The 72,089-nt window shown below is 40.8% G+C and overlaps 3 protein-coding genes across 3 annotated transcripts; 2 read left to right on the top strand and 1 right to left on the bottom strand.

The window, feature by feature from the left end:
• Window positions 1-30,042: 30,042 nt before the first annotated feature.
• On the bottom strand, window positions 30,043-43,890 carry TRA2A (transformer 2 alpha homolog). Its single transcript, XM_056857793.1, has 8 exons — window positions 43,830-43,890; window positions 36,911-37,044; window positions 35,868-36,027; window positions 33,557-33,745; window positions 31,453-31,568; window positions 30,962-31,078; window positions 30,295-30,362; window positions 30,043-30,135 (listed from the first exon to the last, which is right to left on the bottom strand). The coding sequence occupies exons 1-8, from the start codon at window positions 43,863-43,865 to the stop codon at window positions 30,125-30,127; spliced, it is 831 nt and encodes a 276-aa protein (XP_056713771.1). The 5' UTR covers window positions 43,866-43,890; the 3' UTR covers window positions 30,043-30,124.
• A 10,132-nt stretch (window positions 43,891-54,022) lies between these two features.
• Window positions 54,023-56,478, top strand: CCDC126 (coiled-coil domain containing 126). Its single transcript, XM_056857791.1, has 2 exons — window positions 54,023-54,375; window positions 56,129-56,478. Exons 1-2 carry the CDS (start codon window positions 54,138-54,140, stop codon window positions 56,302-56,304), a joined length of 414 nt encoding a protein of 137 aa, XP_056713769.1. The 5' UTR covers window positions 54,023-54,137; the 3' UTR covers window positions 56,305-56,478.
• Window positions 56,479-61,924: 5,446 nt separating this feature from the next.
• On the top strand, window positions 61,925-71,831 carry FAM221A (family with sequence similarity 221 member A). The gene is made up of 7 exons (XM_056857080.1): window positions 61,925-61,989; window positions 63,800-63,973; window positions 64,837-65,027; window positions 66,219-66,425; window positions 67,639-67,752; window positions 69,046-69,134; window positions 71,772-71,831. Exons 1-7 carry the CDS (start codon window positions 61,925-61,927, stop codon window positions 71,829-71,831), a joined length of 900 nt encoding a protein of 299 aa, XP_056713058.1.
• The last annotated feature ends 258 nt before the right edge of the window (window positions 71,832-72,089 follow it).

The following is a 72,089-nucleotide window of genomic DNA, read 5'->3' as shown; positions in this document are numbered from 1 at the left end:
ATCCCATAGATTTCAAGTAAATATGCTTAGGGCTATAGCCTTAATATTTCTTTCCTAACTGACTATAGGACTAAGTTGTTAGATTTACATTCCTTAAGTACTTCTGTGTACCTGTATCTTAGCTGCTTAATTTATCTTGGAATACAGCTTTATTAAAATGCCATGCAAATACCAGTCTTGTGCATTAAGAATTAGTTTTTCTGCTTCTTAAAATAACTAAGGTAATTTTAAACTATGTAAACAAATATTAGTGTATCTTGAATGATAAGGTTGATTAAAGCTACATAAGTTTGTAGGTTTGTATATTTTCTCTTTATCAGACACTAGAACTGAGAATATTACAGATTAGTTGGTGAACTCCATCCTAGTTCTATTTAGTTGTCTGCTAACTGATCTGTTGAAACTGCATATTGAGATCTGCAATGAAAATTCAATATTGTTATTTCTATCTAGTGTCAAAAACATCCTTCTAAAGTTGTTTTCATACATGAAATAGTTGTCTTTTTATCATGGTTTACTAATTCGTTTAAGAAGTAAATGGGAAAGGGGAGACTCTAGATTAAAAACAAAAGCTGTTTGTTTCATATGAAATCCATAGAAAGATGGTTTAATGACAATGTATTATTCTCAACTATAGCAATTAAGAATAATATCCCAAAAGAAGATAGTTCAAGTTGCCTTCCTATGAAACAAATTAAACAACACTAATTGGGAATAAATTTAGTACCAGGTCAGACAGCTTTCGCCTGAGGTTTTTGAGCTGCTAATACATAAAGAGGAACCATGTGAGTTACACAGAGTTCTATGTCAATGAATAATACGAACTTACTGTGGTTACAAGTGCTGTAAAATGACTCAAAGTTGTTGACAAATGAGTACATGCAAGAAATTTGAACTTTATGAAAATAATAGTTGGAGAGGCTTCTATCAAGTGTTCTTGAAACAATGCTTTCCCCCTATAGCCTGAGAGAACTGCATTCTTGAAAAGCATCTTGTAGGACTTCAGTGTGATATATTAAATCCACAGATGCAAGTTCTTAAATGTGTCAAGAAAAAAATTTGTTTCCATATCAACCAAATCTCTAATGTTTTAAATGTGCTGTAGATTATCTCAGGGTATGAAAATCACAATATAATCTCATCTTTGGCACATGCCCCTCCCCCATTTCAAATGTAAGACTTTTTCCATATAGCTACCTGAAATTAATGTATGCAATGGCATCTTGTTTTTGCATTGGTAACACTTTTAAAAACTAAGTCATCTAAATAGCTGTAAGCTTACAGTTGGGAGTAAGAGTAGCAACACAAAACATTAAAGTAAATCATTGTGGCCCATCTAGCTAATTAATATTTAAACTATCCCAGGTAAACTAGTAGTAATTCTTTCAGTCTTCTTTGGTATTAGTTGGGTTTATAGAGAAGGTCCTGTCTCTTACATGTGGGTGGTAACTTCTTCAAATACTTATCAACAAAGAACCATAATGGGGGGGGGAGGTTACAGAGGGCAGAGAAGAACTCAGTGTTGGATTCATCATATTTGGAGTAAAACTGCAGCTTATATTTAAACAAAGACTCCCAAAGAAGTCATAAGTGGAAAGGAAAATTATTTGGTTAGAATATTCCTATGCCTCCTCTTCAGAGTTCTGCTTGAGGCAGCTTACAATTCAAAACAGTATAAAACAAGCCGATAGGTGTTAGCATTGTTCTGCAAACGCTTGTAAGAATTAATGTAGTGTTGGAATAGATAGGCTTTATCAGTAATTTTTATGCTTCTGCAAGCAGAAGTACAAATCCATTTTACCTGTTGCAACTGATTTTGTTCTGCTCTGCTAAATGTATTAGAAAAATCAATATTGCAAACAACATTGGGTTGAGAGTATGAGATCTGTTTCCATAAGGTGGACAGCTTTATTTACTATAAAATTAATTGTCCACATGAGTTCTTGGTGGTGGTGGTGTGTAGTTTTGAGTGCATTTATTTCACTACTAAAAAGCTATAAACCACAACATTATTCTTTAAAAACAAACACTGCCACAGAATCAGCCTCTGTCACGAAAGTTTTAAATGTTTGTTTTCAGGGACACTAAGAGAACTTATTTGAATTTATTGTTTGAATTGTCTAATCAAACCAAAACAATATATTAAAAGCAGGTTTCCAAAGGCTGCGTTAATCATGCTGTATAACTTCCTTTTTTCAAAGGGGTAAGAAATTAATTTACACCCTTAAGAAGTAATGAACGAACTACATATTCAGAATTCAAACTGTAAAAATTAAGGTGGCTGAACCTTTGCTTCTTCTGTTTCCTAAAACTCTGACTGGAATTTATATTGCAGTCTGTTGGACAAGTCTTTCCTGAAAACATGTGAATACATGTTGAACAATTAGAGAGATGGCGTGGGGGTACATGTGAAAAAAAATAAGACAAACGTTTTTGCCAATATTGAAAAAATAAACAATGTTGAGGAAGAATCAATCGGTTCTTGGAACCTTCTTGAAAACTGCACATTTATATTTCTGTGAAAACTTAGATTTTATACTGAATTTAGTATTTTTTGTGACAAGGATGCTGTACCTTTAAGAAAAATAGAGGCAAAATTTCAAAAGATGCTTTTGCCAACGATGGAAGTGCAGTGAAAAAGGAAATCTGCACCTGTTAAATGCCTCTCCTATGCAGCCCTGCCAGAGACAAGGTGATTAGACACCCTCATTTTCATCTACCCCTGTCCCCTCCAGATTCCTTCATGTGCCCATGAGAACTAGTTAGCTTAGGTTTCCAAGCTCATCTGTTTTTAGTAACAGGGTGGTGTAGGTGATAACAATTATTTGTACTGGAACAAAATGTTCTTGTTCTCCCCTGTACACACCTCACTTCCAAGTTTATCACTCATGGGCAGATGCTTTTGATGTCTGAGTAGCAAAGAAGTTCTCACAAAATGTTTCACAATGTTCTCACATTAGAGACAAAAGTAGAAGTTTATAACAATGTGGTCATGTCATATGATTATTAAGTGACTTCATAGTTTAAAATCCAAAACAGTTTTCATGCCTGTAGGTGTTTTCTTTAGTTTGTTCAAATTGGGATAATACTTAATAAAACATAAATTCAACCTGCCTATGGATCTTTTGGTAGAGAAACATGATTTGGCTTGTTCTTCTTTCTTCAACCTGCGGAAAACTCTGTCTACCTTGAGAGGTATTGCTATCAAGTGGCTTAATGGGCTTTTTGAACTGTTCAAAAAAGCAATGCTAGCACCTGAAAGTTTTGAGTAAACAAAAACCTGTTTTTCTTTTCCCCATTTATTACCTACCTTTTTTTTTTGAGCAACAAGGACTTCACTAGGTACTTTTTAAATGCTACCTGTTTGGCTTAAAACAGCAGAAACATTTCACATAAGTATGTGTGTATGTTCTCAATATCCCCATACTGAAATCAAAATTGCTTTTACCAAGTCAACCAAGATCTACAGTGTGAGCCCTAGAGTTGCACATAACCATCCCTCTGGCTACATGTAAATTTGAAAAAAATCTAAAGGAGGAGGAGGAGATGCTTCCAGTAGAGAACATGGTGCTAAACTACATCTGAAGTTTGTTTCTTTTGGTATGCCAATAAAGGAAGACCTTTAAAGATTTTGGTTGGTCCTTATAAAGATGCACATGGTGGTGATTAACAGGTGTTGTCAGTTCCAATCCTGAATATTCATGCTTCAGGACTGAATATTAAAGAATATTCATGCTGAATATTCATGCTTGGAGCCTGAAGTTAGACTTATTTTATAATCCCAGTTGCGATTTCTTTTTTTTTTTGGTAATGGATCTGTGCGTTTTGAGAGTTTTCTGCTTTTGTGGTCTTTGTGTTTGTTGCAAAATTATCTAATTATTTCCCATTTACTTTCAAATTACTATGATCATTCCCTTATACTAACTGGAGAAATGCTATTTTTGGGGGGATAAAAATATTTAAAATAGAACATCAGCCAACTAAGTCTAGATGAGACTTAGATGTATTTAGTCTAGATGAGACTTAGATGTATTTATTCAAGCTGGGTACATAATAGTTTACAAACAGCCATGGAATTCTTTCTTCAGATATATGGAAATAAGAGAAAAATCAACACCAAGTTTTCGAAATTGACCTGGGAAAACCTCTGTAGTTGTAGTCAGCATTGGCAACTCTCTCTGTACCCTTTTGTGAGTTACTCTTGCATTGGTAACAATTAAGTGGAAAAGGGAGGCTGACTTAAAAGAAATGGCTTGTTTAACTACTTGCCACTTTAAGTGATGACAGGACTGAAAGTCTGAATGGAAATTAATAACTTTACATTTACCAACTTCCACCTAAAATGCAACAAAGAAGACACTCCTTCCACAAGACAAAAAGGTTCTACGGAATAAGGACAATTAAATATGTTATATTTCTGTGTCTGATAAGCGTAGAAGAAAATGCGCCAAACAACCGCCATTCTGAAAAATCCTTTGTACGATAAATTGGAAGGACTGATATGGCGAGGTTATAATACAAAGGAAACCAGAAAATGATATTGTGATAGTTATATAGGTTTGGAAGTCATTTGTGAACAGATTTGTTAGTAATCTGCTTGGCAACCCATTCTTGAGAAATACTGATGTTCTTCTCCTTTGGACAATAATGCTGCAGCTCAGTCATTTTCTGATTTGGTGTTATTTTGAAATGCTATGACGTGACTGGACTAAAGCTGAAAGGATGGTCAGTTGTTGACGTGAGTGGATGCAAAAGGAAAGCACAAAGCTGTTCGACGCATAAGCCCTCCGTTTGCAAGAACTGAGCAAGGGTTTTAACGATAGGACTTTTTGGAGGACATTGATTCATAGGGCCGCCATGAATCCAAAGCGACTTGACAGCAGTTAACACACGCACGTACACAAATGTTGTAAAATGCTTTTATAAGTTTCATTGCATTTGTCCTATATTGACCCTTTTAGGTGGGCCGCTACTCATTCCATTTTGCAAATAGGTGACTGAAGCTAACTGTTTTGCCCAAATCCATGCAATGAATCCTTAGCAGAGATGTTACTTTTAACTGCAGACTTTCAGAGTCAAAAGTCTGTCACTAAATCTCATAAAGCTCTACAAGTAATACCTTTTAAATCAGACTGCTGTCACTGCTCTGTGATAGGTGTGGGATTGCTGGGTAGCCTTTCTAATGATTCAATGAGCCCTACACAGTTCCTACATGATCTATAAAACTACAGCCCTTTCATTCCAGTTTTACTTTAGTCAGCCCTGATTGGAGGCTGAATTGAAATCTCCACTGTATGTTAAAATCCAACACATTTAATGACATTTACAAGCTTATAAAACAGATTAACCTGATTTAGGACCATCCACGAGATAATTTAAGGACAGTGGCAAAACTTGGTTCTATGGACACCAGATTCCCTTGAGTAGCGCTTTTGTTTATATGATAAAAAGTAATCTGCATTGTGTTGTAGTAGTAGTGTATTCACAATCACAATTTTGTACTTTACATACCATGTGCAGGAAAAGAAATGTTAATGTATTCCTTTTCTATTTCCCAGGAGGCTGCAGCAGTCATCTGATTATTTTAAATGCTGTGTTTGAAGTTTTCAGCAGTGTTATTTGAAACTGGTGCAACACAGTGACTAGGATTTGAGCTGTGAACCAGCAACTTCCCAGTTAAAATTTCACTGCAGCCATGAATTTGCTAGGTCACTGTTCTGTTGGAACCTTTCTGTAAAGGTAGCAGTCCTGACTTGTTTTACAGGGGGGGGGATTGTAAAAATTCTGGAGAAAATGCACATAAATTGTTTTCAACACGCAGGGCTACATAAAAAAAAATTATCAAGGCAATATGCTATGTAAATCTTCACCCTCTCAGTATGTGAGAGGACAGAAGCAGCTGAGTGAAAGAAGGCACAACTGTAGGAGCCTGAAAAATATCATTTGTACATTTCATTGAAACATATCAGAAGTTCAGGGGTGGGGAGGCATGGGTATGGAGGGACACAGCAACATACATAAGTAGCCTGAATCTTCTTAAACCAGGAAAAGACCAGTCGAGTTATTTTAAGGCTTTGTTTCCAGGTAATTGTTCTTGAGGTCCCTTTAAACTAAATTCAAGCTTCAGCCTGAAAATATTCTAAATCATAGTCAACTTATCACTTCATGAAATATTCCACACACATCTGTTAGTTGCAGTTATCTAATAACTTTGTAAATGAAACCTAATTCTGTGTTTGCAATTAGTAATTTCAAAATCAACTTTAAAAAAGGGGAAAAGCTACCAAATTCTGAATTCTGTGGATCACCAGTATGTAGAAAAAAACAAAAATGTGGTTTTGAATAAGGCGTGTGAGAATATTTGCTCTAATAACTTAAGATCCATCACTTAAAGGGAGACCGCCAAAGGTATGCAATCCTAGCTCTTTGGGGGTGTAGATAGTCCATCTGCCCTTCCCCTGCTGGTTTTCCAGCTCTTAAGTCTCCCAATCCTCGGCAGGCTTGACTGGCTTTAAGGGAGGAGGGATGGAGAGGAAGGGAAAGAAAGGCCTCAAGAAATCTATCTACTGGAACGCGGTGGGGGGCTCAGGCACAAAATTGAACCACAATATAAGCAGAGGGTTAAAAGAGGCAGTTCTTCTGTGGATGTACAAATGGCTGGGAAAGATTTGCTACAGTGACTTAAAATAGTAGCAGGAAGTGATCTCATGAGAAATTTCTTTTCCTTCCAACCCCTTCCTGAAAAAGATGAGCTATTTAAAGAAGGGGAAACTCAATGGCTGCATCTGTATCCCTCCCCCTCCCAAGGGCTTCCTCATGCGATCAGGTACAAGCAGTAACTTACCAAATTTATCTCTTCATTCATTGTGTGTTTTTTAATATTTTGATAGTATGGGACAGTTGATCCGATTTCTGCAGATGTGCAAAAGTATTATGGTAATGTTATATATAAACATGATCCTACAAGCTGGTCTTGGGGGAAGGTACAATGGATGCAAAACTCAAATCTCAGTACGCAAAATGGTGATCAATGTCCTTATTTCTAAGCTATACAATTTAGCTTAGTTTTCTGCAGCAGATTATCTGTCCAGTTGTCCTACTGGGAGGATGATATACAAGATGTATGAACTGGCTTCAGATAGGGGGAAAATACATTCTATGCCCTGTGTCCCAAGAACTGGGGGTTGGATCCTGTGGATCTCCACCGTCAAAGGTGGGTTTCCTTTGGTGCAAGGATCCTTGCCTTGGTGCAGCCACTCATGTCTGGGGAATGTTCCTTGTGCCAAAAGGAAGAACTATTGCTAGCATACCAGATCAGTGGGATACAACCCTAGGTAATTAGTTCTGTTACACTATGGAATTAGTTGGATTAATATTTCTTAAAACCTCTGTCCTGCTTGCTACTTAGAAAAATAATTTGGAATCAGAAAGAAGGCTCAAAAGCTGTTTTTGCAGGATCTGTCCCATGTGCAAAGCCTAGCCTCATGGTGCAGCTGCAAGCGCTCCCTTGAAGTCTGAAGATGATTGTGTAGGACCCTGTGTGTGTGTGAGCCAGCCAGATGGGCACAAACATGCATTTTTACATTTTGTTTTGCTGTTTAGGCAGATATGGGATTGACAATCCCAAACCTGCCAAATGTAATGCGAGAAGGGCTGTGTTTCCATCACAGCAGGGACCAAGCTATTGTGCAGGCATGGGAATGCCATTAAATAGGCGCATTGCTCTGGCAGGCATTTTTGGGCTTCCTAGGCAAGCTCCCAGATCACAGTGTGTGCTTGAAAGTATTCATGTTTGGTATGCACAGTCCACTATTAAGAACCATTCGGATGTTAATTGACACATTCTTCCTCTGTGCCAATTAACTTATAGCATGACTTTCAACATATACCCCTCACCAATGTTTCTGGCAAACATTTAACTTCCGATAGTACATAACTTCTACCTACCTTTGGTGCATGAAGAAATGTTCTTGTTCCACACCAGCTGGTCCTTAGCACAGACATCTGACATTCTCTTTTAATGTATCCCTAAAAGTGTAAGCTATTTTATACTAGTATGCTTTTTGCTTGCTCACTTAGAACCTAATAAGGGGAGTCTCTATGACAGTGTGTGTGTGTTTCATTTCCCTTCCCTATTATTTCCTTTCCTAAATGCCCCCATAGCCTCTCCCCTTTTTCTATTTCCTTCTCACTCATCAGCCAATCTACCTTCATGTCCCCAACTTCAGCTTTACCTCCATTCCTCCCCCATGCAGCCTCTTCCTGAAAAAGCTGCTGAACCAGGCTGGGCCCAGTTACATGGTGGGGAACACTTAAGGACTTGCAGGGGGCACCTCACTTTCCCCTCCTCACACTATTCCCTCTTTTCTTCCTTCTGGTAGTCCCCATATCTTCAACCTTTCCACAGTTCCTTTTCTCTTTTCCACCCACCTTTTATCTGCCCCCCCATCTTCAGCTATATTTATTATTTTCTTCATTTATACCCCACCTTTCTCTACCATGGGGACCCAAAGTAGCTTCCAGTGTTCTCCTCACCTCCATTTTATCATTACAACACTCTGTGAGGTAGGTTAGGCTGAGAATATATAACTAGCACAAGGCCACCCAGTGAGCTTTCTTGGCAGTATGAGGATTTGACCCGGAGTCTCCCAGATCTTTGTCTGAAACACTAATCACTACATCACACCAGTTTTTGTGGGTGGCTGCTATTGAACAGTAGGAAGCAGCAGGGCCTGGGTAAGTCATGGAAGTTGGGTGGTAGCAAGTCACTATTCAATATTTCTAGTTCTCAAGGTGGCTCCATCTGTGGATACTTAAATCTAGCAACTGGAGCCATGAGGTGGCAAGACATCTTTACAAACCTGAGCAAAACCCCAGGTTTGCAGAAAAATCTGAAATCTTACAAAAAAAAAATACTGGGGGCTAACCTCCCCCCAAAATAATAGAAGCAGCACCTGCCGCCTTAAAACATGAATATAATCAGTGGCCATTTCTAGGCAACCATAACAGTACTGTCAGCCTTCAAGCCTTAGTTTCTGTAGGTAAAAGGCAGGGGCAGAGCCCTTTCCAGGGCTGTTCTGGCCTTTGAGAAAGGACTCATCAGGGCCAGGCCTGGCAGCAACCACTAAGTTACCCCACTCAATTGTGTAATGGCTGTGCCTTTTTCATTCACCATGTTTTCATGAACTGCAGATACTCGGGCCAAGTTTTCATTGGCTGCTTATCACAGATCTCCCACTGACCACTGCTTTATACTTGTGTGTGCTAACATATATGTTTGTGAAACTCACAGCTTTACTGAAGCTAGTCTTGCTTCTGTCTCTCCCCAGGCTCTCACACATCCACTCCTTAACATTTGCCTGAACATATTTTCTCCTACCTTCCTCTCTGTTGTCTATTTTGTTGTTCATAGCATCGTTTTCATTTTAATTTTCAACTACTGCCCCTGATTATATAGTTTTAGTACTGATATTAGGGTCATGCTGTCCCCACATCTCTATCATTAGTAGAAGAAAGGAGCTTTCTAAAAGATTTGGGATGATATTGTAGCAAGCAGGGACCTGCAAGGATTGGTGGGGGGCATCCCATTTTCCTCTCCCTCATGATTTCCTCTTTCCCTTTCTTGAAAGCCCCCATAGCCTCTCTCCTTTCTGTCCTTCCTTTTCACCTTCCCACCCACCAACCCAACTACTTTTACCTGCCCCCATCCCCAAGCTTTCTCTCCTTCCCTCCTCTGGCAGCCTCTCCATTGGAAAAGTCTAGTCTAGTTGTATGGTGGCAGCCATTAGGCTGGGTCAAGTTGGGTGATGCTAGGCAGTTACACTGTAGAGAACCTGCAAGGTACAGAGGGCACCTCACGTCCCCTGTATACCCCTCCTCATGCTATTTCCATTTTCTCCTATCCTGGCAGCCCCCATATCCCCGACTTTCCGTCCTTCTTGCTCTCCTTTCCCCCATCATTCAACCTACCTTTTATCTTTCCCCCATCTCCAGCTATACTTATAATTTATTTACTTCATATATACCTAGCCTTTCTCCCCAGTGGGGACCCAAAGCAGCTTACATCATTCTCTTCTCCTCCATTTTATCCTCACATGAAAGCATTAGGGGAAACATTTTATTCTCACAACCCTGTGAGGTAGATTAGGCTGTGTGTGACTAGCTCCCAGGGCAGAATAGGTATTCAAACCGGGGTCCCTTACATCCTCATATGAAACTCCAACCACTACTACAGACTGTCTTTTGTGGGCTGGCTGCTGTTGAGCAGTAGCAAGCAGCTGGCCTGGGGGAGTCATGTAAGCTGTGTGGCAGTATGTCATCTGGTGGTTGCGGCTGGTCCTGGTCCCAATTAGTTCTACCTCAAAGGCCAAGAAAGTGCCCTTTACCATCCCACTGACTTTTACTAACAGAAACCAAGGCTGGCAATACTGTTGTGGTTGCCTAGCAATGGCCACTGAGGACATTTATTTATTAAAGCTAATGGTGCTGCTTCTTTTTGGAGGCTTTTTCTAAAACCCCTTTTTAAGATTTTAGATTTTTCTGCAAACTTAAGGCTTTTCTTAGGTTTGCAGAAAGATCTGACTTATCTGTCCATGGAACCAGTTTCTGGCTTTAGGTGTTCAGAGATGAGGCAATATTGATATAGCTGTAACTGACAAAGGAACACTTATTACCAAACGATGCTAAGTAAAAATCATTTGTTTTGCCAAGAAGCCACAACAGATGCCTATCTCACAGGGTGTCTGTTGTGGGGAGGGGAAGGGAAGGTGATTGTAAGCCGGTTTGAGTCTCCCTTAAGTGGTAGAGAAAGTCGGCATATAAAACCAACTCTTCTTCTAAGGTGCATAAACTGAAAATATACACAGAACCAGCGAATGATTTCAAATATTTAGGGATTCAATGCAATCAGTATCATCCTTGAACATGCCAGTTTGAAATGATGAATTGAAACCAACAATATAATTTTAAATTTGGTTCCTATAGGGAAGAAATCTTTTCCCAACTACTTTTAAGGTCTTTGTGGATGAAGCTGTTCCACAATTTGTACTTGGTGTACAAGTGTGTGCTTGGTCTATTACTGTTCGATGGTCGGTCTATTCGGAGACTGTCCAAATCTACTGTTGGGGATTACCTTCATACTTACCACATGGAATCCTCTCAACAATAGAAAGAACTGGGATTGTTTTGAAGTTTTTTTTTTACAGTGTTGAATAGAATACATATTGCTACCTTCTGATTGAAGTTTCAAGTAGGCCTGATGTCGGGGGGTTGGGGGGGAGAAGGGGGAATAACAGGAACCATTCGATACCAGACCCACTCTAAACTGATCATAAGCATAAAGCTCTCATCTCATGTCCCAAAAGCTACTAACCTGTCAAGTAAAGCAACATAAAAAATGAGGTTAAAAATGATTTTCACAACAGTGATGGCCTACATTCCAGATATACAGTTCTCCTGGCTTTAAATTAGGGGGCACTCATTTCCGTCTCTGTCTGCTTGTATTCTTTTACTTCCTTGTCCTTTCAAAACATTCTGGTGGTAAATTTAAAGGGGAGATGCATTTCAGGGTAAGGGGGGCAACAGTGCTTTGGCCTCTGTACCCTTGTGGGCCTTATTGGGCATCTGGTTGGCCATGGTGAGAAACAAAATGCTGGACTAGATGGACCAATGTTCTGACCCAGCAAGGCTTTTCTTATATTTACCTTGTACTGCTCATGCGAATGGTGTAAAATGTTACTGGGTCTGACCAGTTTGTTCATTTGTTTGTTCATTTGAATACTCTTTTAAGAACTAACAATAGGGTAGATTACCAGTGGTATAATGGATGAAACTGATGGGCTAACATGAAAGCATTAGGGAAAACTTAACAAAAGGCCAACCAGATTTTCAAGCAATGGTAAGGAGTAACTTTGTCTTTTTTTACAACTGAAATTCCTGAAAAACACAGGAAGACATGGGTGCCTGTACGTTTGGTTTCAATGATAGTGCACATGCCTCAAAGTTTCTTGAAAGAGCCCAAAGGCTAGAAACCTTAAAAAAAAAACCTTTCACCAGTATTCTACCATGTCATAAACTGGTGGGAGACACCTTTATAGGACCTTTGCACCCACCAGAACAAAAACAGTTTCTCTTCTGCACAGGGGATTTCTATTAAGGACCAAATATTTTTCTTCACGTTCCACACTGGCTGTAGTAGATGATGCCAAGGTGAGAGAACGGTGAGGTTAAATCGCAATGTTCAACTTTGAGGGGGAGGAGAGGGCAGGATTTGGTTCCTATAGGGAAGAGGCACAACAGAAGAGGCACAACAGAGGAAAGGAGAACCCACAATCTCCCCACTCCTTTAAAAAAAAAAAACAACTAGAGGGTTCATGGAGATGGGGGGGGGTCTGCAACTTGGTGTTTTCTCTCTTGAAAACTGGGTAAGTTTGGTGCTACTCAGCACCACCATAGCCCACTGGCTGTAGAGCTGGCTTCTAGGAAGTACAGGGAACCTTCTTGGAAAGGCACTCAGAACACGTGATTCTGTATCTGCTGAAGAACCCATTTAAGGAAAGTACTCAAGGTGCAGCAGAAAACCCCAGGTAAAATGCATCTCTGGTTTCCTAGAAATAAAAGAAGGCACAAAATGACATAGCGTTAGGGGCACGCATATTCCAGTTAATGACAAGCAAGACACATCAACCTTTTCACCATGTGGGTCAGCCACTGCTGCTTTCTCTTCATTAACAATATCAGCATGTTTTATCAGCTTCAGTGTTCTATTTCACCCTGACTGATGCATAAAGAGGTACATTCCAGAAAGCCACAGATCACATTTGCAATAATATGTTAATCAAATTAAGTGACCATGAGGAAGCCATTATTACTGTGCCCCAGAAATTTAAATATGATGAACAGAAATGGAGTTCAAGAAAAATAACTAAAAACAAACTCTGTACATACCCCATACATACTAGACTCTCACATCTGCCCTCTAAACTGGATGGCTAAACCAAATGTTGTGAACGCTAAATACAAAAACACTAATATTGAATATTTCAAGTAACCTGAAAACTCTCAAGCTTATCACAACAAGGTTGCACTTACCTGTAACTGTTGTTCATAAAGTGTCTTCTATGCAGGCACATGTGGGACTGCACAGGTGCAGGCCAGCCACTGAGAATAGACTTCCAAGCTTCTAGAAGATTCATCATCTCAGAGTGCTCCCCCTCCATCTTAAGCCCAGAGTCAAGAGTTTTCCCGCCCAAATGGTCACATGGTAGAGGTGGGGAAAGATCTCTTCCCTCAGTTCTCCCTCCACCGTACCACTGGAGCACAAAGATCAGATAAGCAATAAACCCACAGCAGGGTTAAGGAGGGAGGGATGTATTCCTGCACAGAAGATACTCAATGAACAACAGTTACAGGTAAGTGCAACCTTGCTTTCATCATTGTGGCTTCTGGGCAGTCCCGCATGGGAGAGTAGTAAGCAGTTACTTATCAAGGATGTGGGTGTGGGCTGTTAAGTGGGAAAGTGACTGTAAATTTGCTCTCCCTACAGCCCTTTCATGCCTGGAATCCATGTCAATGGAGTCGTGCCTCATAAACGTGGAAGGAGATGACCACATCGCTTCTCTGCAGATGTCCTCTAGGTCGATCTTGGCAAGGAATGCGGCAGATGAGGCTTGAGATGGAATGAGCACTGACTGAAAGGGGGCAGTCCACTGTAGCTTTGTCATAAGCTACCCTAACTACAGAGACCACCCACCTAGGAAGGGTCTGTGATGATACAGCCTTGCCCTTCCTGTGGCCTCTAAAATATACAAAGAGGTTATGTCTAAAAGTCGTTCTGAATTATAAATAAAACGGCTCTTCTAATGTCTAGTGTTATGTAAAATCTGTTCAGCCAATGTCTGGGGAACTGGGAAGACTGGTAGGCAGTGTCTTGAACTATGTGGAAATGAGAGATTACTTTGGGGAGAAACTCCATAGCTGGACGTAAGACCACTTTGGGTGAAATTTGGTAATGGGCGGGGGGGGGGAAGAATCACAGAGTAGGGAATGTCACTCCCCCACCCTCTGTGCTAATGTGATCATTACCAGAAATGCAATCTTGTATAAGACAACTCACAACTTGCTAAGGGTTCAAATGGTTTATACATATGTTGAGATAAAACCAAAGATAAACTCCACTGGGGGTTTTACAGGAGGGTTGATGAGACCCTTCAGAAACCTCTGAGTGTGGTGCTGAGAAAACTGTGTATGAATCAACCCCCATCTGGAATGCCGAAATCATAGCTTGAGTGTACCTTTATTAAAGACGTTGAAAGACCATCTTTAAGTGATAGCAAATAGTAAAAAATATCAGGCAGTGGGCATACTTCAGGTTGAATCCCCTTCATGGTTGCCTATTCTGCAAAAGGCCACCACTTAGCCATGTAAGGCTTCCGAGTGGTTGGTTTACAAGCTGAAACCAGTACCTTAACAACCCTGTCCAACCATTAGCCTACGGTCAGATTAGCCAAGTGGTCAGGTGAAGTGATGTCACATCATGATGCAACAGGGGACATATGCTGATTAGGTCCTATTCTGCTGGGAGGGTTCCGTGTACTCCTTGGGTTAGTTGCAATAGTGTTCAGAGCAGCAAACCTTTGACCAGTGGGGGCTATGAGGATACAGGTTGTCTTATCTGTTATCAGGTTGGCGATGATCTTGTGCAATATGGGGAAGGGTAGAAAAGCATAGAATAGCCCCCCCCCCCACCAACCATCACAACTGGACAGTATCTCCAATTGAATTCCTGTGCAGTGCAACGTGGGAACAGAAAAGTGCACATTTAGTATTGTATGCTGTAGCAAACAGATCTATCCGTGGGTAACCCCCATCCTGAAATATTGGATGTAGGTATTGGTTGAGAGACCATCTGTGGCCAGCCTGCTCTTGCCTCTTTGCTTAGAGCATCTGCTGTTACATTGTCTTGATCCACTACATGAATGGTTGATGTAGGTGAGCCTGTGCCCCTCTGTTGATGTAAAACGTTGCAGTCATATTGTCTGTGGCTAGGAGTAGTCATTTTCTGGTGAGGATGGCTGCAGAAGAGACAAGAGCATAACTACTGGCTCTGAGTTCTAATAGGTTAATATGCAATTTAGAGTTGCCCTCCCACCATCGCCCCTTTACATGGAGATGGCTGCAGTGGTCGTCCACCCTCCAAGGGAAGCATCAGTAAATATTTCTAAGTCATGCAGATAGGTGCCATAATCAACACCTTGAAATAGGTTCTCCTCTGAACTCCACCAAGCTATGGACCTAATGATGGACTTTGGGATGGAGAGCCTAAGCCATTGCAGGTTGCAGTTAATGTTAAGCTTTCAAATGAACCAATTCTGGAGGGGTCTCATGTATAGTCTGGCATGGGGGACCACTGTCATCGTTGAGGTCATCAGGTCTAATAGCTTCTGCATATAGAGTGCCCTCTGAAATCTGTTCCTGCAACAACACATCAGAACTGAATGGCACGTGCCCTTTGCAAAGCTAGATACACCTTATTGGCTACTGAGTCTAAACAGGCTCCAATAAATTTAATGTGCTGACATGGCTCTTTGGGTTTATAATTAACTGACAGAAATCTCACAAAGACTCCAAGTTTCTATAGCCACAACAAGATGTTGTGCCAGGGAGTCCATAAGAGTTACCCACAAAAAGCCAGTCATCAAGATATGGGTATATTGAGCAGCCCTGCAATCTTAAGTGAGACATCACAGCTGAAACAGATTTGGTGAAAACCTTTGAGGCTGTTGCTAAGCCAAAAGGCAACACTGTATATTCATAACAATTATGCCCACATTCATACAGACATTTTCTGCCTGGCTCGTGAACGGAGATGGGGAAATACACATCCTTCAAGTCCATGACTGCAAACCCCAATAGTGGTAGCACCTCGGACAAGGATAGCATCCTGAATTTCAGTATCCTCAAGTATTGTTGAGTTCTCTTGGGTCCACGATTGGTCTCCCTCCATTTTCTTATTCATCAAGAAGTATCTGGAGTAAAAACCTCTATCACTGACTGATGTGGAGACTTGTCTGATGGCACCCTTACCAATAACTCAGAGATCTCTTTGGCTAACAAGGTTGGTGGGGAGGGGCAGGAGGAGGTAAGAGGCAGCCAGGCATAGGCTTAAACTCAAGAAAATAGCCAACTTTTATTATGGACAGAACCAAGTTGTCCCGGGTAATTGCAGCCCTTTGATGGGAAAAAGGGAAGGCTGCTTTCTAGTCAAGTCAGAGGTTTACCCCCAAGGTGCCGGTCCCTGGGGGGGGGGTTGTGCACCGTTTATTTATTTTGCTTATTGTGTGTGTGCTGGTGAGGGTTGTAGGGTGAGCAGTATGGTTGCTGATGCTGCTGTTGTGGAGAGTGGTAGCTGTAGGGCCTGTTGTAATGGTATTGCTGGGAATGCCTTGGGAAGTACCTTTCCTTAAAGTTATCCATAGTGTTGGATGTGATCCCCAGAGACTTGGTCGTCAATTTATTCATACAGATTCTGTCCAGCACCACATCGGTCTGATCACTGCACAGGTTTTTTCCTTCAAAAGGAAGGTCTTAAATCCTGGCCCTGGTGCTCATCAGCAACGCTAATGCCCTCAACCACGAGCGCCTCCTGAGAACTACACCAGAGCCCTTTGCTCTGCTGCCGTAATCAGCCACGTGCCTAGAGGCATTAAGCTGTTGTTTGCTGAGTCTGAGGCTTTTGACATAACACTTTAGCTAGAGTCTTTCTGTCCTTTGATAAAGACTCAATATCTTGAGACATCTTCTCCCATAAAAACATCTGGTATCTTCCCATTATCGCTGTTAAATTTGATACCCTGAGCCCTAACATACCTTCTGAATATACCTTCTGCCTTAACATATCTAACGTGCAGCTCTTCTTATCCATTGGGGAGGAGTGCGCCCCTGCTCTTGGCCTGGAAGGCAAGACCTCAGTCACAGGGAGTTGGCCAGAGAATACTGAAACATGAACTCCTATCGATCTTGCCTAATTTTATATGTTCTCTATTTCCTTAGTTGAAGCCTGGCCTGAAGCAGGTCTAGCCCAGACATTAGTTACAATTTCCTGTATGAATTCAACCATCGGAAAGGTGACAGGCTTAAATCAGAGCCATACAAAATATTCATGATAAACCCCAAGGGTTTTTGGATCTGATGGGGCATAGTCCAGTTCCAAGGCCTTCGCCATTCTGACTAATTGTTCCAAGTACAGTTTTAAGTCCTTGGCGGGTGAAATAAGCGACAGATCCCCGACAGCTTCATCAGGTGAGGGCATGGATGTGCACTCCAAATCGCTCTCAGACTCCTGATCACAGCCTTCTTATGGTTCCAAAGGCAGATGATCGGTAGGGGCTGTGGCTGCCTCTTGTTTTGTGGAAGTTGAAGGATGCTTCCCGGATCTAACTGAAGGGTAAGAGGTTGGTGTCTGCCATGTTGGGAAGCTAGGAGGCATCTCCCACTGGCCCCATTGTAGCATAGGCATCGGTAGATAAAATCCCCAGGGTACTTAAGGATACCATTGGGGAAAATCCTGGGCAGAGTCCTGGGGCTGCTAACAAGGTTCTCTATTACCTTGTTGGTCAGGTGTGGTAGATGGAAATGGTGGGACTTCAAACAAATTGTCTTCCAAGTATTGGGGTGAGTACATTGGCCTTTTCCCTTGCCCAGGCTACAACATGGAGGTGACATCAAGGTGAGGGTGATTCGCGGCATTGAGGAGATGCTGATGGCTGATGGTGAGGGGAAGGCGATTGTCAGTGTCACGGCAATTTTGTGCGCCATGGGAAACCCAGCATAATATGTTTTGTCTTCTTTGCTTTTTTGGCGGGTGGTTCCAAAGTCGCTCTCTGTGCTGCTGGAACGGATTCCAAAGGGGGTCTTGATGGTGTGGTCAAGACAGACAAAACAGAGGGGAAAATACCCCAAACATTGGGTGAAATAAAATTCAATTAAACAATGAAATATGAGCTCGTGCATATATTAAAAACAAGCCCAAATGGAAACAAATACAAGGTTGATAATCTAAAACCATGTGCCAAACACGTTTCAGCCCCAGGCCTTCTTCAGTGGTCTAATAAAATATATTATGCACATATAAACCAGTTGGTTGATACTGATATGTACACTTTAAATGTAATATCAGCTCATTCCAGAAATATTTATAGTGCATTCCTTTTACAACATATTTTAGTAACATTGTGGTATCAAAGGCATATAGTCCACTTGGAATACATCTTATAATACATACCTGGGCTGATACAAAATACTTCTATTTGTTAATTTATGTTTATGTGTACATATGTTTTACTAGATCACTGAAGTAGGCCTGGAGGCTGAAACTCTTTTGGCACATGATTTTAGATTATCAGCCTTGTATTTGTTGCTATAAGGGCTTGTTTTTAATATATGCATGAGCGCCTCACTTGATTAGGTATTTTCTGTTCCACTTGTTCTTTATTGCTCTGAATTGTTTTTCAGGGTAAAATTGCAATTTGTTAAATATGGAAAGAAAATATATAATTTGTTTAAACATGTAATATAGGAAGACGATTCTGGAAGTCTGAACAAACAATGCTGTCTCATACAGAGTCACATTACAGTCTATTGGGATCTGACTGGCAACGGTTCTGCGGGGTCTAAGGCAGTAGTCTTTCCTTATTACCTACTGCCTGATACTTTTAACTGGAACTGCAGGACTGAATACCAGGGATGCAAGGCAGGTGCTCTGCCACAGAGCCATGCCTATTCCCTCCACCTCCAGACAGTACAATCAGAGTGTTGGTTTCTCTTACTGTACTTCAGGAGTATACAAGAAGTTCATGTTATAAGACATTTGGCTTCAAGGTACCTCGATGAAGTTCTTCATGGCTTTGCTGCAGCAGACAAAACCCATTGGTTTACTTATCGACAGCTAGCTACAGAACTATAAAACTTGGAGATGCTAACACAACACTGACAAGAGGCAGGCTATGAAAAAGATAATGAGATGAGAATTAGACGTTTGCTGGCACCTTAACGATAAACATATTTATTGCCAGCTAGACGTTTGTAGGCTAGCAGGTCCACCATCAGCTAAGTTCTTGCCTATGAAAGCCATATGAAATGTATAAGACTTTCAGGTGCGACACACTGTGTTGCTTTTGCTACAACAGACTAGCATGGCTACTCTTCTGGGATAAATAAATAGAGCAGTTGAATAGCCCTGCTCATACAATCTTGTCTGCTCTGTTTGAGAAACCATAACACGCACAGAAGCAGAACATCCAGACACATACCTAGAAACACTGACACAGACAGAGTATCTTGACAGAGTGTAGTCATGAACTGATTTTGTACTGGGCCAATGCTTACATGTCAACAGTACCTACTATGTGCCTCATGTAAAGCAGGGACAGTACACCTCTGCATTCTGATTTTTCTTTTCCAACTAGCCAAATGCACAGCAACAAAAATACTCCAGAAGAAAACAAATACACTTTCCAAGTTTAGAACTGCTCATTATCCACGAACTGAGCTTCATTACAAAGTGCTCTGTTGCGCACAAGCAAAAGTAACATGGAGAAATCCCCAGAATCAAAAGCAGCACCGTCAGCCGAACAAGCAGTTATTTCCACATTCAGCTGGTGATATTTTTGGTTATGTCTGCAGTCGCTCTCAATGGGTGAGGCTGGACCGCATTCACTCCCGCCATCATGCTGATGCTGCTTTCCCATTGCCTGGCTGTTTCACACCTCCTGAACACACCGAGCCTACTCCTGTCAATCACAGCCATGCCTGAGCAGCTGCTGGACTTGTGCCAAGTCGACACGAGGAAATAAAACATCATCCCCACTTTCCCACTGTTGCTGCAGCAGAAGTGCTGATTTGCTCAGAGGCACTGCCTTCTAACACTACACTCTAGGCCTGCAAAGATCAACGGTAGTAATTATATGCAGTTTATACTGTGTATGTGATGGGGGAAGGGAGGCTTAGATTTCCTTAGAATGTGAACCTTATAACTAATAGGTCTCACATACCCAATCACATAGCAGCTGTGCCACTGAATTCCAACAGCATGACTTCTTTGCCGCTTCTCTATGGGACATGGTTATGATCACTACTTACCTTCCTTGGATGAATGAAAAAGCTGACTTGCAAAAGATTCTAGTCTGACACAACTATTCTTCTCTTTTCACTTAAAGTGGGTTTTTTTGGCCCCTTGCATACTAACTCACTGAGTTCTTGAGGAAGCTTGCAAACTATTTAAGCTACAATATAAACAATAAACACGCAGTCAAAGACAAATAAAATCAACACCAGAAAAAAAATCAACAAACCTAAATTTGATGGGGAAAGTGAAATCAAGAGGCCGCAGAGTAAATCAGGGTAAATAAAAGCTTCCACTGGGCACCTAGTGTGATGATGCGGAACGGAAGTGACCAGTGTTCTACAAGTGAGCTGCTACAACAAAGAGCCATCTCTGGTAGCCACCCATCTTGTCTTCCAAGGTGGGAATATGCTGGACAGGAATTCTGAGGAAGATTGTAACAGCCAGGCAGGTTCTCATGGGAGCAGACAGTCCTTTAGCTATCCTACTCCCACACTGTTTAGGGATTTAAAGGTAAGAGCAATGTCCTTGGACTGTACCCAGAAACAAACTGGTAACCTGTTAAACTCTTTAGATACTGGTGAAATGTGTTATATTCCATCATTATTAGTCAGCAGCTGTTAAGCTTGCATTCTCAAAAATGAATACAACTTCTGAATATTTTTCAAAGCGGTGCACATTAGCAATCAATATATCGAATGCTCAACATGGCCTCGTCTGTGGATACTTAAATCTAGAGATTGCCATGAACAGACAAGACAGCTCTTTCTATAAACCAGAGAAAAGTTCCAGGTTTGGAGAAAAACATGAAATCCTAAAAAAAGCCACCTCCATTGGGGGGTTACCCCCCCCCAAGTAATAGAAACAGTGTATCTACTTTTGAGAAATAAAATCTCAATGGCCTTTCCGGGGGTACCTAGGTAACCACAATATTGCCAGCCTTCAAACCTTGGTTTCTGTCAGTAATAGGCGAGGAAAGGGCCTTTTCCATACTTCTTTTGGCATCCTTGTGTACCCATACCTCCTGCCCTGGAGGGAGGACTCTTTGGGACTAGTCTCAGCATCAATCATCAGGCAACTTACTACCATGAAATTTACACAGCTGTGTGGTGGTGGCTACAACTGGATGCTGTACAACTCTCCTGGGGCCAACAGCAGCCTCCAGACAACTTGCATGACCACACAACTCACATGAGCAAGTTGCTACCGCACCATTTTTATAACTTGGCCAGACTTCTCTATGGGAGTGCTTTAAAGGTCTAAGTGAGCCCAGAAGCTACTGCGTAAGTGTTATATGTTCCTTATAGAGGGTTCCAGAAAGAACACTGGCAGCTGTGTTCCAAACAAGCTGAAGCTTCCTTAACATCTTTAGCAGTCCCACATAAAGCAAACTGCACTAGTCTAATCTAGATGTTAGCAGCATGACTGTGACCAGACTGAATTTTGCTTGAACTTTCATAGATGGGTAACCAGCTCATGGTGGGAAAAGGCACTTCTGAGTCTCTCTGCCATCATGAATAAGGTTTCAGAAAGCACTCCCAGAATACACATCTGCCTCTCCAGGGGGAACATAACTCCCCCCCCAGAACAGGTGATAATTTCCTCCTACATCTTTTATTTCCAACCCACAGCACCTCTCTGCCTTGTCTGAATTGAGTTCAGTATAGTCATGTACATCCAGTTCTTTACCAACTCTCAGGCATTGGCTCAGAACTTCTACTTGCCCCCTGGATTTAAAGGAGGTGCTGTGGGTCATCAGCATGGGGAATAAGATGCAACTTTGGCATACCCCATAGGTAAATGACCAGGGGAGGGCATACTGCCTGCTAAGAATGAAACCAGAGCAGGATTGTACAGCCTAAGCCCATATACTGACTCAGAAGGCTATCATGATCAACAGTGTCAAAGACCACCAAGAAAACAAAGAGTGACACATTCCTCATGTAACAGGATAATCAAGAATTTTGTCCCATTTCCAGGATGAAATCCTGATTGAAGAGGATCCAGATAATCAACATCTAAAAAACTTTGGAATTAACTAGTTGCCACTTTTTAAAAGGATTTATTCAGAAATGGTAAGTTGGAAACAGAACAATACTCAGATCAGCTGCTTAAAGAGATGGCTTTGATAAGCAAAAGCCATTTAGTCAACCCACCTTTTGCAGATTTGACCAACCAAGAAGTAGGGATCTTGGGGACAAGTATCTTGCTTACATTCTCAGGCTACAACTCAAAGCTGTAGGAAGCTAACAGAGACCTCAGGAACATTCAGTGTGACCATGGCTAACAGAGTCCAAGTTCAACTAAATGGGAACACTCTGATCTGCAAACTACTAAGCAAATTGGTTACAAGCTCTAGAAGGGTGTGAATCCCCCCCATAGATACACATATAAAAGGCCACTCACTGCCCCAAACAGCATAGGTACATGCCACTGTGTGGATGCAACAGTGACAAAGTAGTTTTTTTACTACTTTGGTATGGAAGTTTAGAGCAACTTTATCTATTACACATGAGGTGAGGCTTTCTAGTACTAGAGGCCCACTAATTATTTGATACGACTGCCAGACATATCAGCAGGAAAATCTCCAAGAAGTGTCAGTAATCCCTTTGGATTCATTAGATGGCTTGCTAATGAGGGAAAGGCATTCTGTTTGTCCTAATCATCCCTGCACTGAGCCCTGCCATTAAACAGAGTCAGTTCCAGACTCTACAGGCAAATCCTTAAATAGAACTATGACAGTCAAGCAAAGGACTGCCATATGTGTTAAGAAAGGTGGGAACTGGGCCAGTTTTAGGACAGAATCCAATCATCCCACTTTCACATGTGGAAGCAGTCACTCTACTACTTCCTAGATTTAAAAAAAAAACTTCCTAGATTTACTTCAGTCAGAGTTCCATCCTGGCTATATGACTAAGATGGCCCTGAAAATTCTGGTGGATGATTCTTGTCTTAAGGTTACAAGGGAGAATATCTCCATGATGATCCTATTAGACCTCTCAGTTTATGGTTTAATTAAAATGCCATGAATAAAATGAAGCGCGTTCTTGAGGCAAAACCTGGTCAGGACTACACCACGATTAAGAATGCCAGTTTGTGAAAGGGCCCACATTCAGATCTCAAGACTAACTGGTTAGCTGAACCCTTCTTTTTTCAAATAATTCTCACAAGGGGATCAAGGAAGGATTGTTTCAACCTGACAACTAAGCTTGTACCCAAACTCATGAGCTGAGACTGTGACATGCCATCTTCTTAAAGTAGCTTGAACAGTTGGTGCGGGGTGTCCAGATGGTCATTCCAAAGGTTTAAAGCTTTTGCTCCTGAGTATATCCAAAATATGACGATTGCCGCTGCTAACTCAGCACCATGCAGCATTAGCACCAATGCAGTTAATAATAGCCATACAAAACCACTGAAAGAAATCATCTGGATTCTTGTAGGTTATCCAGGCTGTGTGACTGTGGTCTTGGTATTTTCTTTCCTGACGTTTCGCCAGCAGCTGTGGCTGCATCTTCAGAGGATTAACACTGAAGGACAGTGTCTCTCGACACTCTGTTAATCCTCTGAAGATGCCTGCCACAGCTGCTGGCAAAACGTCAGGAAAGAAAATACTAAGACCACGGTCACACAGCCCGGATAACCTACAAGAACCAATGAACTCTGACCGTGAAAGCCTTCGACAAAATCATCTGGAGTTTTAGGACTGAGTGTAATTAATATGCTGACAACATCCAGCTCTGTATCTTAAGAAAGCAAGAGCAGCCACCTCAATGTCCAGAAGCATGAGGGATTAAACAAGCCAAAACTGAACACAAGATAGGTAATTAGAGTGGTATTCAGGGCTGAGTTATGCCATGCCTCTCACAGACAGGGTGCTGCTACTTACCCATCTATGCAAGTTCAGTGCCTGGGGATGCTCCTGGGCAGTAGGTGGGAGCAATGGCCTAAGTTTTTAACAAGTACATCTGGGAGAAGGACATTTTGGAGACATAACCCCCCATCTATTCTTTTGTAACATCTTTTCTGTGTCTATTAAGATGTGCTCTATGTGGGGCTACCCTTGAAGTTAATATGGAAGTTATAACAGGTGCAAAATGCAGCAGCTAACCACTGGGAAGACAGAACATATTCAGCTGGATGTATGACAACTGCACCAGTTACCTGAGGAAATTTATGCCCAAATCAAGGTATTGAGGCTTGCAGCTTAATACCTTTTCAGGTTCAGGAATGCCCCAGTCTGAGACGGTAAAGCACAACAGTTATGGTGATTAAACCACACCCCTTCTATATACATTCCTAAAAGGAGGTTAAAAGTATTAAGTGGTATACTGCCCTGAACTTTTGAAATAATCTTCAAGTTAGAAGTCATTCTCCAATGGACATTGAGGGGCTATAAATCCTAAGAAGGCTACAGGGTGCCAAGGCAATTTTGACTGTTCAGCTTAATAGCAGAGAATGAAGATTTTTTTTCTTTGGTGTTCTGTGCTCAGCAAAATTCTTGAAATATAGCTACTTTAAGTATGTAAACATTTATTTCTTATCTAGGTATCATTCTGCTTGCCAGTTCTGAAAACAAACTGAATTAATGTTTCATATCACTAATAAGTCATGCCCTTATATTTTCTCTATATTTTTGTAAGTAAAAATAGGGTAAAGATACGGTAAGTACCCTGTGCAAGCACTGGGTCATTACTGACACATCACAACGTTACTAGGCAGACTATGTTTGCAGGGTGGTTTGCCAGTGCCTTCCCCAGTCATCTACACTTTACCCCCAACAAGCTGAGTACTCGTTTTATCAACCTCAGAAGAATGGAAGGCTGAATCAACCTTGAGCTGGCTACCTGAAACTGACTTCTGTTGGGATCGAACTCAGCTCGTGAGCAGAGCTTTGATTGCAGTACTGCAGCTTACCACTCTTCTTGCATGTAGTGAAATAAGACTTACTTTGCCGCTAAAGGATTTCCTACACACTGCATTCATGCAGAAAAGTAAGGTAGTCAAGTGCATGTGGCAATTGGAGTTCATACTTTTCACTTCATGTAAGACCGAGTCATTTGAAGTACCTACCGTTCACCTTCCAGTCTATTCACTAAACGCTGAAATGAGGAATAGACCCCACTCTTACAATGCCTCACTTTTCCCAAGAAGTTAAAAGAAATTACAAAATTATGCTGCTCTCCATTCCACACAGAAAACAAATCCCTTCACTGGTCAGGCTATATAGCTGAATATTCTAGAATTCCTTGCACCTGTATTTAAGTCCTGCATAAACAAATCTTCTGGCTGTTGAACTGCTAGTGTGAATACACTAGCACAGAAATAGAATAGCATCAGTTCTGCACCTTCCCTCCCCATGTGGTCCATATTCCTACATTAAATGTAATATTTTATGGTTACTGCACTCAAAAGCTATAAAAAAAATGTAGTTACAGTAGATAACAGTGCTTATTTGCAGTGTTAATTCAAGCCTTGCTACAGTGATTAGCAAGTATCGATTAGAAAACTGGCACCCAAAATGTTTGCTGTCTTTAATGCAGAAATACTTTGCAAAAGATGAAGAGCATTGAGGTAATCCCGAGGACTGTGTACTAGTAAATGTGATCACTGGCCAGCAGTTACAGGGTGCAGGCGCTCCACATTCTTCATTCTTTCCTCAACACATGACATTTTTAAATAGACAGTCAGGAAGTAATACATTGTCAGCTATCTGTAGCAGGTGTTGAAAGCTGAAGGGCTGCCAGAAAGTGGCACATTTTCTGCATTTCTTGTAGCCAAGAAAGGAAAAGGTTGGGAGGATTGCTAAGTCTTCCCCAATGCAAGACTGCCACCTATCCCTGAAGAGAGGGAAGAAAGCAAATGAAAGCTTTTAGTTTTTCCTACAAAAGCAACACTTCTAAGGTTTGTCATAGATACATGTCAGTGGTTAACACTACTCACCAGTATAATCTACCCAAATGCTTGAAGACATTTTTCTGTTAACAGTGGTGGTATAAGGGGGAGAAGAGACCATGTTTCCATACAAAATTTAGCTTCTTCCAGATATACCACAAAACAAAAATGAATATTATGCAAGCTGCTGTCCTAGAACCAGTACATACCTCAAAGAAGCAAAATGGAATAAGTGTATTAAAAACTTGTATTAGATATTATAACTTCGGAGAGCTGTATTTGGCAACAACCTACTTAGGAAGGATTAGGCAGATATTTTCCTCAGTCCTTCTTTAGGGAAGATTTTGTGTTCAGTTTTACATCTTAAATCTTTGAATAATCTAAACCAAAGCCATTAAGCTCTACTTGGGCAGACAGTGTTTGAGACTGCTCTTTCCCCCCTGCCCCTTCCACAAACAATATAATGCTTTGATACAAACATCTCACCCAAACCATAAGTAGCAATGGCAAGCTGACATTTACATGGGTAATGGTAAATCAGAGTTAATATGTCTGGAAAGCCAAGCTGTCACCATTTTTTGACTATTCAAAAACTTCTCTACATCCAAAATAAACTTACTGGAAATGAATATGAAGGCCAAAAATGAAAGACACTTTTGTGGTAACATACACGCTCTTCTTGGTACTAGATACAGTCATAAAAAGGGTGGTGATGGTTAACATTTATAAATATGTAATAGATAAATGAAGTTTAACATAGTAGGGTTGTCCGGGAGCAAGTTTCCTTGTAAATAACACTTTTTACATAGGGAAATGTTGAACAATGCTAATCAGCCCTGTCAGACATTTAAATACGATACCACAGAGATACACTAGAGCAGGGGTGGGGAACGTCAGGCCCGGGGGCCGTATAAGGCCCTCGAAATCATTTGGTCTGGTCCTTTATGGGTCCTGGTAGATCTCTAGCTCAGAAGGATGCTGCCCTTTCTGAATCTCTTGGGCCCAGCTGGGTACACCAGAGCACAAAAGCGAGTCGCTCTATGTGGCAGACACTCGGAGCCGTCTCTGGTCGTGCCTCTTGGCTAAATGTTTGACCAAATATAGCAGGCTAATTTTTAAGTTGATAATTTTGTATGGCCCCCGAATGATATTATAAATATCCAAATGGCCCTTGGCAGAAAAAAGGTTCCCCACCCCTGCACTAGAGGCTACCAGAAGCCAACTGCTCAGCAACCACAAATGTTGTCTCCAAATCCAAAGGATGTTTAGTGTCAGTTTCATGATCGATCCTTATTCCATTAAGTCTTATTAAAAACTAAAAGCAACTCAGCTACAGGACTGATCCACAGGGAATATCTTGTACATAATCAGATCTCTCCCCCACCCCCATATCACTAATGAAACAATGGCATACTCCTTAGTGTCAATACATACATATATATATGAGTTCCGAGGAGTTCACCTACATTTAACACATTTATTAGCTGCCTTTCTACCTTATTAGGAACTCAAGGCAACTTACAATGTAAATAAAATTACAATAAAGTACATAAAAACCACTACTTAAAAATCAATAATTCTAAACTGCCAGTAAGCAGAAGAACTAATCAAATGCCATTATGAACAAAACTGTCTACATGTATGTGTTCAAAAAATACGGAAGGGGATTTACAGTTTTGAAACATGTGCTCAGGTAAAAAAAAAAAATTCCTACCATAAGGTGGAGTCTTATTAGTGATGTCAAAGTCCTTCAATTTATGTTTTCAAGATCAGTAGGGCAGAATGATAGCTAGGTGAAAGAAGTCGCCCGAGGAAAGAAAAGTTCTGAACCAGCACAAAGACCTAGATTTGAAGTATCACAAGTGGAGGGAAGTGAACGGAACTTTCCTGCCTGGCCTCTCGCTTCATTACCTTCAAAGGACAGAGAAGCACAAAGAAGAGCACTGGGCCAATGCAGTGGTATGCAGTCGAAGGGAAAAAGTAAAAAATTCTCCCCTCCTGGAAGTTCACTTGTCTCTTACCCAGAGCATTTTTTAACTCCCTCAGTCACAGGCTCTGCTGGCATACACTATTAACATTTATATGAATTCTTTACTCTTAGTATGCTTTGTAAAGGAAAGGTTTTAGGCTGCACACTCCTGCTTCACTTTGTAGTTTCGGTAAATATGCCTTCTGGTTCACAGAAATTCTTGCCAAAGCTGTCATGTTTGCTGAAGTCAGCACTATAGCAGAGCAGTGTGTCCAAACCATCCCTGTATTACATAATGCTGATGAGTCAAAGGATAATTAGGGGGAACAGGTTTTCCTGTTTGTAATTTCCTGAAACATCCTAATCAAAAAATTAAACTGGATGAAGCTGAGGGGATTACAGTATTGATAATGCTTAAGCCAGACCTCCCCCACAAAAAAACGTTTTGCGCCAGTGGGCACCTTTGGAAATTTCACACAGAGTGGTAGGAGCAACCACAAAATGTCAGGGAGTGAAGTTATATTTAACTGTTTGTAGCTCTTCAACATTCAGGCAGAAGCTTTGTTTAACAGCATGCTTTTTAAATAAACATTGTTTAAAGTATTTTTTGCTTACACATATACATATTAAGCTAGCTAAGAAACACTTATCTGACAGTATCTGTAACAGCATCAATGGCCTATCAGAAGCTCTGCTGGGCAAAAGCCTCATCTGGCCACACCCACTTTCTAAAAACCCTTGGCAGTGCCAGGACAGGAATCAGTGGGTACCATGGTATTTGTGAGCACCATGATGAGGACCCCTGATTTAAGCACATTAGTAAACAACAAGCATTAGAAGAGCGGGCTCATAAGGATTGGGAGAAGCCTCCCCTTCCAGCTGAAGTTCTCTTACATGACTTGGTGGTTCCTGCCATTTGAAAGACATTTCTACCCTTGTCCCCACCATTCATTTTCTGGCGCATTAAATATATGCCATACACTGACTTTGTACCACTCCAATTACTAGTAATAAACTCGAAAGTCCCTTTGCACATGATGAATTTCAAGGTTTCTGGTTCCTTGCTCATTTCAGGGTGGAGTCCATTGCTCTGTACCAGCAATCCAGAGGTTTCCTTGGGCAGTTCAACCAGCTCGTTTTATACTTACATTGAAGAGTTACAATGTAGCATACTTACAAACGTGCCTATTTTTAAGTATTAGGTGGCTCAAGACATGTAAGGCACATTTCAAAACAAGCAATTTTTGAAATGTCTTTCCTTAAATAAAATCCCACAGGTCTAACCAATTATATATTAAATATTGAAAGGCTATAATGATAGAATTTAAAATTTATTTTAAGAAGAAAAGTCTACAGTAATAATCTTTCAGTCCATACTACTAAAGAGAACCTGCGTAACCATCATTTCAAAATCATACAGAATTATTGTGAACAGCAAATATATTTGCATGCCAAAAAAACCTAAGGCTTAAGCCTGTGTCCTGACAAAGGGGCTGCAAACAGATAAAGTACAATTTAAAGAGAGCTTGGTTTTATATACTTTAACCAAATAATTTTAAAAGTCATCCATATTGTCATCAAAATGATTTTATCAACCAGATATCAAGCTGTAATTTGCAGTATATAATTAGTTTACCCACAGCGTTCCTTCCAGTAATGTTTACTTACTACCTTGAGAACTATAAACTCAGGTTCAGGGATACATACTGAAGTGGAACTGAAGATACAGGTCAACATTTTCCCAAAACAGGCAGATAGATGGTTATTCAAATAGTAGGTCTCTACTGAAATACAACGTGCAAGCTTCAACACAAACCAATTCGTTTTTCACTCTCTATTAAGTTCTAGAGAAATTCACTTGCTTAAAAAATAAAGAAAACGATTTACAAAATGTATCAACACTTTGGGAATCCTACTTAGTTTTGCTTAAAGACATTTACGTACAGAAAGCTACAACAATTACACTTGGAGAATTACAATAAGAGATGGGAAACTGATATTTCAATTGAAAATACATATATTTTAAATGAACCACGGATCTTAATAGGACTTAAGAGTAACTCCAGGGGATCTATAGGAAAAAAAACTAGGTCAGAACTTGCTGTTTAAAAATCATGTTTGCAAATGTCACTGGCTTCTGTTCTTCAATAGCGCCCTGAAAGGAAACACAAAGAATCCGGTAACCATCATACCTCCACATTCATTCATTTCCCCCGTCTCCCAGTAGCAATGCTTACCATCTGTACTCATTCTGTCACACTCCAAGAACTTTCACTATGCTAAAAATATCTACTCCACACAAATGCATACTTACTTGGGCTGTAGGAACGAGATCTTGATCGTGATCTGTAACGGCTATAATAAGGAGAAGGAGATCGCCTCCTTTGAAGAGAACAAAGTATATTTGTTGGCAGTAGTTCATAGCCATGTTTACATACTTTTCTCGTGTTAAACTTTTAATAATGCATATGTACATCTATTTGCTGTCAAATGGTTTGTAAAGAGTACAATTTTCCCCTCAGACAAAGCAAGCTGTTGATGTGCAATACACACAAATAAGCATGTACAATGACTGATGTGGAAATGTTTCTATAAAAGTTTAGTTATAAAAGCAAGTCTCATTTCCTTAATTCTTTACATTAAAGGTTGCCCCCCTTTACAACAGCTGCCTTTCAGTCCCATAGCAATTACTAAACCAACAGGTTGCTAAATCTCTTACTGTCAGCATTATCAAACTACTAAGAAAGAGAAGTGAGAGACATCTGTACATATTCAGACTGAATGAAAAGCAAACTGGTTGTCTGGCCCTATGCTCAGAAGCTATTATTTGTACGCATAAGCTGGATACACTCTGATTTTCAGATATGCATCAGTATATAGGAAACAGCATGCAATTATGTAGATGCACAATCTAAAAAATCTTAACTGTCAGATTATAAAGTCTGTAATAAAAATTCTGAGAGCACTTAAGAAACACCTACCTATAGCGATAATCATACTCTTCATATCTGTCATACCCTCTGTCATACCCTCTGTCATAGTAGGAATCGCGTCGACGGCCAGCTCCACCACCTCCACCTCCACCACCTCCGCCACTGCTTTTAGAGGGGAAACACAAAAAATACTTTAATAAGGTATACTAAATAATGCAGTTTGTCTGTTCAAGACACAAGTTTTAAAACCATTTATCTGAACCTTTCAGAATGAATCCTTTCAACTACTGCAGTGACTAAAATAAATATGAAAAGCAAGACTGAACTGTTACAAACCTACTGATTATCAATTTCTTAAATCAAGACTGAACATACAAAAAAGCAAAAAATGAAGCTAGTAATTTATTATTTATTTCTTTACAACATTTATTAGCTGCCTTTTTAACCTTGTGGCACTCAAGGCAGCTTACAATATAAATAAAACACATAAAAGACGACAGTTTAAAATCTCAATTAGGATGGCCAATAAAACATCTTACTGGGTTGGCCTGCCCATGTAAATGCCAGGGGTGGGCGTGTGTGCTCTCTTTGTGATGGAGTAATCTACACGGATTCTCCTGCCATCCAGTTCCATTCCATTTGCATGTTCCATTGCCTACAAGGAAATTAGATACTTGATCTCTAAGTATCAAGAAATCAGTGCTTATTCTCATTAAACAAAGTCAGCTTGTCAAAAGTTATTAGTAGGCGTGTGCACCAATTTCCCCCCCACATGCACGTTTTTTCATATTTGGGTGTAAATAAATAAATTTTATTTGCAGCTAACATGCCAGATAAAACAGAAACTGACCATACAGAGTAGTTGTTGTATTTGAGTGTAACAGACCGAAGATTTTCCAGAAAATCCAAAAAAGCCGAACCCCCGTACCAATATGGGGTTTTTTGTTCAACTTTTTTCGAATATCCGAAAAATTTTGGGTCTATTAAACCCTATCAGAAATCATTATGGAGTTTGCGGGGCAGTTTTTAAAGGTAGAGCCACCAAATTTTCAGTGTAGCTGCAGCTGACTCTCCTTACAAGAACCCCCAAGTTTGGTGAAGACTGGGTGAGGGGGTCCAATTTTATGGGCCACCAAAGATGATGCCCCCATCCGCCCTCCATTGGAAACAATGGAGGAAACTTGCCAGTTACTCTGTCACCACTTTCAATCATTTCACAGACAGAAGGGTAAGAGCTACTAAAAGTACAGTGACCAAACTGAGTATTACATATTCAAGGGAAACTGTATTGAAACAGTTATGAGATTTCTGAGGGAAATATACTGCTACAAATTCAGATATGAAGTGGCCACATTTAAGACATTAATTTGGTTTTGGTTAATGCCACAGCTTTTTCAAAAGCTTAGCCCTTCTCTCCTTCCTGATGACAGTTCTCAGATGCCTGGATTCAAATCCTGGATACAATAGGAAAACTCGTTAATGTTAACTGTTGCTAGGATCAAGGTAGATATAACCTTTGACAGTGTTTAAGGACACTGGGGGAGGGCAGAGGAAATTCAAAAGGTAATAGGAATGCAGTATGCAATCCCACATCCTGCCCATTTCTCTTCACCATGGGTTAGAGATCAGGCCAAACCATATACTTATCTAACGTCATGACAATTTGTGACTTCAACATCAAATTTCTCTCTTTTTACACTGGCTTGGATGCAGCAATCTCAGCAGAAAGCAGTGGTAGATTTTGATTTCTGCCCCCCTCCAAACTCCCATATCCCAAAAAAGCTGATTCCTTGCAGGTCAGTGAGTAGTAGTGAGGAGGGGGGAGGGGGAAAACTGGCCCCCTTTCAATCAGCAGAACCCTATTTGTAGAAAGAGTTTTCCATGCTTTCATCTCCTTCCTCTTTTTTACTGCAACTTCTGACGCTTATGGCTATTTGTCCAGGCAGTTTCTGCAACTCCAGAAAACATGAGAAAGCACTGCTGGAGGAAGAGGAATGCTGTTAATGCTGACATTAACAGCATTTCTCTTTGTCCAGATGGATTGCTGGGTCCAATTCACATTTTCAAACAGCTTTCCAGTATGACCCAACATTTCTTTCCTAGGCAGCCACACGAATTTAGCTCCCAGTATATATTTGAAGTTATTTCAATATCTGTCACACTGCAGTCACACTAGCCCTCAACCACTATTCTTACCGTGCCTCACACTTGAGGATTGTACCATAGTAAATAATTTGGTGGGATCCACAACGTTGTATATTCCAGATCACTGAATAACAACTGGTGCAACACAGGTCCTTGAAGAACTACACTGATGACTATCCTCCTTTGTAAAAACTGCACACCCTCAACTCCTGCCCCTTTCTCCTGCACTGGAAATTAAGTTGAGAAGCTTGTAATATCTTGGGTCTCTTTTTAAAAACTGCACACTGGCAGCCTTCTAACTCCCTAGAAAGAATGGTTATTTTTATCAAAGCCTGCAAATTCACAGGATTCCACAAATTAAATGCACAAAACTAACGAACAGTACCAGCAATTACATACTTCACAAAGAAAAATAAAGCAAAAAACAAGAGACAACTGGTGAAGAGGGAGAATTAATTTTAAAGAAAATAATGACATTAGGAATGCAGAAGTGTTTACCTCTTTAGAATCATCTATTCTTTCAAAGTAAACAAAAGCAAATCCTCGTGATCGTCCAGTCCGTTGATCGTAAACTACATTGACACCAGATAAAGGTCCATAACGGGAGAAGACTTCACGAATATCCCTCTCAGTGGTATACAAGCTGAGGCCAAACACTCCAAGACATGTATTAGGATCTGGATTAGCCTGAAAAGTAATGCAAAAGTAAAGTTGTTCAGGAATGCCTACAATAGTTCCTCAAATACACTACTTCTTAAAAGACATTTGCTTAATGGTCTTCCCCCTACAATGCAAAGGCAAGCAGATACTGTATCTCACTGTATCCTGCACAGATCATGATGGGTAACAGTGTTAGTTTGTCTGAAGCACTAGAAAAGAGCAAGAGTCCAGTAGCACCTTAAAGACTAACAAAATTTCTGGTAAGGTATGAGCTTTTGTGAGTCACAGCTCATTTAATCAGAATTCTGCACATTTAATTTCCTGCATATTTAAAGTAGCACCAAAAGGAAAGACAAGTGTGACTGCTGTACCTATTCCACCATTGGATCAAATTCTTATCTGGAGACCAGAAGGTAAATATTTGTTTATGAAGCTGATTCCTTGGACGGGGGGGGGGGGGGCGCACTACAGAGGGCATTACAGCAAAATAGTCCTTCTATCCATAGACCTAACTTGGTTAGGCATTTTCTGCCAGTTATATCACACTGTATCAAGCATTAGAATAGTTCCTTTGACATATGTCCACTGATGCTTTGATGGTTCAATTTTCTTGCTGCTGAAAACTCAACTTTATAATCTAGCAACAGGCTACATAACTGCATAGCTTCCTGCCTCGAGGCTGCACGTTTTAGGTCATTCTTTTGTTCAAGGACAACTTCCTTCTATCAGCCAGCAAATGGATCTTGTTAATTCTCCTAATATGTGAAGTGGAGAACCAGCCAGTCATTTTACATATCTGAGGATGGCAGTGCAGATTAATGACTTAACCCCAGAGAACCTCCATCTTCTGTGGCTCTGGCAACACAGCTGCACACAATGGATATTTCTTCTCTGGAACCATCACCACCCATACAAAGTACTCCAATACATAATAGAAAGGATTAGTCATACATCCTCTTAAGCTCCTTCCCATTCCTGAAACTCCTCTAGTTTGGGCACATAGAACTCTTCACTCTAAGATGACATCAGACGTGTCTGGTGGGAGCTAAAGCAGAAATTTAAGGGCACTACCGTTTTCACATGTAGGTATTTCAAACCTATTCTGATGTTCTCATTAGCGGAGTCTTTTCTAATACTTACACGATAGGGGATATGTAAGTTATAGAGATCATTTCAGAATAACTGGACATTTCACTTACAACAATAGCTCTCGTTCGGTTACCAGTAATACAGCTGATCTAGGTTTCCATGGTCTTTACGTGAAATTAAGTCTGATACATTTGACATTTCCTGCAATTAACATTCTACACGGCAGACTAACTAAATGGAACAGTAAGTAGAAGTACTTCATAATGAGCAAGACAGGAAAAGTCTTCTGCAGGACTTTTCTGCCCTGTCCTAAGGCCAAGGAATATATAGTGATATCCTCATTTTAAAATCACAGTTTTGCTATGAATGGCTTAACCCTGACTACCCAACAAGTATCACAGCTGAATGCAGACTTCAAATTTAATCTACCAACACATTAATGCACCACCACCAACAGATCTTTCTGGAACCCATTAACTGTCTAAGGTGTTGTGTTTGGTACACTCATTACAATTAAGTTCTGTACAGTAATGATGCCTGTTCTTATATTTTGCCCTCCTTCCCTCAAAGACAAACACAGGGAAAGCATAGCCAACAAGCCAGCCTGTTTCCCTGGTGGGGGAAAAAAGTGTAGGTTCTCAGTCTGCTGGTTGTACTGCTTCCTGGGGAAAAAACAGTGTGGTAACAGTTGTGCTACTTGTATCCTACTTGTTCTGTTCTTTCATTTTATCCTCACAATAACCCTGTGAGGTAGGTTAAGAGTAAGGCTGACCCCCAAGGTCACACACTGAGATTCTTGACTGAGTCAGGATTTGAATCCAGGCATCCTTGAACCCAGCTGAACATTCTAACCACTACAATACACTGCCTCTTACATCTGGCAAGCAGATAAAGCCAAATCTTTGTCTATCTAGTTAGCCACAGGGCTGCTAGCTGCGCATGTTATGCCTAACCATCACAAAATAAATACTTCATGAAACATTAGACTAGCTTCTGTTAAGACATATGTCTGGGGATTTAAATACATTGCTTTAGAACCTTGTTTACATTGACTACGTACTCTGCTACCAGTGTGCCTCCTTCGGTTAGACATTGGAGAGTGACTGCGGCTCCTTCTACGACGATACTCTGGGGTGTAGGACCTGCTTCGTGATCGCCTTCTGTGAGAATGGGATCGAGAGCGACTGTAGCGCCTGTGAGAATGCCTTCTCGATCTAGACCTTCAAATGATAATTTTAAGTTATACGCAAATACCTATGATAAATTTACATTTTTGCAAATTAATGTATTAAAATCAATGAATTATTGTATACTTCTACAGTGAATACATGATCATAACCACATATGAAAATAAACCACATGAATAACCACGTATTTCCAACATCTATTTATGCAGAAAGTCTCTTATTCATATGTGCATGCATCCTTGGGCCTTAGCATAACAGTTGGATGGAATATGGTGCATACAGTCCAAGATGCACTAATCACTAAAAAAATCTGCAAACAGGACCTTTGTATACCTAATACACAACATTTTTATTATAGGAGGCAGCTCTCCTGCAAGGAACCTGCACAACCATATTCAGGACAGAATGCTGGGTTTACAGAGTTTCACTGCAACTGGAGGAGGGGATAGTACATGAATTTTCTGACATGCTAGGATATTTGTCATATGGTAGGGATTTTACAAACATCTGCTTATAGGTATCTGACACATACAGGGACAATAAATATTATGCTTATCTTTTTCCAATTAAAAAACTTATTTAAAAACAGCTGTGTAAAATGTTTGTTCTAAAAAGACTTGGTAAAAGTGAAGAACGAATTGTTAATACTTTGTATATAAGTCTACTGTTTGAAAAAGGAATACGTCATAACATAAAATGCATATTTGACTATCTTAACACATTTTATCAGGAGGAGGATTCAAGGACGAAGCACTAGTGTTTTTAATTAAAATGTTTTAGTTGATGTAAAATTCTTGCAACAAACTTCATGCACAGAAAAACCAAGCCAATCTTTATGCCAGCTTAGGAATGCTACTCAGTAGCATTATTTATGCCAGTTTAGGAATGCTACTCTTAACAGCACAAAAACACATACCTGGATTTTGATCTTGATCGAGATCGTGATTCAGAATGCTTAGAAGCTCTTGATGGACTACGAGATCCTGACCTGCTCTCAGATTTTACACGAGCAGGGCTCCCAGCTGGTGATTTTGACTGGGAGCGCGACTCCTAACAAAAAAAACAGTATTACAAATGGTACTGGTTGCAAAAATGCCTACCTTCTTATATTAAAAATAACTATATTTTACTGATTGTGCCTGAAAGATAAATGGTTAGGCAATACCCTCCAGAACAAATTTCTGTTTAACCCACTGTTAACATTGTGTGATTTCCTCAAATCATTCCCTACTTGAACCAAATGCTCTATTAACTAAGTAATCATGCAAATTCATCTACAACTTGATCATACAGACACTGGAACATAAACCATACATTTACTTAACCTAGGACCCATTCATTCTTCCAGATTCTTTTAATTCTACTTCACTCTTGCTTTCTACTTTTCTTCATTCTTCATTTTTTCATTTTTCATACTTCGTGTATTCTTCCCCAATTCAAACAATTCATTATAGCCTTAAAAATATTCAAGTGCTTCTATCTGACCAATCTTCTGTTCAATTTTTTCCCCCATTCAATTTTAATTTTCTGATCTTTAATACTTTTCATTAGCCTTCTTTTATCTTGATTTATCTTCCACATTCTTGGAAAAAACTCTTCCATTTCTTCACGAATATTAACCTTAATGGAAAAAGAACATTTAGTATATTTAAGCAAGTGGGGATTATAAAACTCTGCTGGAGTTTCAGAATTTTATCTACCAAAATGAAATAGCCAGCAGGTAAAGTGCAAATAACTAGTTTATAAAAGCAATTTTTAGAAAGTATGGTGTAATCATATAGGCTCTAATAATGAGTCCACTGATTTCCTTCTGCATTTTTCAGATGTTCTATATCTATTCTGCTCCCTAACCATTATCTCTTTTCAATTCTGTAAGATACGCACACACACACTTAAACGTTGACTCAAGTACTAGCATTGCCTGAATGCATCAAAAAGTACATACCAGGATCCACAGAACTACTTTAAGGTCCAGTGGAATATCCACCTTTTCAGAGATTTACCAGACAGCATAGGGAACAGCAGCTCAAACAAGTCTAACGCTCAGCTTGAGCATGAGAAACCATGTTATTTGGATTCAGGCTAGAGATATGCTTGATCTTAACATTCCGGCATGCAAATTTATTTCTGACCATTAACATTCAATCCTAAAACTATGAAATATTTGCACAATAAAATATAAACAAAGCCAAGGTTCCTGTTCTATGACAGAAGTTACATCAACTGTGGTACATGTGTCAAATAATCCACAGGTCAGTAGGCTGTTGTTATGTATGCCTTTCAAGTTATGGCATCAAAGTAATACAGAAAAACGTCATCTGGTGTATGCATTTGCACACCTAAGTAAGGCAATCAGAACACGAGCAAAGGAATAAAATTTTCCTCAAAATAATCTTACCCATATGTTTAAGTCTCACTGTACTTGAATCTTCATTACATGTACATAAGGAAGAATTTGAATTAAGGTACATCATAACAGGATCCTTCCTTTAATATTCACATAAACCTTTTTAGTCAATGAAAAGTGCTGACGTATCTTTTTACAAATGCTATTTCTAACAATTACAATACTGTTTCAGGGCCAGTTTCTGACTCCAATGTGGTCACCTGACAGTCTTTTTTCATTACAGTTCCCCCAATTTCACATTGTGTCTCTGCAAAGAAGGATAAAGCTGCAAAGCTTTCAATGAAGGTACTTTATTGTAAGAATTCTCAGCTCTTTTGGTGGCCTTCCCAAGTTTAACAAGCCCATCTCTAGGAAAGGAACAGTTTATAGTGTAGCACTAGGTACTGTATGTTTTGGGTGCTATTCTGCAACAGGTAATGCTAGTAACAGAAGGGGCTGCAGAAATGAATAATAAAACTCCACCTTCTTAAGAAAACTTACAATATTAAGGAGGCATGTGAAGCACATCAATCTAATAATCAATCCCTTTCAGCCACTCAGCATTTCTCCTATTGAATAAGCTTTGTGAATTTAGATATTTGTAGGGATCAGAAACAATGTGGTTGTGTGCAGAGCAGGATATATTTTTTCTGAGCAAAACCAAGAGCATTAACCTGACATGTTCCCAAGAACAACGTTCTGTGGCATCTTACAAGCTTTCTGCGGCATCTTGCTGGCAAGAGTTCAAAGAATGCTACTTTTTAAGATATATAGAGTAGAGCCCACTTTTTAGATAAGAGGTTTCCATATATGGAGGGATCACAGCTTGGACTAGAGCACGTGCTTTGCAAGTAGGTCCCCAAGTTCAGACACTGGCTTGTCCAGGTAAAAGGATCTCTGGTAGCATGGGTAGAATTAGTGTGACCCTGAAAGCCAGTGACAGTGGACAATGCTGGGCTAGATGGACCAATGGCCTGACTCAGTGAAAGGCAGTTTCATATGTTCAAGGCTGTAACATTCATGCACAGGGGAGTTTTAACTGAGTTCTGATGTGATGCTGTCAAATATTCCAGAATTCCCAAGAGGCAGACTGCCATTAGCAACCATGAACCTCTTCCTGGCAACCATCTGCCTAATCCCGGCACAATTTAAGAGCCTGAGTTTCTTGCAGATCATGGAGGATCTGTGGGAAGGAAGAAGTTGGCATGATCAAAAGTTATAGCTGGCTATCAAGGGTCCAAAATATTCAAAGGAGATAAACAGCTGTGATGGTAGGGAACAAGGCTAAACTGCTCTAATGAATGTTTAGTTATTGAAGTAGTTAGGGACTCAAGAAAGAATTGAATAATCTTTAAACTACCAAAAGCAATGGATTAGCAAACCCTGAAAATTCATCTAATTTTTAAGATTATACCTTGAAAAACAAGAAGGATGGGGGGAGTATCAATATGGTAGGAAAAGGGCACTACTCAAAGACTCTTGGGATGTTTGTCAAGTAAGTCTTTTCAAACAAAATCATGCCCAATTACTTTATTCTCAGCATTAAAATATTTTCCCTCATTCTTCATTCTAATTGCAGAGTTGTGACCCTTTAAAAACATATTTATTTATATACTGCTTTGATACCAATAACCTACAATGGCCATTTTGAAACAGACTAAATGTTATTTTGATAAACACCATACCAGACAAGAGATTACAAGTGATTTTATTTTGTTATTTATTTTGTTTTGTTTTCTGGCTAGACCAGACTATATTGTTTCTTCAGTGATTAATTTTTTTTAAAGAACTATTAACTAGGGAGGGGAGGCTCTGGCTTGTTATAAGGCAGAGCTCTGACACTGGAAAGATTTCTTGGTTAGACCCTGGTAAGTCCAAAATCCACACAATTTGCTATGTGGTTCAGAGCATTTCACTGTCTTTCAATCTAAAAGACTTTATTAATTACATCTGAGTAGCTCAGAGGTTGAATAAGACCGAACAGTAAAGCAGTTTTTACTCCATGGAGTTTTATTCTATTACTGAAATAGTAATGTTACCTCTTAGCCTTAAAAAGACCAATTAACCTATCTGAGATATCATACAACTTCAAAAAGAAATAAGTGGCTCTGAAAGCAGCCTTAAAGTAAATATGCACCTGAGTACAAAATCCCTGCAACATTTCCCCACCAGATGAGGCGCTGCCATTCCAGAAGAACAAGTCTAAAGAGTCCTTGGATCTACAGGAACTAGTCAGTCAAGCAACTATCACGCACCCAAGGAATGTTTAGACTTCTTGAAGAGCAATATCTCATCTGCCTCAGCCAATGTGGAAAAATGGTGAAAAGATTTTGTGCTAGTATATTTATTTTTGTACTAGTATATTTATTTTTGTGCTAGTATATTTATTTCTGGACTGTTTTCAGAGTTTTTTTCCCTTCTACTTGTTTTCTGAAAATGTGAATAGAAAAGTAGCTGCAGATTTGTATCTTTAATTAGGGAATGCTCATGTACAAGTTCACAATAAATGAGATGTGGAAGAAGACCCAGGGGCTGCAATCCTATGCATACTTTCCCGGGAGTGGGTCTTATTTTGGAGTAAAGATTTGTTTTATTTAAAATAAGGAGTGGGGTGTCATCAACATGCACATCAGAGTAAACATAGCTGACATGCCAAAGCTAGGTTTGGTCAACCTTTTTAATAGAAATCAGTAGTAAATCTGATTTCAGTTTAAGAATACTCTAGTCTCATTTGCCAGATGACCCTATTTCCCCCTGCTTTTAGCTATTTATTTACAGAAGTGCTGTGTTCTCTCTTCCTCTTTTCACCTTCTCTCTTTCTCTGAGGAGATTTCAGGAGGGAAAAAGAATCAGAAAGGGCAGTGAAAGACTGCTTTTGAGACACAGACAAAAACTTGGCTGAAAATGAAAGATGATGTGAGCTTTAAACCCTTGAAAGAAACAGTGCAGCCACTTCCTTTGCCTTAAAAGCACTTGCAAGCATAAGAAATATATTCACCACTGGCAAGGGCTTTTGTAAAATACTCTAAGCACAGATCTACAGTCCCTATGCATCCAACATTCATCCAACTTGCAATTTTCCAATCCTGTAAACAACTACTTAGGTAACCAAAAAGGTTGGGGGGAAAAACTAATAGAATAACAATGGGTTATGGAAATGGCGCTGCTTAATTATGCTTCAGAAAAGCATTACTTTGAGTGAAGTTTTCATGTATTTGTAGAGGTGCTGAGGTGGCTTTTGGTACCTTTTTCAAATATCTATTAAAAATTCTCATTTTACTGAACTCTGTGGACGGTTTTGTTATTTTTATTTACTTCATTTATATCCCATTGTTCTCCCCAATGAGGACCTAAACCAACTGAGATTAGGCTGAGAGTATGTGACTAGCCCAATGTTATCTAGCAAACTTTCATGGCAGAGTAGAGATTTGAACATGGGTCACCCAAAGACGGGCAATGACAAACCACCTCCAAACGTCTCTTGCCTTGAAAACCCACAAGTCGGCTATGACTTAATTGCATTTTCCACCACTGCCACCAAATACAGTGTTATGTAGGAAAACACTGATGAAGAACAAGTAGATCAAGCCTGTTTAAAATTAGATACTAACTCTTAATGTAACGAACTAATTGGACATTGGTATACTACTACTGCCCTGACCTCGATGGCCCAGGCTAGCGTGATCTCGTCAGATCTCAGAAGCTAAGCAGACTGTGGTTAGTACTTGGATGGGAGACAACCAAGGAATACCAGGGTCGCTTTGCAGAGGAAGGCAATGGCAAAACACCTCTGTTAGTCCCTTGCCTTGAAAACCCTCTTGGATTGCCATAAATCGGCTGTGACTTGACAGCACTATATACACTGCTACTGCACTACTAGTTACATAAAAATTACCCTTACAAACACAACTCTACATGTCACTTATAGCCAATGTTGTGTAACTGTCAGCCCAGGACAGGGAAGACCAATTCTCCATTTTGCTCACTGGGCAACTTTAAGTCACTCAGCTTAAACCTACCTCCCAAAAGAGTGTTGGGAAGATAAAATCTATAGGGCTCTGAGCATGGCAGAATACAAATAAAATACACAAAATATTTTGCAGCCTACCAATAACAGCCATATTCCATGGCCACAACATTCATCTTAACTGTTAAGGGCCATGTATACAACCAGTGCAGCTAGTAAAAGCATTCCCGGCTACCCCTGTTTCAATAAAGGTGTTCTATTTTACTTCCCAGATCTGTCGGGAAAGTTACAAATTATTGAATACTCCAAACACAAGTGTTTTAAAAATTAGCATTAGCTTCCTTCAAATCTTTTTATATTCAGTAAAAACTGGCTTACATACACACACACAAAGAGAGAGAAGAGAAAAACACCTAAAATTGCTTAATAAAATATAAAATTACACTCAAGACATTTTCTCCAGCGAGCAATCCCAGCACTATTTAAAACATAATGCCTCAGAACCATTACAGCAGGGCACTAATCTTCCTTTACTAAAGCGACAACTGGACGATTTTCTGCAAATTAAAAAAAAACTCACAATAAAAAAACCTGAGATAAGCACAGGACAGTGCAGATGGGGGTAATGGGTGGGAACTGTACGCATGCCTCTCCTTCATCGTTACTAACTATAAACATACACGCTGAAAAAAATCTGTGGTTTTATACCTTACCTAAATGCCCGACACAGACCCAAAAAAATTGATTCAGGCATCTGATGGGCAACCAACAAATCACGCTGAAAGGTCCCAGGAGCCTGGGTAGGGACAGCTCCTCTATCCTGCAGACCCCAGCGGCGACAGCGCGACCCTCTGCCCCCCCAGAGGGGCAACAGCATCCGGCTCTTCCTTCCGAAAGCAGAGAGAGCTCCATCGTCCCCCGCTGCCCGACCTACAACGACCGCCCGTAATCCCACCCTCGCCCACCCAACCACATAACATTCACGTCGACTGTAGCACGAGGCTTGAGAAGGCGCTGGAAATTGGTGGGGGGGGGAGAGAGAGAGAGAAGAGGGAGGGCAGCGAAAACAGGACAGCGAGGACGGATTTACTCGAACGGAGCGGCCGGCTGGTCGCCGTCCAGGGCACGAGGACACGGCAGGGACTGGGACCACGGGGCGGGGCGACGGACGGAAGGCTGCGCGTGGGGCAGGGAGGGCAGTTGAGGGCTGCAGAGCGGTTGCCAGGGAACCATCACAAGGGGGTTTCCAGGGCAGCGGCTACAAGACTCTGGCCGTCAACATCCACAATAAGGGCTGAGCAGGGACCGGCCCCGTCGGTCGAAGGCCCCGTTGAAGCGAGAGCCGACAACGCCTCCCTCCTTCCCGCTCAACGACCTGCGAGGGGACTCGTTCCTGCTCTCCCCCCCCCCCTACTTAACACCCTCGGGATCACAGGCCAGGCCTCCGGCACCGCGGCCCGGACAGAGCCGCTCACTACTCACCCTCCCCTCGAAGTTGTTCTCCTCCACGTCGCTCATGTCTGCGCGTTTCTAACACCGGCGGGAGGGGGGGCGGAAATCTGGGCGAGGAGGAGCCGCGAGCCCGGCCTGTCTCCCGGCAATGCGTCCGCACCACCAATCGTCCTCCAGCGGCAGCAGCGCAAAATGGCGCCCCAATCGCTACGGTCTGCGCACGACACCGCGCGAGGGGCGGGGCCGAGGCGATGCCCCGCCTCTTGGGTCACAATGGAGGCGCTGCCGCCACAAAGAACGGAGCCGCGGGTGGTGGAATGGCGCAAGCGCAGTAGCGGCCGCCGTGCGTCTCCCTTCCAACCGCTCTCGGTTCTGATTAGAGGCGCGTGTAGGAACCCTGGGAAACTGATGTTTAAAAGTTGTGCAGCTCTTTCCTGGGTTTACAGCCATGGATCCGGTTGAAAACTTGCAGTTATTATACACGTTGAAATGTCTCTGCGTCTATTTTTAATACTAAAAATCTGTCTCCGGGGGTGGGGGTATTCCAATTACAAGCAGTTCTGGAAGAGGTTGATTATCCGCACGGATTTCAATCGAATTTCAGTTCTGGTTTCGGAACAAGAATTGCCTTGGTTATTTTAGTGGATGCCTTGCACCGAACACAACAGCCATTTATGCATGGGAGGTTTTGCCTTGGATTTGCCACTCTCTAGAGCAGGGGTGGGGAACCTTTTTTCTGCCAAGGGCCATTTGGATATTTATAACATCATTCGCTGGCCATACAAAATTATCAGCTTAAAAATTAGCCTACTATATTTGGTCAAACATTTAGCCAAGAGGCATGACCGGAGATGGCTCCGAGTGTCTGCCATGTTTCTCCACAGCCCGGGTGGGAAAGGGTTAACCCAGTTTCTTGGGCGGTCCTAGCAACTCCATAGCTAATGACTCTTCTGCAAGGGGGGAAGAAGGTTCCTTTTCTCAGCAAAACAAACTCACATCTGCCTTGAATAGAGGCTTTTCCTGTCTGCGGGAGGGAGCGGATCACCAGTCTTAGATCCTTTTGAGCTAGAGATCTGCCAGGACCCACGAAGGGCCAGACCAAATGATTTTGCGGGCCTTATACAGCCCCTAATGACTAAACTGAGGCTGTCGTATTTTGGTCACGTCATGAGACGACAAGAGTCACTGGAAAAGACTGTCATGATAGGAAAAGTTGAGGGCAGCAGGAAAAGAGGAAGACCCAACAAGAGATGGATTGACTCAATAAAGGAAGCCACAGCCTTCAATTTGCAAGATCTGAGCAAGGCTGTCAGAGATAGGACATTTTGGAGGACTTTCATTCATAGGGTCGCCATGAGTCGGAAACGACTTGACAGCACTTAACACACACACATACAGCCCCTGGGCCTGACGTTCCCCACCCTTGCTCTAGAGGCACATTTTCCCCATCTGAATTCTCAAAACTCAAAAATAAGTCCCCATGCAAAGTTTTGAGAATTCGGATGGGGAAAATGTGCCTCTAAAGAGTGGCAAATCCAAGGCAAAACCTCCCATGCATAAAGTGTGTCTGTTGATTCCGTGGGATTTCTCCGTGGCTCTTCTGAAGCAACTGACCCATCTAGGGTCACTGCTTTGTGGTGCTTCTGCTCCTGTGTAGCAAACCGTTTCCAGAGATGGCACCAGGAGAGGTTTGTTTGGCAACGGAACAGTTGTGCTAACAGCCTAATGCACGCACATTTACAAAAGCTTCTGGAATAAATGTACTTATTCAGGTGTCACTGCACTCTTGTTTTCGTTTGCAGCGAAAACAGGTACACATCAAGAATTATAATGGATGACATGGTTGCTGGTTCACATCATCTTAGTATGGGGAGAGTTGAACTGGTAAATTGGCTGCAAAAAGTTTTTATATGTTGTGATAGAATTTGCGAGACATTCCCTTATATTTAACAGTGTTAGGGAGGACTTCCCTCATGTGTACTTCACTAGGGTTGCCAACTCCAACTTGGGAACTTCCTAGAGATTTGGGGCCTGGGGAGGGAACTCAGCAGGGTATGAGTCTATAGAGGCTAACCTCTGAATCTGCCATTTCTTCCTGGGGATCTGATCTCTAATCTAGAGATCAGCTGTAATTCTGGGAGAACTCCTGGCCCCACCTGGAGGATGGGGCAGCAGGTCTTGGATCCTAGGCAGAGAAAGATATTTCCTGCTACATGAAGGGCAACCCTGACAATATTGGCCCTTCTGTGACCGGATCTCAGCCCATGATTTTTTTTTAAATGGGGTTTCCATCTACAGAGCTGCATACAGCCCACCTGGGTTTACCAATCTGAACTGACAACATCCTCCTCCCTTAGGGTGGCCAACTGCCAGGTAGTAGCAGGAGATCTCCTGCTAATTCAACTGATCTCCAGCAGATAGAGATCAGATCACCTGGAGAAAAATGGCCACTTTGGCAATTAAACTCTATGGCATTGAAGTCCCTCCCCTCCCCAAACCCCGCCCTCTTCAGGCTCCACCCCCAAAATATCCCACCGGTTGAGAAGAGGGACCTGGCAACCCTATCCTACAGGCTATTCCCCCTGGAAGGAGGAAAGATACACCCTCTCTTTGCCTGCCTTTTTCCCTTTCCAGGGCTAATTCCTGGAGGAGTGGAAGTTTAGATTGGTTAAACCAAGTGGAATAGTGATAAAGTTTATTGCCTGTGGCCAAAGGCCATCACAATCCACCATACAAAACATTAAAATAACATAAAAACATCATAAAATAACAAAAACAGTCTGACCCACAAGAAACTAATATTTAAATATGCTAAGATCCCTGATTAAAAACAGCTTTAGCTCGGATTTTCTTAGCTGCTAAAGCAAAGAGTGACACTTTGTAGGAAACATCAGGATTGGTGTCTGACAGGAGAAAGAGCAGCTTCTCTGGATCTGGAGAAAGATTTAGGCTCTTTAGAATCGCTCCGAGGAATTTAAGTCTGGGCTTTGTATAAAGAGGACAGAATAAGGTGTAATGAGTTAGGTCCTCTGGAGCAGCCCCACAAATACATAGGGACCAAGTGGAATAGGAAGGATTAAACCTCTTCCCCTTGCCACAGTCCCAATCCAAATGTGAGGACCCTGCAGTAGCAAGTTACTTATAAAAATGCTGAGAAGATCTGTGTCTTGCCTGCTTTGGCCTTAAAATAGTTTGGTTCAAGATTTCAATCATTTCAGGATTCAGGTGGATTTCAGGATAGATATTTTGCAAAATGGAGGTCAGCTATAAGATTATTCATACTTAAAGAAACGTTTCAGCAGTGTAATCCTAAACAAAGTTATGCCCTCCTAAATCCAGTGATGTCAATTGGGATTAGAAAGGTGTTTAGGATTGCACTGTAAATCATCTAGGTGGCCAAACTATGTCCACTCACGTGTTCACATATCTGCAGTTGATGTAAACACTAGATAAGGGAGGAAATTACTGTAGTACTTGCAAGTAGTAGAGTTTGGCAAATTAAGTAAGATAACCAAAGTTCCAGTTGGTGGAATTTATGGGATTTACACCTTTGGGGATGTACATTTTGCCTTTCCCTATGGTGAATGCAAGCAGAATATATTCTGCAAAATGGCCATGTGCAATCCCCACTGGCTATAATATTCCACTCTTCTTGGCATGATTTGACACTTGGTAATGTTTTTCAGTTACTTAAATGCAAAAAGTTGATTCTCTTCACCCCAGAGACACACTAGAGCTGCTGCTACAAAAGCACATTGGTCTTCGATATAATTAAATTGTTAGTCCCAGAGGATGAAGAGGAATGAGATCATTAACTGAACTATTAAACTATTAAAATTATTGAGGCTTCAAACAGAATAGAAAAGCAGGTAAAAGCAGGTCCTCATGCTACTATTTTGGGATGATTCACTCCAGCTTCTGCATTACTCAGCAACATTTTGCATGATTTAGGAATACATGCAACTGCTGCAGATTGTCATTTGGTAGTTTTCCAAACTAGAGGTGGAATTTAACTAAAGTTACAGCTGAAATGTTATCCCTAGTATGAAGAACAAATCTGATTAACTAATATTCCCATGTAGTAAAAATCATTCCAAATATGGCAGCAGTTACAATCCAGTTAACTTTGCTTAGAGTAGTTAGCACTGTAAATTTACATCTTAACAGACAGCAACACAAAGTAAGCAAAAACATGCAGGGTGGAATGCAGGGCTGTGGAAGTTCTGTTGCCCATTTCATCTACTTGAATCAGCCTTTAGGAGATTTTCCAGTAAACAGCCACGAATGAACAAACTGTATGACTAATGCTTGTAAACATAGGTGATCCAGTGCTTCGAGTAAGTGCTGTCAACTTGCAAGCTTTCTCGATGTGGCTAAATCTGTGGATACTTAAAACCAGAGACTCCAGCTATGGACAGACAATACAGATGTTTCTGCACAAACCCCCAAGTTTGCAGAAAAATCTGAAATAAAAATATTGGGGGGGGGGGTTTTAAACCCTCCAAATGATACAGCTCCTGTAGCTTTAAGAAACAAATACCCCCAGTGGCTGTTGCTAGGCAACCACAATAGCATTGCAAGCCTTCGTCTTGATTCCTGTAAGTAAAAGGGGGGGGCAGGATGCAGAGCGTTTCCCAGGGCTGTTTTGACCTTTGAGGGAAGGACTCATCCAGGCCAAGATGTGCACCAACTGGTGGACAACTTGCTACCACCAGACTTGCATGACTCACCCAAGCCTTGCTGCTTTCTACTGTTCAACAACAGCCACCCCATGAAAGCCATGTGGTGTAGCGGACAGAGTTTCAGACTAGGATCTGGGAGACCCAGGTTCAAATCACCACTCTGCTGTGGAAGCTCCCTGGGTGACCTTAGCCCAGTCACACACTTTCAGCCCAACTTACCTTACAGAGTAGCTGCAAGGATAAAATCATGGAGAGGAGAATGATGTCAGTTGTTTAGGGGGGAGAAAGGCAAGGTATAAATGAAGTAAATAACTAACAAATGTAGCAGAAGATGGGGGCAGATAAAAGGTAGTTTGTTGGGTAGGTGGCTTGAGTAGCTGGGAGGGATAAAAGGAAGCATGGAATGATTAGGAAGGGGGTTGCCAGAAGGAGGTAAAAAGGTAATATTGTGAAGAAGGTGATGCAAGGGAATATAATGTGCTCCCTGCAGATTCCTGTGGATTTCCCACCTTGCATCTGGATCCAGTGTAAAGGTTTCCATGGGGTGTGTTACATCACTATATTTACAAGGCAGACTAGGATCTGGGAGATCCTGTGTATACAGGGTGGTTTGCCATTGCCCTCCCCAGTCGTCTACACTTTACCCCAGCAAGCTGGGTACTCATTTTACTGACCTCTGAAAGATGGAAGGCTGAGTCAACCTTGAGCCAGCTACCTGAAACGGACTTCCATCACGGTCCAACTCAGGTCGTGAACAGAGCTTTGACTGCAGTACTGCAGCTTACCACTCTGCACCATGGGACTCTGTGTAGTGGCTGGCAAAGCATTACTGGGCCTGACGGGGTGGCCAACACTTCAACTAGACCAAACCCGAGGGCTGGCACCACACAACTGGACCATAGTTTTCTTAGGTAGAGGCTGCCAGAGGGAGAGGAGGGAAACATGAAGACGGGGGGTGGGGTTTGAAATAAAGGTAGTTTGGCTGGTGGGTGGGAAAGAGAAAAAAGCCAGCACAAATGAGTGGCTATAGGAGCTGTTCAGGGAATAGAAAGAGGAAAAAGTGGAAGAGGGGTAAATGAGATGTCCCCATAAAGTCCTTGCAGGTCCCTCACTTGTAATTTATAATAATAAACTACACATTCTTCAAAATTTACAATGATAAATTACAAAAACAAAACTTTTGTGTATATTTCTCAACAAGAATTTCCTGTAAAGTTCTTTCTTGGGAGTAAGCATTAAGTAAGATGCTGTTTACTTTCAAGTATACCTGCTTAGATTTGCTCCTTTTCTCATGTAATGTCGCCTTTTAATTAGCATGTACTTTCATTACTATAAAATTTATCTTTGAACATCAACCAAAAGCACGACACATTAAAAAATAAAAGTAGAACGGTGGGAAATGTGTAGATTTCACGAATGCCATAAAGGTACATGTCTCGGGCTGCAACGGACTGACTCTTGCCGGCATATGGTTGCTTCCCCGCCCTTTTTTTCTTTTCCCTACCGCAAGCCGGAAATGAGGCACGTTTTTCACCGGCCTTGCCTCTATGCGCGCGCGCAACACGAACGCGCTGGCTGGGGAAGAGAGGAAGTCGGTGGGTGGTGGTGGTGTGCGCGCTGCTAGCCTGCAAAAGCGTGCGGGGTTGCATGGTCACTCTGTTTGGGATTGGAGAACGTGATCGGGGCCGTGGGGTGAGAAGGTGCCCGGGGGCCGGAAGGACAGGCGAGATTGCTGTTTGGGCATTGGCAATGGCTTAGGGCGGGTTGCAGAGCAATTTAGGACGAGAAATGGTGATGAACAGCGAATGGCCTCGGTCGAGTCCTGGGATTTCAAGCACTTGTGTTCTCAAGGTACGCAAGGGTTGTGCGCGTCCGATTTTTTAAAAATCAGATGTGATCTTATACTGACTAAGCACTATAATATTATTTTCGTCAGTGGTAACTTATCGCTTCTGAGGCACGCTATGACGGCGTCCCCCCCGCCCCGGCCTCTGAAATCCTGTATTCAGCTATGTGCTCTTCCCCCGCTTACTTGTTTTGCAGCAAGTCTCCTATGAATGTTTGCATGCTGCAGACAAAATAATGTTTTCTTAAAGGTCTGTTCCTGATCCAAGTTATACTTTCCGAGTGAAAATTTTCCCCGTTCATTTGTAAATGCCAACTTCTTATAGGCAGCAACTTGTTTGTTATTGTAACAAGATATATGTGCTATACTGTAGCTTGCAGTACTGCTACAAATATTGTTGTGACATAATATCTATCGTTTTTGAGAGCATAACTCTGTTTGAAGGAACAGGTTACTATTTGCTCTACTTTTATCTAGATGAAGACTTTTGATATAAAGTAGACTTGAAATATGGTGTATGGATAGTATACAGTGAATAAATCTTTGCTAATCATGATTATTCTGAACTGCTGCCCTCCATTTCAATTTACTGTTTAATCTGAATCCAAATTAATTCGAAATTGAAGCTGGAATAATCATCCTGAAGTAATAGCTAATTTGAAACTTTTGTCAAGTTCTACTTTTTAAGAAGGTGACCTAATAAAAAATTATTTTGTCTATAATTTGTATCTTACAACTTCTTTGACATATGAAATTCTTGAACATAATTGGAAGATGTTCTGTTGGTTTTATTTTTGTATTGGAATTTTGGTTAATAATCTAAAATGTTTCTTTATGGACTTACATTTATATTCCATATTATCTCATCTAAAGAATATTTTCTTTTCTGAATGGGTAATGGCCTAAATATACATCCACTTTCTCATGTTTGATTTTTCTTCAGAAGTTTTAACAGCTCCTAAATGGCTGTCATTTGAGTGGAAGATTGTGTTAATTTGCTTTGATAACTACTAAGGAATGTACCTAGTTGACTAAATGTAAATTGTTTTATTCAGACTGATACTGATTGGAGCACCAGTGCAATCTTGGAGTCTGCTGCCCAGATTTAGGACCAGTTGAATACAACTAAGATTATTTGTTGAATACAGGCACAACCAGGGATGGAGAAGATCAGGGAAATCTGTCCCTGGCCTCTTAATATTCTGAAGTAAGAATGCCTGGCGAGCACACTTTTGAAAAATATTCAGCTATAAAACTAGAATGCAAGAATATTTTTGTCATCAAATAGTAAAAAATTCCTTTAATAATAAGCTGATATTTTTTTGACTAGGTTTAATATTATATTTAGATTTCCAAATCTATAAATGGGTGTCAGTTCTGATTTCCCTCCCCTCTAATAATGATGGTATTATAGGGTTTGCAATAGTAATTTTGATGCCAGTATTAAAAGCTGATGTGTTCATGAATGCATACTTACCTACCAGTAAAAATTTAGATTTTTGAATTAGCTTAGCGTTAGCTTCTAGAATCCTTTCAGCAGTCATTTGAGAGGTTTTGGTATATTGCTTTCCTTAGAGACAGGTCTGGTTTATTGGTGGATACCAAAATTAGTGACCTTGGTATTGCAATCTCAGGCTTTGCTGTTCTAGGGCCCAACAGAGTTGGCACCTTGGTGAAAGGTCAGCTGGATACACTGGACAGGCCACATCTTATATCAGATGCTAAATGCACTTGTTTCCCATTACATCTGAGTTTTTTGCCTTCCCTACCTTTTGCTGGTAATAAGTATTCACATTTTATAACAGTCCCTTTGTACCATCACTTTTTCTCCTTGGCTTGTTTTAACACATATCCAATGCTGACCTATTTGACATATTTTCTAATATCCCATGGGATTAGACACATTTTCTTTTCTTGCGTTAATGTTATCACAGATTGCGACACTCTCTGATTATTCTTTTCCTTGTGGGTTGGATCTGTGAGACCCAGGATTGAAAACCCCCGCTGCTATGGAAGCTTGCCGGGTGATTTTGGGCCAGTCACACATACTCAGCCTAACCTACTTCACAAGATTGTTGTGAGGATAAATGATGTAAGCCATTTGGGGTCCCCATTGGGGAGAAAGGGAGGGTATAAATGAAGTAAGTAAACATCTCATGTCCTTTCTTTTCCCTGGAAGCAACAGGTATGCTACTTTGGCTGTTGCCAAATATATTTCCGAAGCACTTCATGTCCATGCAACTGTTCTTTAATTATCAGGCAGGTCATCCCTCCCTTTGATTAATAATGATACTGGTTTATGGTTTCTCCTTTCTGGATAGTAATCCAGTTCCAAAATATATTGTGAAATTAGTTATCCTTAAGTTTATATGATTGTTAAACTTTGTAATCATGTAATTTTTAATCTATGATTGTTTTGACTATGTGTTTTAAGTATTTTATTTTCTCTTATATGCCTAAACAGGCTTTTTCAAATAACGGAAGATAGATCCAGTTTATACGTTTATTATGGTCAGGGATTAATTGATATTGTCTAGTCTCCATATTCTGAAGCCCCTACTGCTAGGAAATGCCAAATGACCATCTGCAGGGGAATGGATTACTTTATCAATCACCCATCCCAAGAGCCAGCGTGGTGCAGTGGTTAAGAGCGGTGGACTCTAATCTGAAGAACTGGGTTTGATTCTTCTCCTCCACATGAAGCCTGCTGGGTGACCATGGGCTAGTCACAGTTCTCAGAACTCTCTCAGCCCGACCTACCTCACAAGGTGTCTGTTGTGGGGAAGGGAAGGTGATTGTAAGCTGCTTTGAGGCTCGTTAAAGGTAGAGAAAAGCGGGGTATAAAAAAACTCTTCTTCCTGTTGGGAGAAAAGAGTGGCTTCTGTCAAAACAAGTTTGCTGTCTGTTACTTAAACTGTTACAATAATAAATGAATTAATTATTTAATGGGGACAGTCTTAATTGGTTGGCTGGAGTGAAAGGCACATTTACAATACTTTTTGGCTTAGTAGGTAATGAAAAAGTTAAAGATGGCTTTTCCCTTTAACATTAAGCAGTGAATAACAGATTAACCAAAGTGATCTTTTATTTCTTTCAGTGTCTCAATCACCTATACTGAAGTTTTCTTAATATGCAAACATGATCCACTCAAATTTATTCAACCAGCTGAACACTGTAATAACAATACTTAGTATTTACACTGTGCTTTTCAGTTATGATTATAGTGCATCATATGTTATCACTGTAATATTTACAACTCTGTTAAGGCAGAGTTATTACATTTGTATTACTGATGTAGAGACTGTCAGTACAATCTATGTACCTATATAATTTTAATGGGTTTAGCTGAGAGTACCTCTAGATAGACTTGGCACAGAGGAATTTGCTTGCATAAAGGCATTCTGGAAGTTTACACCTGAACTGTCATTTGAACCGGAGACTTCCAGCTCATGCTTATACCACTACACTTTAAAAATCATGTAGCTCTAGTTTGAAGAATACGTACTAGATGAGTACTAGAGACAGAATTTAACTAGTGATCTTAGGGGTTTGTCATAACTATGCCCAGGCTGCTCTTTTGTTATATAGCAAATCCTACTTTGATTTGTATAAAGACTGTTTGTATTTTGCAAAGGCATTTTGAGTGAGAACACTTTTTGTTTTAATTTCAGGCATCAAGCATGTCCATTGGAAAACAAATAGATGAAATGCTCTTTCCAGAAGAGTAACTGTTCTGTGAAGATTTTTTTTTAACCTACCATGAAAATACTGTGACTTCAGCCTACTTTGACATCTTCGGCCTGCTCAGAAATGTTTTTCACATTTTCAAGAAAAAATGCATCCCAGAAATTAAGTTTGTTGCTGCTGGTTTTTGGTTTTATCTGGGGCATAATGTTACTGCGCTATACCTTTCAACATCCAAGGCAACAGAGCAGTGCTGAGCTGCGTGAACAAATCCTGGACTTAAGTAAAAGATATGTCAGAGCACTGGCAGAAGAAAACAAGAATATAATGAATGGGGGTAATGGAGCTGCAATGGCAGGATATGGTAAAGTTACATAAACGCTCTTTGCAGTGTCATGTCTTAATATTTTATTCTCTTAAAATACATAAAAAGTAATATTATGTAATATTGCCACACAAAATTCTTATTTCGATAATTGAAGGAATAGCCTATAAACAAGTGAATCCACAATCATTCATAGAAAACATATTAAGTATTTGTTTTGGTCCTAAACACACATGCTTCGTTGATAAGGAATGCATGTTGTTTGAGAGAGCTCATTGGAATATTAAAAACTTATTAGAAGGATACAGGTGATATACTGCTGTATATACTTTGTGCAAGGCAGAGTTCTAAGTATGTAACCTCCAGAAAGATGCAGCCAAACTGGAAATGATACCAGGCAGACCAACTAAACTTGAGTAGGAGTATGGTTATATGCCAATAAAGGCTTGTGTTGTGTTGTTGTGATTAGGAGTATGGAATAATTTTGAAAACCTTATTGAAGTGTGATGCTCATTTGGAAAATTTTTGAATTAAGAGATCAGTGCACTAGTAATGGTTTGGGAAAATATGGAAAACCAAAGTGTGGCTAGCTCTTCATACAAGCAAACCAGGAAGGCTCAAGGTCCCATAAGATGTTCCTAGGGGGAATACATTCATGGAAAAAAGGGGGCAATTGTGCCAGTTACGGTGATGGAAAGAGACCCTGAAGTCTCTGTGGCTGGGAAGGAGGAGAGAAGGCACTCTCTTCCAGTAAGAGAGCATCCTTTCCCCACTGAGAGGGAAAACATGCTAGTCCTTTGACATTCCAGTCCTCTTGATTGGAAGGTCCAGTTCCGGTGGGCTTGAGCCCCAAGACCTGGCACCCAGATGGGCTGAAGGCTCTGGAACATGCGTAGGGAAATCTTGCAACTAACAAAGGCCAGATATATTGTGGATTGTAAGTAGTAGTAGAAGAGTTGGTTTTTATACGCTGACTTTCTTTTCCACTTATGGAAGAATCAAACCAGTTTACAGTTACCGTCCCTTCCCCTCCCCACAACAGACACGCTGTGAGGTAGGTGGGGCTGAGAGAGAGTGACTAGCCCAAGGTCACCCAGCTGGCTTCATGTGTAGGAGTGAGGTAACAAATCCAGTTCACCTGATTAGCCTCCGCCACTAATGTGGAGGAGTGGGGAATCAAACCTGGTTCTCCAGATCAGAGTCCACCGCTCTTAACTACTACACCATGCTGGCTGTCAGTACCTTAGTAACTGTTTGTATGTTTTGCTTAGTGCACCTAGATTCTGTCCTTGTAATACCTTGAGTTTGTGCCTTGTAGAAATAAAGTTGTTTAGTTTGAGAGAGTCTGCACAAGTCATAACCCACCTGCCTTGAACCCTTGGCATGCTACAGTGTGACACCCCTGTGGAGTTGGTCTCGGGCAAGCCACAAGAGAGAGAGGCTGGATTTTACCAAGATGTTGGCAGCAACAGCAAAGGGGGGTCAGCAAAACAGTGGCTAGTCTTGCCCCACAACATGACAGAGATGACACCCACCCAGTCACATGTATTAGAGTGTATATAGTTGTGTATATCACACTGATTGGAAATAAATGGATGAGGTCTTTAACCCCCTAGAACGAAATGTGAAGCAAACAAATTTGCTAGGAGAGACCCCTAGTCACCGTTATTCTAATGTCTCCTTAGAGTACTGTGAGATTCTCACCTCTGTATGTACATATATGTTGGTTTAACTATGTCATTCCACTTTAGAGTGCAAAAGAGGATTCCTTTCTGTATTTTGTGTTCTTTAGCTGATCTCAAAAGAACAATTGCAGTTCTTCTAGATGACATCTTGCAGCGCTTGGTAAAACTGGAAAACAAAGTCGACTACATTGTTGTAAATGGTTCGACAACAAATACCACAAATGGAAACTTGATGCCAGCAACTACAAGCAAACGGGTAAATGCAGCAGGCAACATAAGATAACATATAAAATCACTGTGTGCCATCGGTTTAATTCTGTTCAGAAATCACTTTGTGCAGCTGTATTGGCCATAGATTTAGTTCTGTCTAAAATCACTGTGTCCAGCTGTATTTGCTGTTGATTTAGTTCTGGTCCACTGTGGAAAAGCAACACTTGGCTCATGAAAATCTGCATCCTGTTTCAATAGGGAATACTGAATACAATTCTAACTTCTTTTTATAAAGCTCTAGAAATCTTTTGTTAGGTAAGATAGGAGTAATAAAGCAATGCTGTACAATTTCTTATTTAAAGATATGCTGAAAACATAGCTAGTGTGGTAAGATAAGTGGATAATGTGTAAACTGAGATTTTTATGAAAAGATTATGGAGAAGGATGTAGATTTAACATCTAAAATCTATTTAAATATAAATCTAACATATCTTTTGACTAAGTGACAAAATTAGCTTAATTTTTTTGTGGTCTGGTTATTAATGCATAGCAGTGAAGGATAATATCTCTGTTAATACAAATGCTGGAAAGTAAATGTATCTACTTTTAACATCATCATGGTCTGATTGTAAAAATCAAGATAATATTGTGGATAACATCTTAAAATGGCTATCCAAAGAATGTTTTTATTTGCACTATTGTGAAATAGCTAGAGAGAGAATGTATTAAAAATACCATTTATATTTATGCAAGTAGCAACACGCTAAAGTGCATAGTTACTAAAGAATTAGGACAGTTAAATAAAAGAAACTATAAACTGTGATGGTACATAGCTGTCTAAATATTTAAATGTGTTTAGCAACTGAAGATAAAATAAGTGATAAATTACATCGAATATTGAACATTGCTAGCTTTTTTTCATTGATTTTTTTTGGTTGACTATATAAGTACCTTACAGCCTATGATAAATATGACACATCTCTTAAGATATTTCCAAGGGGACGGTGTAAACTGAGATGAAGGGAAGCAAGGCATCTTGATGCTTACTAAAGAGATGTGCTAAAAGGGTGCAATCTGGCAGGCAGTGCTGCTGTGTCATTGCCCAGTGAACTTGTACCCGAGCCTTCTATGGTAGACCTGAAAACAAATGGGAATGAAGGGGAATGCTGCCTTATATCCATGTTAGCCTTACAGCAGCAAATTGCAGTGAGGGTGCACTATATTCCATAGTGTGCTTTCTGTATCATGCATTCTAAAAAGTGCCAGTCTGAGTTTTTGCATTTATTATGGAATGATTTTTAAAGGGTCTATTCCAATATTTTTGCTTAAAATATGCTGTGTAGTTTTCAAAGAGCTTTTATTTAAAGGAAGAAAAAGTAATGTGGTGCTGGATGATTTATTGTCCCAAATGACTATCCCTGCAGATAACTACAAAAGCTGGATTGAATTAATTATGAAAATAAAGTAAAATATAAAGGTCAAAGCTTTGAGTGCCCATCTGTTTTTCTTATGAATATATTATTTTGCATGAAGAAGAAAATATAAAATGGTTTTCTAAAAGTTGAATACCCTGTGGTTTTTCCCCAGTCATCCTTTCCCCCCACTTCAGTTATTTTAACTTGCATGTTTTTAAGTTTAAATGTTGCAGGCTAGATTTGGTAACATGAAATGGTAAGGCTATATACCTAAGCATGTATACTTTGAAATTAGATCCAAACATACTTTCTCAGATTACAGTATATCAGGGGATATGAGGCCAAAAATGGGCCTCCTGAATCTACTTTGGCAAGATGTACTTCAAAGTCATGATCCAAAACATGTTTGTATTCCCATGTCTGGTAGAGCCCTTACACACTGGGGCTCCAATTTACTTCGCAATGGTTCTGCCCATGCAGCTCCCTTTAGTGAAAATGCATGGCACAGAATTCTACAGAGTAAAAATGTTCGGGCTTTGTGCATTTTCTTTTGTTCCCATGTGTGACTTTTTAAAGTAGATGATTGTTTAGGGTTAGACTATAAGGAGTATAAATACAAATAATAGAGCAACGATTCCTGTTGAAAGTCATAAAGATGTAAATAATTGGCCAGCTATTCTTTTAAATACTGGTTTTATGTAGATGCTGTGTAAATAGGTTTTGCGGATGTGTATATTTTCATGTTTAAGAATACACTACAGCAACTTTGCAAAAGATTATCTTTGATCCCTCCACCCCATAAACAAATGTCTACATTGTTATGCAACAATTAACTTGGTGAGGAAGCAATTGCTTTCCTCTTCCCTCTCTTGTGCCAGCTAGTGACAAGGCAAAGTTGCATTGCATTTCTATTAACTAATAAAAAGGCAACTGCTTTCTTAGTTAAGATGAAAGTAACTGTAGGAGTTACACATCGGGTGTGTGTTTGGATGGGCAATGCTTGATCTTCGAAGTCTATAAAATCACAGACAAGGGTTCCAGATTTAGACTGCACTTTTACATATTTTTACTCTCCTATGTTTTAAGCTCAAGAAGTTACAGTTCTGCGCCTGCAATACCCATTAGCTTGTATTGGTGAAGTGAAACAATAGACCTTTAAATTACACCCCTACTTGATACTTACAGGACAATGCTTAGCACATTACCTTTGATACTTTTTGCAGGACAATGATTCAGCTCAACCCAACCCTTTCTGACTATATATTACTCTTCCTACACACTTGACACTGAGAGACACTGTCCTTCAGTGTTACTCCTCTGAAGATGCCTGCCACAGCTGCTGGCGAAACATCAGGAAAGAAAATACCAAGACCACGGTTACACAGCCCGGATAACCCACAAGAACCAATACACCCCTACTGTTGCCAGTAGAAAAGGTGGCAAAAGAATGCCCACTGTGAAGGCCCTTTGTTAGAAAAGGATACCACTTTGTTCTATTCAGGCAAGATCCTGTAACTCAGCTGCCTGTAGATCCCCAAGATAGAGAGAGATTCCTGCTGGGCCTCCTTGACCCAATCACATAGCTTGCCCTCCTTCAGGGCTCTGAAGGTCCTCCTATCCCCAAGTCCTGGACTCACTTACTAGAAGTGTTCTGGGTTAAGTTCAATAACAGTGATTCAACAAAACCTGCTTTAACTAACAAAAGCAGGTTTGTTAAATTGTTACTTTTGATCTTATGCATGGCATTAATTTTTCTGCAAATCACAGACCCTTGCCCTTAAACATTTTAATTTAAGGAAAAATGGGGGATTAGTCATAAAATAAGATAGTAAGCAGGACTAAGGCCTGTTCTAACAATGCAGCAGAGATTGTAGAATCACAGAGTTGGAAAGGGCTGTACAGGCCATCTAGTCCAACCACCTGCTCAAAGCAGAATCTACTTACAGCATCCCTGACAAGTGTTTTGTCCAGCTGCTGCCTGAAGACTGACAGAGAGGGGGAGTTCACCACTTCCCTAGGTAGCTGATTTCACTGCTGAACCTCTCTTACCATAAAAAATCCCTAATATCCCCCCCATAATTTAAACCCATTATTGCTAGTCCTATCTTCCACTGCTGACAGGAGTTCTGCCCTCCTCTAAACAACAGTCTTTCAAATACTTAAAGAGAGCAATCATGTCCCCTTTCAACCTCCTCTTTTCCAGACTGAACATTCCCAAGTCCTTTGTCCTTTCCTTGTAAGGCTTGATTTCCAGGCCCGAGCATCCTCTTTGCTCAGAATGCTGTCAGAATACTGAGGTGACTGAATGCGCTGTATCATTTTAAACTGCAGAAAAGAAGATTTAGGTTTTTAATGTTTTGTGATGTATTGGAGGAGAGTTTTATGGATACTGTGGACTGCCAAAAAGACAAATAGGTGTATTCTAGATCAAATCAAGCCTAAACGCTCTCTAGAAGGTAAAATGACAAAACTGAGGCTATCATACTTCGGTTGCATTACGAGAAGAAAAAACTCACTGGAAATAATAATAATGCTAGGAAAGGTTAAAGGCAGCAGGAAAAGGGGAAGACCCAATATGAGAGGGATTTAATCTATAAAGGAGGCTACGACCCTCAGTTTGCAAGACCTGAGCAAGGCTGTTAACAATAGTACATTTCGGAGGTCATTCATTCATAGGGTTGCCATAAGTTGGGGACCGCTAGCCTAGAGTAAGGGATGGGATTTTTCACAGAGAGACTATGGAGGGGTGCTCTGGTTCAGTGGGCAACAGAGTGGGCAAAAATATGCAAGGGACTCAAGCAGGGTGTGACACGTAATGGGAACATGGAGGTCAGGAAGGCTGCAGACCTGCACACTAGAACTGGAAGGGGTACAAGGGCAAGATTTATACTTGACCACAGAGGAAGTGGCTCAAATCATGCTCATGAATTTGTAAGGAAACTGAGGCACTAATAGGCAGGATAATTATAGAGGTGGAGCTGGTTTGATGATAGCTACACACCTTCCTGGGGAAGGCACTGGCAAACCACCCCATAAACAGTCTGCCTAGAAAACGTCGGGATGTGACGTCACCCCATGGGTCCGGAATGATCCGGTGCTTGCACAGGGGTCCTTTACCTTTACACACCTTCCAGAAATATAAATTAAAATGTAAACTATTTCATTCCACTCTACAGTTTGTGATTCCAGATGCAGATAACTGACTGTATTTCCAGGAGCCCTCAATCCACTCTGGGGGCTGTCATTCCAATCCCAAAGAACTGACTATTTCTAGGGACAGTCATTCCACTCTGTGACCTATCATTCCGGTCCCAGAGCACAGATTCTATTGCTAGGAACTATCATTCCATTCTGGGGGCTGTCATTCCAGTCCCAGAACACTTCTGCTACTCCCAGGGGCTGCCATTACAGTCCAAGAACACTTCTGCTACTCTAAAGGACCATTATTCCACCCTGTGGGCTGCCATTCCAGTCCTAGAGCACACATTCCTTTCCCCAGGGCTCTCATTCCACTCTGGAGGCTGGCATTCCAGTTGCAGAACCCTTCTGCTACTTCCAGGGGCTATCATTTTAGAAACCCAGAGAAGAGGTGAGGATCCCTGAGGCTGTCACTCCACTGTGAGGTCTGTCATTTCAGTCCCAGAGCACAGATTCTATTGCTAGGGATCGTCATTCCACTCCAGGGCTGTCCTTCCACTTCTGCTACTCTCAGGGCCTGTCATTCCACTCTGGGGCATGGCATCCCAGTCCCAGAACACAGATAATGTCCCCCAGGGCTGCCATTCCACTCTGGGAGCCTGTCATTCCAGTCCCAGGCTCGTTTTATTCGGGCCCAGAGACCTGAATGTGAAATCCATTCTGCCTTTTCTTTGACGCTGTTTTTGTGCAGCCATGTAGTTCAGTGGAGCCCACGCAAGTCAATTGGTATATCCCGGCCCCCACGATCTCCAACGGGCGATCTCGCCATCCCTTTTAGTACATCCCACGTTTGCAAAGCGTTGTAAGCGCGTTCCTTCTACCACGGACCAGGCCTTGGGCGCCTCCTCGCTTTCCTTCGGCAAAGCTACTGTTGGCTTCGAAAGGCGCGTTGCAACCGTCTCCTCCTAGCAACGGCCGAGCTCCAACAGGCGGTTTAGCGCACCCCCCCCCTCCACCCCCGCGCGCTCCTTCTGGCCGGGAAGGTGAGCGCGGGAAGGCGAGGCCCTCCTCGACGTGACTCCCGCTTTCGTGGGAAAAGCCACCGCCGTTGCCCGGCGGGAAGTAGGCCTTCGCTTCCTCATGGAGCGGCTGACATTACAGCCGGGAGCCGCCGCAGCCATAGACGAGTATCTGGAGTACAGAAGGTGAGGAGAAGAAAGCTCGCCGGGTCCCGGGACAAGTAAATGGCGGGTCGGGCGGGGCTCTGGAGGGGGGGGGGAATGGGACCTGGAGGCTCCCCGGCGACTTCCTCATCGGGTGAAACCTCACGGCTCTTTTCGATTGCAAAGTCAGAATGCAGGCCCGAGGCAAAAATCGAGGGAGGCCCGAGGCAAAAATCGAGGGAGGCCCTCCCCCCTCTCCCGCCTGCTTCTAAACACCTGGGATTAGAAAGAGGGTCTGCGGTTCACGGCAGAGGATCGCGTCCCCCCACCGCCGGTTGCCTGGTCTCCGTGCCGTTTATCGGGCCTCGTAGCGCGTCGCACCAATTTAATAGGGAAGCTGAACGTTGGGGGTGTGTGTGTGTGTGGAGATACACAGATGGGGAAAGCGGCGCCGGTTTCAATGCTACAGGCCGGCGTGTGAGTCCTCTCCCTTCAAAACCACAGAACAAGGGAAAGTAAACGCGTCAGGATGAGGTGCCCCGTGAACGGTTCGCCGGACTCTTCGTGCAGGCAAGGCAAAAAGGTCGTGTGAGAAGCTGCCAGTGATATGCCTGTCTTAGTGTATCAGTACCCAATAACCATAAAACGGTAGGAGGTTGAAGATTCAAAAGTTTGTTTTATTGGCCAATACACAAAACGCCTGGTGAAAATTGCCCAAAGCGCAGGACAATTCACACCCCCATCAAAGGATTGCAAGCACGAATATCGACTTCGATTATGGGTGGTTACAGAGGCGTAATACACACGTATGGACCCAAATGCCCAATACTCGGGACCCCCAAATTAGCATAACCTATTACAGAATTGAAGGCGGTTACAGAGAAAGTGATGATCTCTAATGAGCAAGAAGACCCTACAGTGTCAGGTGCTGCTCTGTTTGATCCTAAGTTACTGCCTTCTTATCTTGGACCTTGATTTCTGCCAAGGCTAACTTACGGAGGTTCCTAGCTGGTTCTTATCTGTGGAAACCCAGCTTATGAGAGCATACTAAGATCGTTTATAGCTTCTCTAATTAACTAGAGGGTAAAACATGGCCTCTTTAGGTTTGAGGCCTGCTAACATCTATAGGTGCTTGGTGTGACTTTATAATAGATGCCAACTCTTATATGCTGAGTCTGGCATGTTTATAAGTGCAGATATACTTTATTGAATACAAAGAATATATTTCAAATCAAAGAATACATTTTCCATAGCATATAATGATTTCAGGCATTTCACTAGTGCACTCTTGCCCTAAGGAATAAGAACATAGGAGAGAGAGTGATTAGCAGTGCAGGTTTAAAAAAGAAGTGTGTCCTTCTGAGTGCATTGAAGTCAGTGGGTTTAGGATGGAGTAGCTCTATTTAGCATTGTGCTGGCAGTTTCACAGTGAAAGCCTATGAGACTTGAAGGTATGTATATATTTTTACAATGTAGATTTCAAAAAGCCTGTGAGACTTGAAGGTATGTATTTTTACAATGTAGATTTCAGAGTGGAATTCTCAGACTACCCCCTCAGAGTAAACTATTGTTAAGTGGGAATATTCCATGGAATTTATAACTTAAGCTCATAGAGCTGCTATGAGTACCCCACAAGTCTAAGAAGAATAAGGAGCCCCTACATTTTTCTGATTTTAAACTCTGCTAATTGTTTCACTTTCTCACATTACAGTCTTATATGTGTTCCTTGCACATTACATATAAGCATATAAGCATTACAGTCTTATATGTGTTCTTTGCACATTATTGAAATGGCTTTGAGTTTATTAAAAACCCAATGGAAAGTATTACTGGAATGAATGTTTGTTTACAGAATTGTAGGTGAAGATGATGGAGGGAAACTCTTCACCCCTGAAGAATATGAAGAATATAAGAAAAAAGTTTTACCAACACGGTTACAAAACAGATTATATGTGAGCTGGAGATCACCGACTGGGATGGACTGCAAACTTGTGGGCCCAGAGACTCCATGTTTTTGTACTCATAGGTGAGGATTTGAGTGTGTTGTCTATTCTGTAAATCACATGTCCCGTTTAAAGAAAAATGCTGAATATTCACTCCAAAATCCTCTTTTTTGGAATAGTTCAATATTGTATATGGTATTATGGTTCTGTTTGAGTCGGTTTGAATACTGAGTTGAGAGTACATGAAAATGGAAGTCTTCAATGTGCTGAAAGTGTCAGCCTGATGCGCAGTTCTTATTAAGTTCCTCAATTAGACCCTTGCCATTATAATGGACCTAATGGTCTTTAGGTTTTTGACTCTTTTTATATTTTATATATTTGTTTATTTAAATGTATTAATGCAGGAATATAATACTGGAACCTATCTTAATAGGGTTCTGTTTTTGAATCAAGAGTGATTGGAGTTGACATTAAAATGTGCACTGCAGATTATTCTGGATGGTGAAAAACCACTCCTCTCCCTCAATTTCTCATATGTTGCAGGGAAGGGGAGGGAGGAGGAGTCCTGCTTCATGCTGAGCACAGGAAAAAAATTCATCTGTCTCCTGCAATTTTAAAATATTATTTATTATAAACACAGTTCTCTAAGACAGAGAATTTATGGGAGGAGTCAGTTTTACTTTGCACTGGGTTTTGGAGAAATTTAGAAGCCGCAAGATCCTACCAGTAACACTGGAGCAAAGTAAAAGTTCAATCAGTCCTTTCTCTACAATCCTCAACATATACCAGAAGGTTTCTTGGAGGAACAATCCCAAATAATGGCTGGTTAACAAGGTCTCTTAGTAAAATATTTGAACACCATTTCTATGAATACATTATTTTCCAACGGTGATAACTGACTAATATGTATGTGTGTACTTTTTTTCTTTTTACAATATTTTCCCAGGTATAAACAACATAAAACAGACTTTGAAGTGATTCCAAAAGAACGTCCTATTTATCTACCTTGTAGGGTGAGCCGATGCCCGTGTAGATCTTATCACTTTGTCCCTCTTAATGGTACTCAACCCATCCGTTGTAGATGTAAGCACTTTGCTGATCAACATAGTGCAGCACCTGATTTTCTATGTAACTCATGTAAGTGAGATTGGATAAATAAGCATGCATTGTTTTAAGAATGTAGCAGCCTTCTTTTTCAAAACTGTCTTCGTAAGGCTTTGCATAATTATAATTGTGTGTACTTATATGGGTACTATGGTCTCTGATTAAAATATTTTGCAGCTAGAAAACTCATGTTCAATATTCAATACACACTTTTCAAATTTAATCAATTTGCAGAATGCTACATGTTTCTATTTTGTTCTGCTCCCAAAACTGGGAGTTTGAATACTGGCTTTATGAAGTTTGTCCAAGAGAGATACTGTCTGCTCCACACAGAGATTTTACTCTGGTTTCATGTCTAAACTGGAGTGGGCATTTTAGGAGCATCCACACGATGGCATTCCCTAATTGTCTGCTTTCTGTGTTGGTCCCCACTTTGCTGCAATCTTCCCCAAAACAGGCTTGGTACAGTCTTTTGGGAAAGATTGCAGTCAGAGTACCTTTGCTCGCTGTGTAGGCAAGAAGGTGCACATTTTTGTAGGTCCCACCCACATTAGCACTATTTCCTTGGTTCAGTCTCTGCAGCTACCCCCCCGCCCCTCCACTGGTTTGTCAGTTACTGCTTTTAGGCTATACATGTCGAGTATCTCTTATCTGGACATCTGATATTTGGACTGATCTGAAAAGCAGACCTTTTGAGCCAGCATGTAGGCATTACTCACAGGCTCCCAGCAGTGCCATTGATCAATGTATACAAAATTATTTAAAACATTGTTTAAAATTACATTCAGGCTATGCGTATAAAGTATGTATAAAACATATATTAATTTTGTGTTTAGACTTGGGTCCCATCCCCAAGATTTCTCATTATGTATATGCAAAAATTCCAAAATATTCCAAAATGCAGAAAGATCCAAAATACGGACCATTTCTGGTCCCAAGCAGTCTGGATAAGAGATACTCAACCTGTAATAATGTCAATTACTGATCTTTTTAAAGAGCCTGAAAAAGCCCTCCAGTGGCATCAGCAGGGAGAATAGTGGCTGCTGGGGGCTGGGACAAAGAAACTGGAAAAAACTACTACATTAATACTGTTGTTACTGCAAATGCCTCTATATTCACAGTGGTAAGGAGGCTCGCCACATGGAAGTGCTGTTCAGTAGGAAGGTAGTTGAAGATGTCTGTCCACTCAACTCACTTTTAAACTATTCCCCCCCCCCCCATTAGGTTCCAAATGTTCAGGTTTTCACAGTTGCTTTACTTGTGGATGTGGTCAACCATCGTATACTCATGAAACAGTGGTGGAAACTAAAGAGGAGCGCTTAGCCCAAGGAAAACCCGTGGGGCAAGATGTCCCTTTTGCTGCAATGGGAGGATTAACCGGCTTTAGTTCCTTAGCAGAAGGCTACATGAGACTTGATGACAGTGGGATAGGTAAGAACAGAGGACCTGACTTTTTTTACTGTTGATACATCCAAAGTGTTTGGGAAAAATCTATCAGATTATGAATTTCACATGATTTTTAAATAATAAATATACTTTCAGAAATGTCACTAGGATAACCCAATTTGATTTTTGCATAATACAGCGCCGTGGTATGTATTTTCTGTTTTTTGAATGTATTATACTGCTGTTACTAATTTTCTACTTTTGTATTTCCATTTTCTGCATATCAAGCCTGATAATTTTTGTGTGTGCATAGTTTCAAATTTGTAGGTCTAGTCCTGTTGCATTACTTACCATATGTCTCATGCTATTGGATTGTATTGATTTACACCATGTAATCCGTCTTGAATCTCAGTGAGAAAAGTGGGCAATAAATAAAGTAAATAAATACATGTTTCTTCTGATAACATCAGATTTGGATGCTCCTTGAGCCCCACCTGTGGTGTCCCTCATGCTCAGTGTGATTTTTAACATCTGTATGAGAACATTGGGTGACACCATCCAAAGTTCTGGAGCTGGGTGTCATCAATATTAAAAAAGCTCCTAAAAGCTTTTTTACACAATTACACAATATATAAAAACTAAGAAATGGGCCCCGCCTACTGGTGTATGATCTAAAATAATGTTCTGAAAGGGCAGCAACACCCTCATAGTTGGGTAGGTTTCGGAGGCTGATTTCATAAGGGATTGCTATTTGTTGCCACATTCTGTTCTATATAAAAATGCACTAAAATATAAAACTGTAGTTAACCAAGCCAATAAATTTACTTCAGCTTTACTATATAATATTACATATATAAATCTAGTGTATGAACATATTCCAGTTAAATCACAATGTAGACAGATCTTCTGTCCTTGAGCTATTCCTTTGCTAACTTCACGCTAAGCTAGAAAGACATCTATCTGCTTATATTTTGAGCTATTTTTTTCTTCATCAGTATCCTTTATGGACCTATTTGTTTTAGCATAGGTGTAAACATTATCAGTTCTTCAAATCCCCATTTCTCCCCCCCCCCCGATCTCTGTAACTGATGCTCAAATCAGGCCATTAAAGATGTGTAAAACACAGTCTTCATTCTTGCTTAATAACCTTATTGAACAGCCAGTATGTAAAATTTTGCCTTGCTTTTCTCCATTAACTATAACTTTTTTCCAATTGCGGTAACCTGTTTGTGGTTTCTTTTCATTTGTTTCCTTTAAGGGTCACCTTCAGTTCAATTTCTAGAATCTCCTGTTACTGACAGAGACCACCCTTTTTTAAGAGCATTTCAAGGACCTTCTAGTTCCACACAAACAAACTTCCAGTTAACAGATGGTAATGAGATTATTGTATGTGTTTAAAGTAGTCATTGTTTGGCATGACTGAATATATTGCATCACTAGGCTTTTTAAAAAGTTCATTTTAGAAGAAATGTTGCCTTTATGCTGAAGACAGATATGTGGCCAGATTTTAGCTCAGCACATGTTTGAAGCGTGTTTATCTGTGAATCAATCTATGAAATATGCCATTGGGAGGCAATCCTAAACAGGTCTATTCACAATGCTACTCAGGTATATACAGCGGGCTTACTCCGAGAAAAGTGTTCTTTGGACTGCACTGTAGCTGGAATGCTCGTAGTAGCCATTATATACACATCAAACTGGTAAAACATTCAGGGGATTAATGTGTAACAAGTACAGGAATTCCAGAACAGAAAAATCCACCATACTGAAAATATATCATGCAGTCCTTGATGTTCTGAGATCTTATGCAACTAGCTCTCTTCCTGGGTTTACTACATATCTGGCTACCAGTATGTTGGTGGAGAGGAGAAGAAGATGGTTTGTTAGAAAATCCACTGTACTCCATAGTGAACAAGGGATACTTATTTTTTTCACTTGCAGTTTGTCTAGGACATGACTTACAAGTTGGAGCTGAATGCTTGCTAGTAAGTTTTTGGCTTGAAGTTTTCTGGAGTTTTTTTGTTGTTGTTGCTGTCAAGTCACAGTTGACCCCATAGGATTTTCAAGGCAAGATACATTCAGAGGTAGTTTGCCATTGCCTGCCTCCGTGTCATGAGCCTGGTACACATGAAGGCAGCTGGGTGACCTTGGGCTAGTCACAGTTCTCTCTGAACTACCTCACAAGTTGTCTGTTGTGGGGAGAGAAAGGGAAGAAGATTGTAAGCCGGTTTGATTCTCCTTAAAAAGGTAGAGAACGTTGGCAACTCTTCTTCTTCCTTGGAGGTCTCCAATCCAAGTACTATCCAGGGCTGACCCTGCTTAGCTTCTGAGATCTGACGAGATCTGGCTAGCCCCAGGCTTTCAGGTTTGAAATATTAGGGATGAACAATAATGGCAACTCAAGAGCTTTATTTGAAAGCAGTCCCATTACTATCAAGCATCCAATTTCAAGATGGCAATAATTTTTTAATCTTCGACAAATATGTTGGTTATAGATATTATTGGAAGACTAGTCATCCTAACAGTGTTATTTGCAAATAAGTCCCTTTGCTTGCAATGATACTTTCTTCCAAAAAGTTTGCTTAGTCTTTAATTAAAATGAAACAAAAACCCCTGAAATTAATAAAAAATACATATTAAAGCAACATTTTTTTTAATTATTAAGGAGGTGCTAGTGCAGCAATGCAAGTTTCCAGTTTAAAGAGGCCTGGAGAAGATGACATGGCTTACTTTGAAAGGCGATATCAGGAACGGGTATGTGATTTCATACATCATTTAAAACATAAATAGTTCTTTACCATTGAAAATAATTTCTTGAATGGCACACTTCAAACATTTTTCTCTCCTCTTGATCACTTTGTTAAATAAAACTAGGAAAATTTTAGTAGTATATCAAAATGAAATATAGTACTGCAAAGAAGGGGGCTGCTAGTCGGCTTATAAAAGAAATGGCTGTTGAATTCAAATTTAGATTGAAAAATCAGTGTTCTAATTGATATTTTTTCTTAATCGTATTTGAAATTATTTGCTTATTTAGATTATTTAATTCTGTGTTATGATACAGACAGCAAAAGCAATACCACTTCTGTAACTAAATTCATGACAGTGAAAAGGGGCAGTTAGCAAAAAAGACAAGGCCAACACAAAACCAGTCAAAAAACCCTTATGCTGATAGGGCAGAATAAATAATTTGTTACCAGACAGAACAGTGAATGATGTTAAAGAAACTATGTTAAGAATTGGTTCTTGTAGGTTATCCTGGCTGTGTGACCGTGGCCTTGGTATTTTCTTTCCTGACGTTTCGCCAGCAGCTGTGGCAGGCATCTTCAGAGGAGTAACACTGGTGGACAGTGTCTCCTGTCCTTCAGTGTTACTCCTCTGTCCTTCAGTGTTACTCCTCTGAAGATGCCTGCCACAGCTGCTGGCGAAATGTCAGGAAAGAAAATACCAAGACCACGGTCACACAGCCCGGATAACCTACAAAAACCAATGAACTCTGACCATGACAGCCCTCGACAATATGTTAAGAATCTTTGCTTTAGGATTGAGTACCAACTAAATTTTACTTAATTAATAACCTGGACTTTAATAACTTAAATGGAAAACTAAACAACAAATGCTATTGCTGGCTTTTGAAAGGAGGGTCCATTGTTAATATTTTCATTCCTTGATATAAATAAAAGACAGCACAAGACTTCAAAATAAACCAGTACTGCCCTCAGTCTCAGCCCTACCCATCAAAATTTGCCCGGCTTCTTAATCAACTAATGCTTTAGTTGATTAAACTCTTCAATGACTGAAAGGAGTTGCATCACAAATCCACTCATGTATCAGTGTATAGCAGTCCCTCGGTCTTTGACAAGAAAACGTAAGGGGCTTAGAGCTATCTAATTTTCCTCCTGCTTGGTGAGTGGTTGGCAGAAAGACGTTTTTTCTCTTTCCCTTACTGTCTCCCAATGCTGCCTCTGTTTTGACCACATTTGCACGTCAGCCTCCTGATAACTTCTTGCTGAACTTCCAGGAGGCATCACACCCAGAAGCCTCATAGAAGCATTCAGCATAATTCATGGCAATGTTTGTGTAAGGCTGTAGCCCAGTCAGGCAAAGGTGCTGATGCAAAAAGGAACAAAACTAGTGCCAATGCCTTTGTGAATCCTTTCTGCTCACCATTATATGCACAAATTGTTTTTTGCAAGTTTGAGATCTTATATTTTGTTAAAGTGAGCTTTTTAATTGCCAAAATATGTACAAATATTGAGAAACACTTGAAAAAGTCTTAATCACTATGTAGAGCTTTCCATGATGTAGTAGTCAAAAAGGGCAAGAGTCCAGTAGCACCTTAAGTAAAAGTAAGTAAAGGTCCCCTGTGCAAGCACCGGGTCATTCCTGACCCATGGGGTGACGTCACATCCCGACGTTTTCTAGGCAGACTTTGTTTGCGGGGTGGTTTGCCAGTGCCTTCCCCAGTCATCTTCCCTTTACCCCCAGCAAGCTGGGTACTCATTTCACCAACCTCGGAAGGATGGAAGGCTGAGTCAACCTTGAGCCGGCTACCTTAAACCGACTTCCGCCGGGATCGAACTCAGGTCGTGAGCAGAGCTTTTGCCTGCAGTACTGCAGCTTAACACTCTGCGCCACGGGGCTCCTAGTAGCACCTTAAAGACTAACAAAAATATTTTCTGGTAGGGTATGAGCTTTCGTGAGCCACAGCTCACTTCTTCAGATCTCACGAAAGCTCATACCCTACCAGAAAATATTTTTGTTAGTCTTTAAGGTGCTACTGGACTCTTGCCCTTTTTGACTACTGCAAACAGACTAACACGGCTACCCACTGTGAATTATCCTCATGATGTAGTAGTGATCCCTGTTGTAGTTACAGCAAGTGTTCAAAAGAATAGCTAAACTTCCAGGCTTGAGGTAAGATTTAATCAGTTCAAGGAGCTGATGCCCAGCCGCAAAGGTTATTTTTTTGGCCTTATTACTCTTCATACCTCTCTAGAAAAGTGTTGATATTTGCTCATATTTTCAACTGTCAGATGGTCAATAGCAAGTTAGGAGCCAAAATGCTCAGAGTGTGTGCTCAATGGAGACTGGCACTTGATTGAATGTTGAGAAAGAAGAAAACTGGACTGAGTGCTGGGTCTGCTGCAGCTAGGGACAAGTAAAGCGAGATTTGGCAAGAAATGAACATAGAAGGAAGCTGTTAAAAGTTTTATTTGGCTGCCTTTAGAACATTTTCATCTCAACTTCTGTCCAAGCTCAGGACAGCTTACACGGTTCTTCCCCATTTTATCATCACAACCACTCTGTGAGGTAGGCTAAATGGAGTGTCAATTGCTGAAGTGATATTTGATTTTGTAGATCCTATATTTTCTCCCTTATTAATTACAGCTGAAAAAAGAGAAGGCTGCAAAGAGGGGGAAAGATCCAGTGCCACCAAAGAATTTGTGACAATAAGTACAACGAAGGAATTAATCGTAGTGTTTTTATCAGCATTTTATCTGTTTTGCTTAATGATTTTAGTATGTTTGTATTTCTGTTATGATTCTGCTGTGTTGAATGCAAATAAAAAAGAACTGGTAATACGTGGTACTGTGTCAGCTTGTTCTCAGCCACTAATGTGAAATGATATTGAATTCATTTGGCATATTCTTTCAAGATCGTCCTTTATACACAGATCTTCGTTCGCATTCAGCTAAATACACCCAA

This window comes from Euleptes europaea, chromosome 11 (assembly GCF_029931775.1).
Source record: "Euleptes europaea isolate rEulEur1 chromosome 11, rEulEur1.hap1, whole genome shotgun sequence".
In the NCBI taxonomy this organism is placed as follows: domain Eukaryota; kingdom Metazoa; phylum Chordata; class Lepidosauria; order Squamata; family Sphaerodactylidae; genus Euleptes; species Euleptes europaea.
Note: the sequence above shows the minus strand (reverse complement) of the source record. Positions and strands in the feature narration are given on the sequence as shown.

Bases quoted from the DNA above. Each gene is read 5' to 3' on its own strand.
- FAM221A (XM_056857080.1), top strand. From the start codon at position 61,925: ATGGAGCGGCTGACATTACAGCCGGGAGCCGCCGCAGCCATAGACGAG. The intron at 66,426-67,638 runs GTAAGAACAGAG...GTTTCCTTTAAG, and splicing joins ACTTGATGACAGTGGGATAG to GGTCACCTTCAGTTCAATTT. The intron at 67,753-69,045 runs GTAATGAGATTA...TTAATTATTAAG, and splicing joins AAACTTCCAGTTAACAGATG to GAGGTGCTAGTGCAGCAATG.
- TRA2A (XM_056857793.1), bottom strand. From the start codon at position 43,865: ATGAGCGACGTGGAGGAGAACAACTTCGAGGGGAGG. The intron at 36,028-36,910 runs GTATGTGTTTTT...TATCATTTGAAG, and splicing joins CGATCAAGATCAAAATCCAG to GTCTAGATCGAGAAGGCATT. The intron at 31,569-33,556 runs GTAAACACTTCT...ATTTCCTTGTAG, and splicing joins GAATAGATGATTCTAAAGAG to GCAATGGAACATGCAAATGG.
- CCDC126 (XM_056857791.1), top strand. From the start codon at position 54,138: ATGTTTTTCACATTTTCAAGAAAAAATGCATCCCAGAAATTAAGTTTG. The intron at 54,376-56,128 runs GTAAAGTTACAT...TGTGTTCTTTAG, and splicing joins AGCTGCAATGGCAGGATATG to CTGATCTCAAAAGAACAATT.